The sequence below is a fragment of the Odocoileus virginianus genome, chromosome 31, assembly GCF_023699985.2.
Source record: "Odocoileus virginianus isolate 20LAN1187 ecotype Illinois chromosome 31, Ovbor_1.2, whole genome shotgun sequence".
Taxonomy (NCBI): domain Eukaryota; kingdom Metazoa; phylum Chordata; class Mammalia; order Artiodactyla; family Cervidae; genus Odocoileus; species Odocoileus virginianus.
This window is the reverse complement of record NC_069704.1, coordinates 16,299,632-16,371,161: the sequence shown is the minus strand read 5'-3', so window position 1 is coordinate 16,371,161 and position 71,530 is coordinate 16,299,632. Positions and strand designations below refer to the sequence as shown.

The 71,530-nt window shown below is 43.1% G+C and overlaps 1 pseudogene; it reads right to left on the bottom strand.

Moving 5' to 3' along the window:
- Positions 1 to 21,308: 21,308 nt before the first annotated feature.
- Positions 21,309 to 46,997, bottom strand: LOC139032341 (histone-lysine N-methyltransferase SETMAR-like; annotated as a pseudogene).
- Positions 46,998 to 71,530: the final 24,533 nt, after the last annotated feature.

Genomic DNA, 71,530 nt, shown 5'->3' with positions numbered 1-71,530 from the left:
ACTCAGATTATTGACATTCTGACACCAGTACCTGCCTGGGGCTCTCTCTGACCCCAGAGCGCTCTGCCTGGAGTCAGAGTCCCCCTTCTCTAGCATCCCTCCGTGAGTTTCCGCAGCTGTTGGTGTATAACTGCCCCAGCTCCCTCTCTCCTCAGGCAGGACATCTGAGTCACATCCTTCTCTCTCTCAGTATTCCCCATTGTGACTGAGGTCCAGCTGCCCATATGCAATCAGTAGGTAATGTGCACCTCATTTATTTCTTTCCCTTCGCTGTTTCACTTCCCCACCCCCTTAGTGGTGATTCCTGGGATCGCCTCTGAAATCAGTGCAGTGGAATCTTTGGGGCAGCCCAAACCAAGTACAGCCGTGGGGTACTCTGCAGAGCCTCCGGGACCCAGGTTCCTTCTATCTTGTTGCTGCATCACCCCTCCCACCCCCACCAGAGTGTTATCTTCATCTACATGATCAAAGCTGGTTTATTACCAATACATCCATTTTCTCATTCCTGAGAACAAATAGAAAGTGAAGAGCAAGTAGCTTCTTTTTTAAAAGTGTTTATTTATCGTGATAAAAGTCACATAAAACATACTATTTTAACCGTATGTAACTGTCCATTTCAGGGGCATGAAGTACATTCACACTGTTGTCCAATGGTCACGACCATCCGTCTATCAAATCTTCACTTTCCTAAGCTGAAACTCTGTCTCTATGAGAAGCGATGGGGGAATGGATTGAGAGGTTAGGGTTGATACATACACAGTACTGCGTATCAGGTAGGTGACTAGTGAGAACCTACTGTATAGCACAAGGGGAGAAAAGTTACAGTCTGTCTGTAGGACATGCATTGTTCACTTTAAAAATGCATTCCATTAGACAGTAGGTGCAGGCAAACACTGTTTGATTTCACTTATATGTAGTTCCTGGAATGGTCAAATTCATAGAATCAGAAAGTACATTTTTAGATGTCAGAGGTCAAGGGTGGGGTGGTGAGGCGGTGGGGAGGAGAGTGAGGACTCAATATTAGTACAGAAGAAGGTTCTTTTGAGTGACATAACCCAGGAGTAGCGCACATCATTTTCCCTTATATCCCGTGGGTCAGTCTTGTCACATAGTCACAGCTACCTGCAAGGGAGTCCTGTCCTCAGTGAAAACTCCAGGGTTCCATCTGTAAAAGGAGAAAGTGGAGAATGGATTAGCATGAGGTGGGCTTCCCCGGCGGTTCAGTGGTAAAAAATCTGCTTGGCAATGCGGGACACATGGATTTCATTCTTGGGTCAGGAAGATCCCCTGTAGAAGGGCATGGCAACCCACTCCAATATTCTTGCCTGGGAAATCCCATGGAGAGAGGAGCCTGGCAAGATACAGTGGGGTCGGAAAAGAGTCAGCATGACTGATCAACTAAACAACAATAACAAAGATGCTATACTATACTGCTTCATTAAGCAATCGAGGGGGAGGGAGTGGGGGTGTTGGGTGGATTGTGGTGAGGTTAAAGAGGCAACCTGGGTGAGAATATGAAGGAAGCTGTTAGGCAGGTTAAAGAATTATGGCTCTCTTTGCTGGGCAACCCACTCCAGTATTCTTGCCTGGAGAAGCCCCGTGGACAGAGGAGTCTGGTGGCTGCAGTCCATGGGGTCGCGAAGAGTCGGACACGACTGAGCGACTAAGTACAGCACAAATGAAGAAATGCTCCTAGTAAATAAGGGCTTCCCCGGTAGCTCAGCTGGTAAAGAATCTGCCTGCAATGTGGGAGACCTGGGTTCTATTCCTGGATTAGAAGATCTCCTGGAGAAGGGAACGGCTACCCACTCCAGTATTCTGGCCTGGAGAATTCCACGGACAAAGGAGCCTGGCAGGCTACAGTATTCTGGCCTGGAGAATTCCATGGACAGAGGAGCCTGGCAGGCTACAGTCCGTGGGGTTGCAAAGAGTCAGACATGACTGAGCAACTTTCACTTGGAGATGATGTGGGGGGGGTGGTGTCACTGTTTTCAACAGACCTGTGACCTGATAGAGTTAAATTTTTTAAAAAGAGTGCTCTGTTAATGGATTGGGAGATAGGAATTGACATGTATACACTACTATGTATAAGAGAGATAACTAAGGAGAACTGTCTGTGTAGCACAGAGATCTCTACTGAATGCTCTGTGGTGACCTAGATGGGAAGGAAATCCAAAAAAGAGGGGATATATGTATGCTGCTGCTGCTAAGTCACGTCAGTCGAGTCCGACTCTGTGCGCCCCAATAGACGGCAGCCCACCAGGCTCCCCCGTCCCTGGGATTTTCCAGACGAGAACACTGGAGTGGGCTGCATTGCCTTCTCCGGACTGTATGTATACACACAGCTGACTCACTCTGCCTTAGGGCAGAAACTGGCACAACATTGCCAAGCAACCATCCACAGGGGTAAAGAAAGAAACGAGTCCTCTGTTGACAGCGAGGGTTTGAGCTGACCAGGGAGGCCTGGAGGTCGGGTCAGCAGGTGGCTGACCTGTGTAAGGATCCAGCTGAGAGCCTGATCGGGGTCACTGACAGAGGGAACCGAGATGAGTTCAGGGCATGTCTAATCGGTATTGAGATGAGAGTTCAGGAAAGCATTGAGGATGACATTTGAGTTTCAAAGCTAGACTCCCGGGTTTTGTATTCAGAGATCCGGGACACTGGGGAGCAGTTTCAGCTCAGCCTAGAGGCAGTTTCTTACACGAGAGAAAGTTGCTTTTCTGTGGTTCCAGGCATGCCAACTGAGTGGCCTGAGACAGCCAAGTCACACTGTTTCTTTGCTTGCGATACAGGCTATTCTTAGCTTTTGTGGGTTTATTGCTACAGTGAATAAAGAGGGGATGATTCTTTGCTTGCAAAGTCAATTCAGTCATGTCCGGCTCTGCGAGCCTGTGGACTCCAGCCGGCCAGGCTCCTCTGCCCCTGGGGTTTCCCAGGCAGAAATGCTGGAGTGGGTTGTCATTTCCTTCTCCCTTCCTGACCCAGGGATTGAACGTGCATCTCTTAAGTGTCCTGCGTTAGCAGGCAGGTTCTTTACCACTAGCACTACCTGAGAAGCCCATGATCCTATGAGGGTGAGTTAAATGGAAAAACTTTATAATGAGGAAGACTCGAGAAAGACAGAGTTGAGAAGGCTGAGATCTAAGAGGGAGTGTATCACACAGGGACATTTGAAAGTGGAAGCTTTCAGAGAGGCCCTTTTATCGTATCTGGTTTGTTGGTATGTTCTTGTTGTTCAGTTGCTCAGTTGTGTCTGACTCTTTGTGCTCCTATGGACTGAAGCATGCCAGGCTTCCCTGTCCTTCACCATCTCCTGGAGTTTGCTCAAACTCTTGTCCATTGACTCAATGATGGCATCCAACCATCTCATCCTCTGTTGTTCCGTTTTCCTCTTGCCCTCAGTCTTACCCAGCATCAGGGTCTTTTCTAATAAATTGGCTCTTCTCATCAGGTGGCCAAAGTAATGGAGCTTTGGCTTCAGTTTCAGTCCTTCCAATAAATATTCAGGGTTGATTTCCATTAGAACTGACTAGTTTGACTCTTTGCTGTCCAAGGGACTCTCAAGAATCTTCTCCAGCACCACAGTTAGAAAGTATCAATTCTTCAGCACTTAGCCTTCTTTATGGTCCAACTCTCACATCCATACATGACTACTAGAAAAACCATAGCTTTGACTAGACAGACCTTTGTTGGCAAAGTCATGTCTCTGCTTTTCAATATGCTGTCTAGGTTTGTCATAGCTTTTCTTACACTGGTTGGAAAAACAGATTTTGGTGTCTAGCACCTAAGAGCTCCAAACCTGGCTCTCCCACACACTTGGCTGTGTGACCTCAGGCAAGTTACTTAACCTCTCTGAACCTCAGGTGCCACATTGGGAAAGCAGAGACAAACATTACTTTGTCCCAAGATTGTGAATATTACATGACAGCGTGTGTGATGTGCCCAGCACAGAGCCTGGCACACGAAAGGTGCTTAACAAAGGTGAATTTCCCCATCTGTCTGAGAAGAACTGAAAGATCTATTTGATTTTGTTGGTTTAGTAAAACAACAACAACAACAACAAAAAACCCTGGGGGTGGGGGTGGTGAATTCAGAGAGGAAAAATCACCCCCTCTATTTGGAATTCAGTCAAGGGAACCTGGTTGTCTGACTCGAGTCTTCTTTTCCACCAGTTGTGTTGGCGTGGTCTCAGCATAGCCTTCGTCAGAGCCACTTGCTCGAATACCAAAAGAAGAGCCTCTGTGGAAGTACAAGGCAGGATTGATACAGTGACTTTGGAAACATAAAATAGGGTGACATGAAATGGATTAAATCATGTTTCCCCCTCCCCCTCAGGGTAACGACTCCGGGACTGAGGCGAGCGGCTCCAGCAGAAGGGAGAGGGAGCCATCGTTGTGGCCCACGTGCCCGCTTCATTTTGCAGTCACTCCTAGCCACCCATCTGTTCGCGGCTGCCTGGTCCAGCCAGGGGGCTTATAAAACGGTATCCTCATCTATGGATGCCTTCACTCGGCCGCTGGGAGGATGCGGGAGATCCACATCCAACACCAGGCGCTTTCTGCTACACCTTCTTGCCTCTCTCCACTCTGTTTTCTCCTGTTTGCCTTTCAATGTCACTTATATATAGTTCTCCATTATTGTTATTTGTAACAGAGTGTAAAAAGGAAAGGATGCTGAAATTTATGGAATTCCTATTCTGTGCTTGGTACTCACGGGGCAGTGTGTCTAGTATCTCATTGTCTAATCATTCCCACCGGGTAGGCATGATGAAGACACTTAGGCTCTGAGAAACTAAGTCACTTTCCCAAGTCCGTACACTAGGAGATGGTGGCTCTGGCGTAGGCTCTAGTCTCTCTCTGCAGATTTTACTCTTGGACTAATGATGAATAACAATTAGAATACCCTCACACACCCACCCACCCACACTCACACCCTATCATCACCACCACCAAGAGAGGCACACCCACCCACACAGACACACACACACCCATCCCCACTACCATCATGCCAACCAACACTTTCTCGGTTGTTGTCTCTCCTAACAGATGATCTCTTATTTTTAGTTTGAACTGAATGAATGAGCTCCCTCTAGTGGCAGAGTGTGGTTTGGCACAACCTCGCTTTCTTGGGGACTCAGGTAAATACAGAAAGACAGACAAATTAAAAAAATTTTTAAGACAGACACTTTCTTTCATGTAGTACAGTCTTGTCAAAAGACACATTATTGAGCCTTCCTTAATACAGTGTAAAGAAGGAATCCAGATCTGGGGAGATCCCCATTGCAAAGTTAATGCCAAGGGAATGATGACCTCTTTATCCCAGAGTAGCAAGAAGACAGCGGCTTTAGCGTTTTCGCAGAGTACTGTGAGGGTTTTCACATAGTGTCTCAGAATCGTCACAACATCTCTGGGAGGCAGGCATTCCTACTTTACAGTTAGGTGAGCTAGGAGTCAGTGTTGTTAAGTGGCTTTTTCAAGGTTACATAGCTGGTCAGAAGAGAAGCCGTAATTCTAATTTGGGGTTTCTTGTACTCTTTAAACTACACCAGGGAGGTTTTCCAGCACAGAATCAGTTGTGTATCACAGTGGGTTGTCTGTCAGGTGAGGGACAGGTAATCATGGTGATGGACATCAGGATTAAATGAGACAGATTAAATGATAACAGATGGTTATAATTTCCTGTCACTTGTCCCTCTCGCCCCTGGCCCATCCTCTGACTGTGCCAGAAAGATTAAAATAAAAAGCACAAATTCCACTGGATCCTTGCTTGAAAACCCCCACGGCTCCCGGGACTCTCAGGACAGAGCCCGAACTCTCAGGCTTGGCACTCAGAGCCTTTGCCAATCAGAACTCTCCTTACCTCTCCAGGCAACTCCTCTTTTTGCACCATAACTTTCTGTCACATTAGGAAACTCACCTTTTTCATCTTTCCCGACAAATATCAGCCCCTGTTATATCCTGTGCCACCTTCTCCATCCGGAGTGTTTCTACTAACTTTCCTTTTCCAGGTGAGACATCGCCTCTCTCTGAAGGATCGTGGAATCCCACGGATTACGCTCTGTGCTCCCTTCTCGGCTCTTCCCACACTTGAGACGTAATTTTACTTTAAGTGCCTTTCTCTGTCCGTCTGTCTGTGCTTCCGTGTCTCAGGGGCTGCTTAGTTCATCTCTGTGTCCTTAGCACCTAACATAGTTCCTGGCACGCGAGGAGTTGACGAGACGTTTGCTGAGCAGCTACAGGAAAGGTACAGAGTATCTCCTTTGGGAATTATGGACAGAATCCAAGCCCGCTTGATGTGTAAATGGTGTTCAGGGCTCCTTGACAATTTGTCATAAAAATTTGTTGTCAGCCTGCATTCAAATGCCTTTGGCCATGGTGTTAAATTCAGTGTAAAAATAAAAAGTACTTTTAGGAGGAAAAAATGATGTAAATAAGACCACTTGGTTAACTGTGGGGCTTTTTTCCACCATACTTCTACAAATGCTTTTGAGCATGAGCGAGAGACGGAGTTTGTGGCTGCTTCAGTGAGTCGGCCTTGAAAGGTCTGGGCTCTTAGAGCCCAGGTGCGGTTGAGCCACCACCAGAGGGCGCTGGCGGCGAGAGTGTGCCATCCCCTTCTCCACGGGCTACCGCTGCCCCTCCAGGAACCCATGGAGATCTGACCCAGCTGTTTCCTAGCCCACCTTCCCTGAGTTAAGTTTTGAACTATTTTAATGATCATCTATAAGATATTATGATTAAACAAATTAAGCCAGAGTCTTCGACCCCCTCTAAGCCAGAGTCTGACCCCCTCTAGGCCATAAAGAAAGTTGAACGCCCGAAGAATTGATGCTTTTGAACTGTGGTGTTGGAGAAGACTCTTGAGAGTCCCTTGGACTGCAAGGAGATCCAGCCAGCCAATCCTAAAGGAGATCAGTCCTTAATATTCATTGGAAGGACTGATGCTGAAGTTGGAACTCCAATACGTTGACCACCTGATGTGAAGAACTGACTCTTTGGAAAAGATCCTGATGCTGGAAAGATTGAAGGCGGGAGGAGAAGGGGATGACAGAGGATGAGATGGACTCGATGGACATGAGTTTGAGCAAGCTCTGGAGTTGGTGATGGGCAGGGAAACCTGGCATGCTGCGGTCCATGGGGTCGCAAAGAGTCGGACACGACTGAGCTGCTGAACTGAACTGAACTGAAATGCTTCTGTGGCATCCTTGACCAATGATCTTTCAGTATCTGCTTGAAGCTAGTGGCCTTAATGCTCTGGAGACAGGCCATCAGTTATTACAAACACTTCCCTTAAATATTGATCTAAACTCTGCCTCCTTTAATATCCCCCTTGCTAGTTGCTGGGTATGGGAAGCACAAAATCCTCTTTTCTTCCCTCCAAAAAAATATTTTCCCCTGTCAGCAGCTTTTGAACCCATCTTGCTCAGAGGCTTTGATGGTGGCTGCCCATGAGCAGTCTCCTCGCGGGCTTGGAGGTCTGCCTGAGTGTGGGCTGCGCACAGCTGTCACTGTGAGTATGAAATGCAAAAGAGCGTCTGCCGGCTGCCTGCCAGCACGGATGTGTCCTCAGCTTCCTCTGGTGGGAGACGGTCAAGGCTGGAAAAGAAGTATTTATTACACACTATGATAACAGGAATTAAAAACCATCCATGCTCCTTCAATCATAAAAATCAGTGATTTCATTTGCTGGGTTTGCTGCCAACGCCTGTCCATATGCAGAGCTCGTTTTTATAGTTACACCGATAAGGTGGATATTTCATGTGCTTTTCTCTGCCCAATGAATCCAATTTTTCCTGTCATTTGAAAGTGACTGGAATTATTTCAAAGGCTGTAGGACAGGTCTATGAGGGGAAGCACAATGACTGACTCATCTCTGGCCTGCTGTAGGACAGGCAGGTGTTCCCAAGTGATCGTGGATTGAAGGCAACTGGGTGCCATTCCCTTCCATGCCCACAGGCCAACAGTGGCTGCCAGGGACCTGCCCCAGACTGAGTCATCCCAGTCTGCGAACGGTGGTCCATGAGGCTTCGAACACTCCATGGGGTCTGCAAGGAGTCCTGCTGCCTTCAGCCTGCTGTCCATGGAGCCTGAGGAGGGCTCTGGTTCGTTCATGCCCACAAAACCCCCACCGCCTGGCTCTATCTTTGCCTGGGCCTCTGTACTGGTTTCCAGTCCCCTCGCAGGGAGCCCAGCCCAGCCCTTGTGGTCACATGCGTTCTCACTGACACTGCTGTGCTGGACGCTGGGGTGACCGTTCAGATCCCTCTCAGGGATCTGCCAGGAGTGTCAGCTTCAGACCCCTCTCCGGCGTCGCCTCCACTGTAGACCCTGCATCGCCAAAGTGCTGGCCCCTTCCTTGGCCGCCTCCATGATAGAGCAGGGATATATAGGCCTTGCCGGCTCCCTGCAACCCCGGCAGCTGTGAAGGGCCATCCCTGCCTCAGTGCAGAGGCCTCTGTTGAGGCTCCATCACAGCCCAGCTCCTCCCTCTCCCCAGTTCTGCCCCTTTCCCTCCTCTTCCTTCCATGGGTGGTGATCTCCAGATCAGTTCAGTTCAGTCGCTCAGTTCTGTCCGACTCTTTGCGACCCCATGAACCGCAGCACGCCAGGCCTCCCTGTCCATCTCCAACTCCCGGAGTCCACCCAAACCCATGTCCATTTAGTCGGTGATGCCTTCCAACCATCTCATCCTCTGTCGACCCCTTCTCCTCCTCCCTTCAAGCTTTCCCAGCATCAGGGTCTTTTCAAATGAGTCAGCTCTTCGCATGAGGTGGGCAGAGTATTGGAGTTTCAGCTTTAAGATCAGCCCTTCCAATGAACACCCAGGACTGATTTCCTTTGGTTGGATTTCCTTGCAGTCCAAGGGACTCTCAAGAGTCTTCTCCAACACCACAGTTCAAAAGCATCAATTCTTCAGCACTCAGCTTTCATCACAGTCCAACTCTCACATCCATACATGACCACTGGAAAAACTATAGCCTTGACTAGACAGACCTTTGTTGGCAAAGATAATGTCTCTGCTTTTTTTAATACGCTGTCTAGGTTGGTCATAACTTTCCTTCCAAGAAGTAAGCGTCTTTCAATTTCATGGCTGCAATCACCATCTGCAGTGATTTTGGAGCCCAGAAAAATAAAGTCAGCCACTGTTTCCACTGTTTCCCTATCCATTTGCCATGAAGTGATGGGACCAGATGCCATGATCTTAGTTTTTTGAATGTTGAACTTTAAACCAACTTTTTCACTCTCCTCTTTCACTTTAATCAAGAGGCTCTTTAGTTCTTCTTCACTTTCCTCCATAATCACACCTGAGTAAACCTTTATGTATTCTTCAGAGGTGAAAAGTGAGGCTTAGAGCGGCCACAGCTTTTCCAAAATCAGATTTCATGATCTCTTTAATATAGTGCAGGTAAGTAAGTCTATTTGCCCCTCACTTTTTTGGTATTTGGGGACACTGTGTAAATATGGAGAGCGTTGCAGCTCCCCAGAAAAGATAAGACCAAGTAGAAGCAAATGCAAGAAGAACAGGATCGGACTGTGAGGGGATGTGGTGGACGGTATGCAGCCAGCTCCCCTCCCCCTGCATTCTCCCCTTCTTGATTTTCTCATGCAGGCTGCAGGGCGAGGAGACACCCTGGACAGTGATCAGAGACCAGAGGTACTCCTCAGTGAGAGAGTGACAGGTCCAGGAAGTCGGGGTGGCGGTTCCAAACTCACTGTGTGCTTCGACCCTATGGTGTGCATTTGGATTGTGGCCTTTAAAATCCCAGTGCCTGTGGGAGTCTGTGGCCACCCGGTTTCCCCCAGGTGGGTTTGAATCCATTCCTGCCTCACAGGATGCACTGATGCCCTCAACATGTGCTGTCTCCTCTCTGCCCACAACCCATCCAGGCTGAACCAAGACAAGGGCATTCCTGGCAGGAACGGTGGGGGAGGATGGACTCAGCATTGCATCAGCCTCTTTGCAATGGGGATGCAAAGGCATCCAGCACAGGTCCCTGTGACCCCGGCTGTTGCCTGAAATGTGCCCCTTCCCCCTGCCTCCCCTTCTTGTATCAGGACACCCACTTCTGGCAGTGATTTTACTATATCTGAGTTCCTCTAAATCTTGATGGGTTCCGTATGATTTGGCCTGTGTTCTAGTTTTCCTGCTGAGTTCCTGTGTGGTGGAGGCAGACTCCCTTCTTTAAGGCTGCATTCCTGTTTCCTGACTCCAGTCCTCTTAGCCTGACCCCCCAGTGCCAGTGGTGGGCCCACCTTCTGGTTGAGCACTGTCCATTTTTGTTTATGATTAATACCCCAGAATCCAGCCTTATGCCTGGCACATAGTAGGAGCTGAATACATATTTTTTAAATAAATAAATTTTAAACATTTAAGGGAAAGAATGGGGTTCCCCAGGTGTTTTAGTGGTTAAAAAAAACCTGCCTGTAATGCAGGAGATGCTAATTTGATCCCTGGGTCATGAAGATCCCCTGGAGAAGGAAATGCAGCCCATTCCAGTATTCTTGCCTGGGAAACCCCATGGACAGAGGAGCCTGCTGGGCTGCAGTCAGTGGGGTCACAAAAGAGTTGGACATGACTTAGCAATTAAACAGCAAGAACAAGGTAAAGAATGCTGCCAGAATGGATGGTGATCAGTTATTTGTTTTCAAAGCCAGGATGATATAAATTGTTTGCATTGTTTTTCACCAAAACCTAACCTGTTAGAGAAACTTAAGACTGAGCTCCTTAGATTTTAAGAGGTGCCAGAGGACTTAATTTAACATGCTGCAACTCTTCAGATTTCAGAGCAGTTACCTTGGATGCTTTTGCTGTATAATCCTAAATCCTGTTCACTATTCTGCCGTTTGTATTTGGTGTGTATTCCTGTCCACTTGGGGATAAACTGCCTTTTTAATAATTCTTTGATAAAATGACTCCAGCCATCTTTGCTGTTCGAAACCCAAATGCACGCAGATATTTATTTATAAACACACCATCTCATGTGGTGTGAAGGGATTCAGGTACTCTTTGGAGGTACTTCCACTCTAAGAATTCACTTTTTGAAAATGAAACTTTGTGGTTGTTCCCTGTGGGGAAATTTTTAAAAAATCTTATTTATTTTTAATTGAAAGATAACTGCCTTACAGAATTGTGTTGGTTTTCTACCAAACATCAGCATGAATCAGCCATAGGTTGACCTAAGTCCCTGTGGGGAAATTTCGATTGTTCCCTGTGGAGAGACCAGCCATTTGACTAAGAAAGGGCAAGGACTTCCCTGGTGGTCCAGAGGTTAAGACTCCTTGCATCCACTGCAGAGGGCCTGGGTTTGATCCCTGGTTTGGAAACTAAGATCCCATGTACTGAGCAGCAAGGCCAAAAAAAAAAGGGAAAAAAGACACGTACATGTACTGCAGGCTCAACTGAAAAATAGAATTAAGGGCAATAACAGGGCTGGGCATAAGCTACATGTGAGGCTGACTTGGGGAGGTGGCTGAGGGTAGGAGGTTTTCCTCTAGACCCTCCCTTTATGGCTGCCTGTTCTTGGCCCATCATTGAGGAACGTCCTGGGCCCAGTTCCTGGAAGTTAACTTGTGTTCCAGAACGCCTGCCTTCACTTGCCACGGTGGAGCCACGTCTGCATGCTCTGGATTTGCACATATTCCTCACATGGCCTCTGTCATGGACAGAACTGTGCTTCCCCTAATTCGTATGTTGAAGCCCCAGCCCCCCGACATGACTGTATTTTGAGAGAGGGCCTTTAGATGCTTCCCTGGTAGTTCAGATGGTAAGGAATCTGCCTGCAATGCTGGAGACCTGGCTTTGATCCCTGGGTTGGGAAGATCAAACTCCAGTATTCTGGCCTGGAGAACTCCATGGACAGAGGAGCCTGGCAGGCTACAGTCCATGGGGTTGCAAAGAGCTGGACACGATTGAGCGACTTTTCACTTTCACTTTAGATGATGAATCCAGAAAGGTAGGCTGGCATCTGATGGAACTGGTGTCCTTATAGCAAGAGGAAGTATTCTTCGTGTGTGAACACGGAGCTAAGGCCACGCGAGGACTCAATGGCGAGGGGGATGTCTGCAGGCCAAGAAGTGAGTCCTCACCAGAAAGCAAGTTTGCCGGCACCTTGATTGTGGACTTGCAGCCTCCGGAACTGTGAGATATAAATGTTTATTGTTTAAGCCACTCAGTCTGCGGTACTTTGTTATGGCGGCTCAAGGGAACTGAGGCAGCCTTCTCATGGGTTTTCTTTCTTCTTTCTCCCCAGGGACATTGTCTTAGTTTCCTAGGGCTGCCATAACAGATTACAATACCCTTGGTGGTTTAAAGCAGCGGAAATTCATTCTCTTCTCAGTTGAAGAATTAGAAGTCTGAAATAAAGGTGCTGGCAGGGTCACACTCCCTTGGAAGTTTCTGGTTTGGAGTCCTCCTTGCTGCTTCCTGCTTCTGTTGGCTCCAGGGCTTCCTTCCTTGGCTGTGCCAGCTGAACTCAGATCTCTTCTTCTCTCTGAATCTTCTTCTGCCACTTGTCATTGGATTCAGGGTCCACCCAGATAATCTGGGCTTCCCTGGTGGCTCAGATGATAAAGAATCTGCCTGCAATGCAGGAGACCTGAGTTCCATCCCTGGGTCCGGAAGATCCCCTGGAGCAGGGAATGACTACCCACTCCAGTATTCTTGTTTGGAGAATTCTGTGGACAGAGGAGCCTGGCAGGCTACAGTCCATGGGGTCTCAAAGAGTTGAATAGACTGAGCAACTTTCAGGTAATCCAGGATAATCTCATTTTGAGATCCATAACTTCATTACATCTCCAAAGACTCTCTTTGCAATAAAGGACATGCTCACAGGTTTTGGGGGTTCGGATTGAGACGTGTTTTTTTTAATTTAATTTTTATTTTATATTGTAGTATAGTTGATTTACAATATTGTGTTAGTTTCAACTGTATAAGCAAAGTGGTTAAGTTATACATATACATATATCCACTCTTTTTCAGATTATTTTCCATATAGGCTATTAAAGAATATTGGGTAGAGTTCCATGTACTTTACGGTAGATCCTTACTGATTATCTGTTTTATGTGTAGTAGTGTGTATGTTAATCCCGAACTCCTAATTTATCCCCCTGCCTATCCATCCCCTTGGGTAACCAGAAGTTTCTTTTTGAAGCCTGTGAGTCTGTTTCTGTTTTGTAAATAAGTCCATTTGTATCATTTTTTTTTTTTTTAGATTCCACATGTAAGTGATATCATATGATAATCGCTAGTTCCATTTGTGTGAAACATGTGCTTCTGTGTCCTGGCTGTTACAAATATTACATTGCCGCACTGAACAGTGGGCTGCACGCATCTTTTCAAATTACAGTTTTCTCTGGGTATATGGCCAGGAGTGGAATTGCTGGGTCATGTGGTAATTCTGTTTTCAGGTTTTAAAGGAGCCTCCATACTGTGATCCGTAGTGGCTGCACCAATTTACATTTCTGCTAAGTACGAGGGTTCCCTTTTCTCTCTGTCTCCTCTAGCGTTTATTGTTTGTATATATATATATATTATTCTTTGGTGATGGCCATTCTGACAGGTGTGAGGTGATACCTCTCTGTAGTTTTGATTTGCATTTCACTAGTATTTAGTAATGTCGAGCATCTTTTCATGTGTTTTTTGGCTATCTATGTGTCTTTGGAGAAATGTTTATTTAGATCTGCCAATTTTTTGATTGGGTTGTTTATTTTTTTGATAGTGAGCTGCATGAGCTATTTGTATATTTTAGAGATTAATCCATTGTCAGTTGCTTCATTTACAAATATTTTCTCCTCATCTGTGGGTAGAGACGTATTGTTTGGGTCACCATTCAGTCCACTATTGATGGACTACTTTATATAAATGATGAACAAAATTTTTGTGTTTCTTGGTAGATAAGCAGGAAACCCTTTTGACACATATGAGCTTATGAGATCTTGACACATGTTGGGAGAGTAGCTCTTGTCAGAATCTCCAGTTAAGAGAGGGAAAGGGTGTTAGAAGTGACTTGCTTATGGCTATACAGGGAACACATTATGTGGCTACATTTTAATCCAGGATTTCCTTTCTCCAGATTCCATGTTCTTCTCACTCTGCCCCCTCATTATCTCACCTTATATGGATGAAATGAAGATGATAGTGTTAAAAAGAGTAACCACGAACCTGTGTTCAGTACTCTGGGCCTGGCCCTGTGCAAAGAATTTTATTTGCATCAGCCCATTTCATCTTCATAACTCTAAAAGGTAGTTGGTTTTATTATGTCCATTTTACATCAAAGAAACTGAAGCACAGAGATCTGAAGTTAATTGTCCAAGCCTCCCAGTTTGGCAAACGGCAGAGCTGGGATTTGAATCCAGGTCTGTCTCAAGACTCTACACATGGACATCACCAGATGGCCAACACTGAAATCAGACTGATTATATTCTTTGCAGCCAAAGATGGAGAAGCTCTATACAGTCAGAAAAAAACAAGACTGGGAGCTGACTGTGGCTCAGATCATGAATTCCTTATTGCCAAATTCAGACTTAAATTGAAAAAAGTAGGGAAAACCACTAGACCATTCATGTATGACCTAACTCAAATCCCTTACAATTTCACAGTGGAAGTGAGAAATAGATTTAAGGGACTAGATCTGATAGAGTGCCTGATGAACTATGGACGGAGGTTCGTGACATTGAACAGGAGACAGGGATCAAGACCATCCCCATGGAAAAGAAATACAAAAGAGCAAAATGACTGTCTGAGTAGGCTTTACAAATAGCTGTGAAAAGAAGAGAAGCGAAAAGCAAAGGAGAAAAGGAAAGATCTACCCATTTGAATGCAGAGTTCCAAAGAATAGCAAGGAGAGAGAAGAAAGCCTTCCTCAGCGATCAATGCAAAGAAATAGAGGAAAACAATAGAATGGGAAAGATTAGAGATCTCTTCAAGAAAATGAGAGATACCAAGGGAACATTTCATGCAAAGATGGGCAAAGTAAAGGACAGAAATGGTATGGACCTAACAGAAGCAGAAGTTATTAAGAAGAGGTGGCAAGAATACATGGAACTGTACGAAAAAGATCTTCACGACCCAGAGAATCACGATGGTGTGATCACTCACCTAGAGCCAGACATCCTGGAATGTGAAGTCAAGTGGGCCTTAGGAAGTATCACCATGAACAAAGCTAGTGGAGGTGATGGAATCCCAGTTTGAGCTATTTCAAATCCTGAAAGATGATGCTGTGAAAGTGCTGCACTCAATATGCCAGAAAATTTGGAAAACTCAGCAGGGGCCACAGGACTGGAATAAGTCAGTTTTCATTCCAATCCCTAAGAAAGGCAATGCCAAAGCATGCTCAAACTACAGCACAATTGCACTCATCTCACACATTAGCAAAGTAATGCTCAAAATTCTCCAAGCCAAGCTTCAACAATACGTGAACCATGAACTTCCAGATGTTCAAGCTGGTTTTAGAAAAGGCAGAGGAACCAGAGATCAAATTGCCAACATCTGCTGGATCATCGAAAAAGCAAGAGAATTCCAGAAAAACGTCTATTTCTGCTTTATTGACTATGCCAAAGCCTTTGACTGTGCAATCACAATAAAGTGGAAAATTCTGAAAGAGATGGGAATACCAGACCACCTGACCTGTCTCTTGAGAAATCTGTATGCAGTTATAACTGGACATGGAACAACAGACTGGTTCCAAATTGGGAAAGGAGTTACATCAAAGCCGTATATTGTTACCCTGCTTATTTAACTTATATGCAGAGTACATCATGAGAAACATTGGGCTGGATGAAGCACAAGCTGGAATCAAGATTGCCGGGAGAAATATCAGTCACCTCAGATATGCAGATGACACCACCCTTATGGCAGAAAGTGAAGAAGAACTAAAGAGCCTCTTGATTAAAGTGAAAGAGGAGAGTGAAAAAGTTGGCTTAAAGCTCAACATTCAGAAAACTAAGATCATGGCATCTGGTCCCATCACTTCATGGCAAATAGATGGGGAAAACAGTGGAAACAGTGGCACACTTTATTTTTGGGGGCTCCAAAATCACTGCAGATGGAGACTGCGGCCATGAAATTAAAAGATGCTACTCCTTGGAAGGAAAGTTATGACCAACCTAGATAGCATATTAAAAAGCAGAGACATTACTTTGTCAACAAAGGTATGTCTAGTCAAGGCTATGGTTTTTCCATTAGTCATGCCTGGATGTGAGAGTTGGACTATAAAGAAAGCTGAGCACCAAAGAATTGATGCTTTTGAACTGTGGTATTGGAGAAGACTCTTGAGAGTCCCTTGGACTGCAAGGAGATCCAACCAGCCCATCCTAAAGGAGATCAATCCTGAGTGTTCATTGGAAGGGCTGATGCTGAAGCTGAAACTCCAATCCTTTGGCCACCTGATGTGAAGAGCTGACTCATTTGAAAAGACCCTGATGCTGGGAAAGATTGAGAGCAGGAGGAGAAGGGGACCACAGAGGATGAGATGGTTGGATGGCATCACTGATTCAATGGACATGAGTTTGTGTAAACTCCAGGAGTTGGTGATGGACAGGGAGGCCTGGCATGCTGTAGTCCATGGGGTCACAAGGAGTCAGACGTGACTGAGCAACTGAACTGAACTGAACTGTTTCAATCCCCAGCACAAAGTTTTAATCCATGTTAGCTGCTTCCTAGAAAGAATGATGTAACTGACATTTGCAAATATCTATGGAATAAAACCCCGGATACAAATAGCAGTCCAGGCCTTGAATTAAGCTTTCAGTCTATACTGTTTGCTTTTTGAATTTGGAGAAGCAACACAACGTAACAGTTAAGGTCATGGAATCTGAAGCTAGTCTGTTTGAGTTTGCATCCTTGTTCTGCCAGTTACTTTCTACATGACATTGAGTGAGTAACTTCACCCTCTGGTCTGTTTCCCTATAAGTAACATAGGAGTAATAGTCATAGTATCTATTTTATAGGGTGGCTACATGGATTTAATGAGTTATTATTTGTAAATATTTTAGAATAGTGCCTGGTATGTGGTGAGTGCTAAATTAAATCACAAGCAGAACCCAGCAAGCTTCATCGAGTTTCAAGACAGGGATAAGACACACTTTAGGGAACTCACGTGAAGGTTAAATGTAAAAGTTCCCAGTGCAGTGCTTGGTTCAGCACAGTGGTTCACCAACAAACGGTGACTGGTTTTATGATACGTGGGGAGGTGAAGGTTGCCTTGATCCCTCCTCTGGATCTTCTTTGGCAAAAACACTGCAGCTTCAGGATTCCAGGAAAAGAAGTCCTCAAACTTCCCACACCTGTTGGCACAGAGGCAGAGCCACCTTGATATCAATCACAAGTCCTGTTGGAGGGTAGTTTGCTGATGTGGGAACGCAGAGGACCTCAAGTAGGGACCCCTGTCTCTCCAAAGACCCAAACCTCTGTGAAGTACCAGGACTAGCTCTGTTCAGATTTTCTCTGACTCCCTCCTCCAAAAGGCACCGAGGCCGATGCGGAGTGTGAGTAAAGTAATCCACGGGGCACCGTGTGTGAGAGCATCCCCAGGACAGATGCACCTTGACAACTCACTGTGTGCTCCTGGGGTTCTGGGATCTGGAACGGAGGCCATCCACCTCGCCTGCCCGCAGGGGAGTAGAAACACATCGGGTTGTCTTCTCAGCTGTGTGATCGCTCACCTTCCACCTCTGGGCTTCGTGAGGGCGAGAACTGGGCTCAGGTGAGATGCTTAGTGAATGAATGTTTCCAGAATTGAACTGTATGTGTGAAAGAGCAGGGCCAGCTCTGTGGGTGTGTGACCTGTGTAGTTGCCCAGTTAGAAAGGCCCTGATGTTGGCTTAATTCTCTGCTGTCTCTGTCTTGAAACTGTTAATAAATTTTAGAATAAGGGCCCCTGGGAATCATGAATCGACCTCAAGGAGGCTTGTTTACTTTAGAGTTCTCCGACCACAAGCTCTCAGGAGCTCCAAAAGCCTGATTTGTCCTTTGGATGGTGACTAAAAAGATGTATAGGAGTTGAACATTCTTACTTGATCACTTTTCTTCATTATGTATGCTTTTGGCTTCATGGTGAGAAAGCTTCCCCCTGCCTTCCCAAGATGATGTATCTGCTGGTCTGTTTCTTTAATTACTGGGTTTATTTTTATTTATCTGCCAACCTGAGATTGCAGGTAAGCACTGCCTTTTGCCAATCGGATAGCTATCATTTTGCCCAAGAAAGATAATAATTCAGGCCTGCCCAGGTAGAAACTTTTACACAGTCTGGCCTGCTGAGTGCTGGGGCTAGTGAAAGGATGGGCTGGATTGGATCATTCAAAACAGGGACTAACCTAGAAAGTTGCGTCTCGGGATCCAGAAATGTCTAGTCCCCCTTCCTGGCGTTGCTCTCTGGGATGCAGAGCAGCTTGTTGAATTAGGGGTCGTTGTTTGCAGGCAGAGGGACCTGGTTTGGATGTCATTGTCTCTAGCATGTATGATTTCTACGAACTTGGGCATCAAAGAGTGAGCAAGCGACAAGGTCTCTATCGTCAGATAGCTGGGAGCCTAGGGGATGGAGCAGGAGGAAGGAAACCATATAACAGCACAGATAGGTAATTATTGATAACAAGCACTGCTGTGTGCTGTGGTAGGACACTGCAGGGAGTTATGACTGTTTAACAGGGAGAGAGGATCGGGGCACAGAAGGCCTCCAGGGGGACATGATGTGTGAAGGAGGAGTTTATCAGGCAAGGGAATGGGGGTGGGGGGGAAGGCAGAGCAGGTGCGAAGCCTGCTTCCCTGAGATGAGGAAAAAGTGCAGGGCACTGGAGAAATTGACAACAGCTGTGTGGAATGGAAGAACTCAGGGGTGAGAGGGATCAGTGAGACTGGACAGGTAGGTGAGGGTACAAAGCAGAGATGAAGATTTTGTTTTCACAGTCTTTAGAACAGGAAGTCATGGAAGCCACTAAGAGAATTTGAAAACTTTGTGTTGTTAAAACTGGTCATCCTGAATGATGGAGGTGGGTTGGATGAGACAGCGTGGGCAAAAGGCCCAACTAAGAGCTAAGGGAAGCCTGGACTTGTTGGTGCATCAGTGGGAAAATCCGAGGGCTATTTAAGGAGAAAACGGGCCTGGGATGGCTTGTTATGGAGGCTGTGAAGACTAGTAACACTCCTCCCCTCCTGGGGGAGTAAGGCTGGAACCAGACGAGGTGGGAACCATATCTGCCCACAGCAGGCATTCAGGGTATTGTGTTCCTTGCTCCTTCTCCATTTTGGGTTTCTGAGGTTCTCCAGCATTGGAGCCCCCATCCCCTGTCCCAGCCTCCGGGATGTCTGCCTACAGCCTCAACTTCTTGGAGAATTCAAGAGCATCAGCTCCCAGGTTTTTTGACTCCGTCCCCTGGCTGCTGTTGCCTACCAAGTAATGGGACCCAGTAGGGAGATCACTGTCAGCCAGAGCCCTCAGCCTTTGTCCTCATGCCACGGAGGCACACGGCTGCCACCACGGACTTGCAGCCCAGACCCTCAGGCTACAGGTGAGGAGAGGCTGTGTGCAGGCGGGGGAGTCCCGTCCGCAGGTGGAGCTGAGGTCCTGCCGACGGCCCTGGGGAACCCGTACTACAGAGTGAGCTCCGCCTGCCCCCTCAGAGCAGGAGTGCGGAGGGGCAGGAGCCTCGGGGCCCTCTTCTCCCAGGTGGTGGCTGGGAGGGCGAGGCTTCACAAGGGCCCTGCTCACCGCCTTGCGCACCTGCGTGAGTGAACGTGCCTGTCGGTGGAGACGCGCAGGCGCGAGCGGAGGAGCACGCGCATTGTGTCCCCTCTCTGCTGGAACACTGGAGCTCGGATCTGCACGTCCAGGCATACGTGGCTCTGGCTGTGTGCACATGCTTGCTTGGAGGTGTGGAATGTGTGTTTCTGTGTGGGTGCACCTCATGGACTGGGGTGTCTCTGTGGGTCCCAGCAGCAGCCCTGGGCCTGAGCAGCCCCGCCCCACCCGAGTCACACATGCGCCCGACGGCCAGCAGGGGGCCCCTGAGCACCACGTGCGGGGCTCCTGGGAAGGGGGCCAGTGGTAAGGACTGCCGGGGCCTTCCTCTCGGCTCTAGTCCCTCCTGCCCTCAGCCCACACGGAAGCAGGGGTATATCCATAGCCAAGGCAGACCTTGCGCGTTGGAGGATGGCTGTGACCTGGAGCAGGTTCCCCGAATGGTGGGGACTGACCTTTCTGCAGGTTGCTAAGACCTGCCACCCTCCTGGTTCCTTGTTGAGCTCTTGCTGGGAGCTGCTCGGCCTGGACCTTGGCAGGCAACAGGCTCACAGGCGAAACCCCCTGTCTTGGGCTGAGGCCTGGGGGGGATGCAGTCTGAGGAAAAGGGCTCCTTCCCTGTGGACCACAGAAGGGGCAGAAGATAATGCTCAGAGATGCCTGCTAACCCCTGCTTGAAGTGGCCACTGCAAGATAGACACATGATGGCTCCCTTTTTTGAAAGTGGGGCAGTAGCATCATCATGAAGGCAGCGTGAGTGCCACAAAGACAGCCAGCGCTGACTGTGCGACCTCAGGAATTGTCAATCTGGAAGGCTCCTCAAGGAACTCGGGACCCGCTGGACTTGACACATGCCTGCGAGAGCCGCCAGTGTCAGGGTCACCGCTGGTGTGGACGCGGGTCTGGATTGTCTCCCCGGTGCTGATTCTGCAGTCCAGGGCCCTGGGCTGCTTGTCTCTGGACCCGCCGTGCCCACTGCAGGGCTGAGCTGGGGCTGGCATTTGCGGGTGCCTTCCTGAGCAGGAACACGGAGTGGGCGTGGATGGTAACTTGGGTGTAGCAGTTGGGGTGATGGAGGCATCATGGGAAGAGACAGGTGGAACTTAATGCTGAGTCTGGACCAGACCTATTCTGGTCGTGCTAGCTAGAACCTGGGAGAGGTAGGCTTCTTGAGAAGGAAGGCTCAGGTCAGACCCTTGCAGACTGAACTGGAAAAGAGCGGAGCCATCAGGTGATCCTGTGGGTTTTATACAGTTTTTTTTGCCAGGCCCTGGGGGTTGCCTGGATGTACCTTAAGGCAGCCCAGTGGTGGTGAGAAGGAAGTGGGGAGGGAGACAGTGGCAAGACTCTGGACCCCTGGCTTCAATTCAGTTGAAGCTGCTCAGTTTTTTGGTTTTTGTTTTTTGAATCTTGAGTACAAATTGGAATTCATTTTTAATCAAGGGAGTATTTATGGAGTGCCTACTGTATGCATCTCACTGTTGTACATTCTAGAGATATTAGATTGATGAAAAAGTAATTGCAGTTTTGGACAGTGAATTTCACATCATTTTAACCAGGCTGAAACACATCTTGATTAATCAAAATAGGAACCATTACAATCAACACGTTTTTGCCAATGAGAAGTAAGTTTGTTAATGCCTATAGCGTAAAAATCCGTGCTTTGGAATTCAGTGAACTCTTGGAAAACATTTTCTGCCTCCTGCTGGTTGTGGACACATTTTCACTGCAAAAAGTTGTCCAGATGCTTGAAGAAGTGGTAGTGAGTTGGTGAGAGGTCAGGTGAATATGGCAGATGAGGCAAAACTCTGTAGCCCACCGTGTTTCGGAGTATTGGTTGTGCGACTGCGGTTGGGCGTTGTCATGGAGAAGAATCGGGTCCTTTCTGTTGATCAGTGCCAGCTGCAGGCGTCGCAGTTTCTTATGCATCTCATTCATTTGCTGAGCATACTTCTTAGATGTAATGGTTTCGCTGGGATTCAGAAAGCTGTAGTGGATCAGATGAGCAGCAGACCACCAAACAGTGACCATGACCCTCATTTGGGTGCAAGTTTGGCTCACTGGTTGTCGTATACAATCCACTTTTCACTGCACGTCACAATCCAGTTGAGAAGTGGTGCATTGTTGTTGCATAGAGTAAGAGAAGACGACGCATTTCAAAATGATGATGTTTTTGATTTGCAGTCAGCTTATGAGGCCCCCACTTATTAAGCTTTTTCACCTTTCCAGTTTGCTTCAATTGCCGAATGACCATAGAATGGTTGACGTTGAGTTCTTTGGCAACTTCTTGGGTAGTTGTAGGAGGATCCGTTTCAATCATGCTCTCAGTTGGTCGTTGTCAACTTCTGATGGCTGGACACTACACTCCTCATCTTCAAGGCTCTCATCTCCTTTGCAAAACTTCTTGAACCACCACTGCACTGTACATTCATGAGCAGTTCTTGGGCCAAATGTGTTGCTGGTGTTGTGAGTTGTCTCTGCTGCTTTACAACCCATTTTGAGTGCAAATAAAAAGAAATCACTAGAATTTGCTTTTGTCTAACATTATTTCAATATTCTAAAATACATATAAAAGAAACAGCAAGTAATAAGTCATATTCTAAAATACATATAAAATAAACAGCAAGTGATGTCATTAGCAAAAAAACATAAAGCAAGAAATATGCATTCAGATGATTTATAACATAACCACATTTAAGAATGTATTCCAAAGTCAAACAGCAAAGTTCAACAATGCAAAACCATCATTACTTTTGCACCAACCTAATATTTGGAGAACAAAACATATAACAACTGTGCTCTCTTGACTGTTATATTCTTGTAGGGAGGACAGGTAAACTAATAAATGACAATTTAATTTTGGGTTGTAAGTGGTATCAGTAAAACAGGGTGTGGGATAGAGCGACTTGGGTAAGGATGGATGGGGCCCCTTGAGGTCCCATGGTTAAGGATGGCCTCTTTGAGGAGGTGCTATTTGAGCTAAGGCCTGAATGATGACAGTGGGATGAACATTCTAGATAAAATTTTGTTTGAAGAAAACTCTCTGTGGAAAGATTTGAAAATCTCTCAGTCTTCTTTTATTTGTATTCATTTATTTAAATTTCAAAGGTAATACATATTCATTGTAACAATTTCCAACCTTATTAATGTACATACAGTCAAATGTAGAAGTGACTTCTTCCCGCTTCACCTCTCCCACCCCCCACCCCCAATTCCACTTCTTGAAGAGAATCCCTTTATCACTTAGGTGGATAACCTCCCGGATTTTTCTCTGTGCAATTGCGAATATATATGTTAATTTCCAACTTTATCTCTGCTAACTTGTCTTGTAAGACAGGCAAGCTCATCAAGGCCAAAATGGACTCTGGACTTTCTCTGCTAAACTTCTTTCACCCCCCAGGTTTTCTCCTCTTTGAAAATAACATCACCACCCCAGCCAGGTGTTCAGGTCCCAAGGCTGGGAGACATCCTTGATAGGACTCCAAGTCCAGTTTGCTAGCAAATCCTATAGACTCTGTCTCCAAAACATGTCCCTGCCGGACACTTGTTACACTCCACTACCAACAACCCGGTGTAAGCCACCAGTACACCTTGCCAGGACCTCCTCACTGCTCTTCATCCTCTCCTGTTACTTCCTACAGTTCTTTCTGCACCCAGCAGCCAGAGTGGTCTTTTAAAACTGGTAAACCTTGGATGCATGAGACAAGTGCTCAGGGCTGGTGCACTGGGAAGACCCAGAAGGATGGGATGGAAAGGGAGGCGGAAGGGGGGATCAGGAGGGGGAACACATGTAAATCCATGGCTGATTCATGTCAATGTATGGCAAAAACCACTAAAAAAAAATAAAACAAAAAACTGGTAAACGTGGTCATGTGCCTCCTTGCTTATACCCCAGTGGCTTCCCAGATTCTTCATCTGCAGACTGAGACTCAAGGACTAAATGATCTCAGACCATGGTCTTCTCTCCAGTCTCATCACATCCCTTTCACCCCCTTATTCGTTATCCTCCATCTTCCTGTTGTGTCTCAGGGCTTTATTTTGCAATTGCTGAGCTAGTTCTTTCTCATCATTCTCATCTTAACTCTGTGTCACCCTCCAGGGAGGCATTCTGCATGGCTCCAGGTACAACAGCCTCCTTTTTGCTCTGCCCCCCTCTACATCTCCAGACATGCTCTATCCCATCACCTTGTTTTATTTCCTTTATAGCACTCAGTTTATTGGAAGGCATCATGCTTGTTTCCTTGTTTATCATCTGTCTCCTCTGCTCCCCCCCCACCCCCCCCCGCCCCACAAATGCAGGCTCTGTCAGGGCAGAGATCTTGACTCATGTTCGTGTTCACAGATCCACTGATGAATAAATAAAACTGTTTCCAGATCGTTGCTAATGAGCAAGGCTCTAGTGAACACTCTTGGGCATATATACATCTTTGGGTGACTGTGGAAGGGATTCTGTGGGACACATTTTTAGAAGTGGAGTTTCTAGGTCCAAGGTGATGTATTTTAAAATTTGATGGATATGTCAAATTGCTGCCCAAATTACTGTTCCAATTTGCACTCCCACTGACTTTGATGGCGAACGCCTTCTTCTAAGTCCTTGTCAACACTGGATCATAAAATCTTTTCCTTCTTTTTGGCCTGTGTTATGAGCAAAAATCAGGTATTTTATTTTGATTTGTATTTCTCTGGTTATGTGAAGTTGAATATCTTTTCACTTTTTTTTTTTTTTTTTTGGTCATTGATAATTTTCTTTTGCGTGATAAACACAGTGCTGGTCCCACTCCCTAATATAGTTCTGTTTGTAAGAAAGAAGAATAGGCAATGGGCAGAGATTACCACTGTCAGCCACACATCATTTGGCTGTTACTACTTTTTACTGGCTGTTTATCTCTATTTTATTAATTAGTAATGCTCTTTATGTTTTGTGGCGTTTACTTGGTTATGTATGTTGCAAATACTCTCTCTTTGTCTTTCCTTTATCTTTAAGGAAAGATATCCTTTATCTTTAAGCTGTTAATATCTTTGGATCCTTAACTTTTTCTGTTATTGTGAAGATAGCATGTATACCTGTAAACATTTAAAAGCAATCTATAGAAAGACATTAAATAAAAAGTGACTCTCTTCCGTTACACTAAGTTAACCTTGCATATCTTCACATTTTTCATGTTTACATGCACATTCATTTATCATTCATTTATTCTTCAGTGATTCATTCTTCCAGCAAATATTTACAAGCCACTTTTACTTCCAGTATATATTGGGTATTTACTATATTTCTGGCATTGTATAGTTATATTAGAAAAAGATATATATATTATCTTCTATTAAGCTTGTTTTTGGAAGATGTGCTTTTCTTTTCTTTTTTTTTTTTTTTTTACATTTCAGATGCTTCTATAACAGGACCTGTATCTGCCTCATTGTTTTTTAATGTTTGTGCACTGTTCTATTTTATGCCTATGCCAGAATATATTTAATCTGGTCCTTATTGATGGACATTTACATTGGTTCCTGTGTGTTTGCAATTACAAACCATGTTGTAGTGAGTATCTCTGTAGCTATATCTTTGCAGCCATGTGCAAATATATCTGTAGGGCAGACTCCTAAAATAGAATTGCATTTTAAGTTGATAGACATTGCCAAATTGTCCTCCAAAACTGTGTTCCAATTCACACTCCATCAAGATGTGTGAGAGTGCCCATTTTGCTACTTTATTTGCAACCCCGGATATTATGTCTTTATCATTTTTGCAAACATCTAGTGCTGAGAATGGTGTTTCATTGTTTTATTTTGCACTTCCCTAATTAGGAGTGAAGCCGAGAATCTTTTCATATATTTATTGGTCACCTGTATTTCTTCTACGAATTGTACATTCCTACTCTTTCCTCATTTTTTAATATCAAGTTGTCTGTTTAAAAAATTTAAGTTGATTTGTAAATTCCATATAGTACGGGTATTCAAACTTTCTTTGTAGATTGCAGATATTTTCTCCCAAGCTGTCTTTAGTCTTTTATTTATTTATTTAAAATTTATTTATTTTATTTTTGGCTGCATTGGGTCTTCGTTGCTGCATGTGAGCTTTCTCTAGTTGCAACGAGCGGGGGTTGCTCTCTAGTTGCAGTTTGCAATCTTCTCATTGCGGTGACTTCTCCTGTTGCAGAGCATGGCTGTAGGGCCAGGGCTCAATAACTGTGGCACAGAACCCAGATACTCCGCAACACATCATATCCTCCGGGACCAGGGATCAAACCTCTATCCCCTGCATTGGCAGACAGATTTTTAACCCTGGACCAGCAGGGAAATCCTTGTCTTTAGTCTTTTAATATCGTTTATGGTATAACCCCACCTTTTCAATGGTGGATACCGCTGAATCCCTAGGACTCCCTGGAGCAGCTTTAGAAATGATGATCTACAGCAAGGCTGATGAGTCATGCCCTACTATAGGTAGTAGAGCTTTTTACGTAACACAAGGACATGAAATCCTAAACGTTTCAACAAACAAAAGTGGTTCTGTTTGCAGGAAAATGTGCAAATCAGTGATGAAGCGCCATAACCACACAGGGGAAAAGGCACCAGCAAGGCCGGTGGGAGATTCCTCCTCACCTCGAGGTCAGGATTCAGCTGTGATCCCCCAAAGTGGGATTACCTGGAAATCGCGGCCAAAAAGGAAAAGGAGGAAATCTACCTAAATACAGGTTGATAACTGCTACAGGAAAAGATCAGAGAAATGTGATCTACACAGGAATTATAGTGGTCTCCTGGACCAGTCACTGCCAAGATGATGGGAGTAGTTCAGTCGTTTACCGCCTGTTCACCTGTAGGGGTTGGTGGACTGAACCTCAGCTGGGGAGAGGGTCACCTTCCCTTGAGTGGCGATAACCTCAAAATCAGGAAAGGTTATTGTTCAGAAGGAGGGAGGAGTGAAGAGGCAATTGACAATGGTTGTTATGGGCTGCTTTTACTGTAATCAGTTACTTTTATTTTCCCCTAACATTAACACAATTATTGTTGGAGCAATCTGATCCACTACTATGAGGTTTTTCAGTTCACTTCAAATGATCAGATATGTAAGAAAGAGTGCATGTATGTGTCTTAAATCTGGTTCCACTTCTGGAAGGGACACTTGGTCCGGGGAGTGATCCACACTTTCTTGCTGTGAACACAACTGAGCATTCAAGAGACTGAATAGCTGGTGTCAAGAAATAAAGTTGAAAAAAAAAGAAAGTTGGAAGTTTGTTGGAGGCTGCGAATTACATGTACCGTTCCTTTATGATGTCCCCACTCTCTCTTCTTTGAATATTTATTGAACACACACTATCCAATTTCAGAATTTTCTCTCTTTGAGTTTGCATCAGTCTAGTTTGGTAACAAAGCTACCATTTATTAAGAATTTCAATGAATTGGTTAATTATTATTATTTTTTCGATGGATTGAAAGGAGCTGGGACATGAGGATGGTAGCTAAATAGCGCTCAGCTGGTTCTGGGTATTTTCTCTTCTTGAAACAAAGCCCCAGCTTTTGTTGTGGTTTTTTTTTCCCCCCATTGAAAATGTGCAGGTTCTACATGTTGGTTAAAGAGAACAGTAAGGTTGTGCAACGGGGGTCATTCTCAAGGGGTATTGCGGGCTCTGTGGCAGGTTACAGTTGCAACGTGGAGATTCCCATCGACAGAAATGAGATTGAACGTGTTCTGACTGGAGCAGCTGCCGGGCTCAGAAGACACTGGAAATCTAGTTAAGTCACACACAGCGTGCGCCGTTCAGAGAGCGTGGGATCATGAGAAGCACTGTGCGCTGGGTTTGGATGCCTCTGGTGCCCAGGGATTGCCGCCGGCAGCGTAGAACAAGAATTATGCTGTAGGTAGCTCCAAGCTATTTGAGCTAAAATTGCCCCTCCAGGGTCTGGAACCCAGTCCAAATTTCCTCCAGCTTTTATCCTGGGGGATGCAGGAAAGGGAGGAGAAGGCTCACCCCTTGAGATGTTTTTCGATGCTCTCGAACATCAGAACTGATTCTCCAGAATACCTTTTCTTTGTGTATCCAGACATCTGAACATTGCAGCAAAGTCAAGACTTGAGCTTCCATAACAGGGTGACCTGAAATGAAATACCATTCTCAGCTTGGCAAATGTATATTTCATGACCTCAGAGAAAGAGACCTGGGAGATCCTGTCCACTTGGGGGAGTGAAACTGGAAGTGCATCCTGGTGCTGGCAGTCTCAGCAGCTGCGGGGTGGGGGAGGTAGGAGTGGGGGGGGTGAGCATCAAAGAATGTTGATGATGAGAGAGAGGACAAGGAGGGAATGTGCCTTGTTTCTTTCTAAGAAAAGCTCTGGTAACAGGTTTCTGGGTAAATGAAAGTTGTATTGTCTCCCATCAGAGATGACTTGAAAATAAAGTGCTTTAAAGCTAATACTGCAGATGTCTGCAGGAAACTCAGCACCACACCGAACACTGTAGTTAGATAGCTGTGCAAAAAAGTACATGAAGGAAAGGGCTAATGTGCAATACTTCTATTTAAGATAGAAGGAGGAAATAGAAATTGTGATAGCATGCTATTTCAAGTAATAATAGAAAGTACTTGATGTTTACATGGTGAATGGATCAATACTAATTCTGTAGTCAGCGCACATACAGTAGTTTGGATTATACAAGTGATAGATGCACTCAGTATAACTGAAATCTCCACCCTGCAACATTTATTTCTTGCTGCGTGTTAGATGGAATTTTCCACCCAACTATCTGGAAGGATTTGCATAAGAATGGTGATAGAGCAGTATTCTTTAATGATGTGCTTTTCTTTGTTAAACTTCAAAAATGTCTATGGTGCATGATGAGGTTTGGGTGAATTGCCAAGTTAATGCTTTTTATATTTTCTTTAAAGAGCTTATCTTCAGTGTGTTGTGGGAGTTACTTTATATTGTGGTTTTAAAGGCAGTGGCAGTAAAGCTGAATTTGTAGCAATCCCCAATAAATGCCTCCTCCTCCTCCTCTAGGCCTTGGTCTTGCTAAGAAGGGAACCTGGGGAAGGCTGCCTCTGGTTCAGCTGCAAGGAGTCCCTTGGATTTGTGTTCTCCGACCTGGTTTTGCTCACCAAGAAGTGAGGTTGTCTCTCCTACCCAAACAATGACTTCTTGTTAGCCTAAATCAGCCCAGTTCTTGTCAGATGGGCTTGGAGCTCTGGTGGAGGATGAGTTGAGTTATTCAGATCAGAGCCTGGGAGCAACTGTGGTTTGGAGAGTGAACTTTTTGTCCTCCCCACAAGAACCTAATGTTGACAATGTGAGGAGGAGAAGGGACTGGAATCTTGGGAATTCCAGGAATGCACCCTCCAAGCAAAAGAAGCTTTACTTCCTGGCTTGTGCTCTCAGAATCTGCTCCACGGCAAGGCTTTGCAAGTACAAAGGTGGAAAAACAAAACCCCAAAGCTGGAGCCCTCGAGCGTAATCCAATAGAGGACTTCACCTTAACCTCAGTTTCAATGAGACAAAGAATTTGAAAGCCAAGAATAGAAGGAAACTTAAGGTCACCTAATCTTCCCTTTTGTCTAATGCAGGAGTCTCTTTCCCAACACAGCTTTGCAGTGCATTGATCAGTTGCTGCTTGAATACCTCTGAGGACAAAGAACTCAGTTCCTCTAAACAGTGATGACAACAATGACACTATATGGCGGACTTACTACGGGTCAGGCCTGTGATAAGCCTTGAAAAATCATGGTCTTATTTAATGCCTGCAACAACCTTATGAGAACTGATTGCACCATCACTTTACAGATGGGGGAACAGGCTTCATGTGTTGCAGAGAAAGGAATTTAGAGAGTGTGTTCTTGTTCCCTGCACCCCCTGCCCGGGCTGTCCCATGGGCTGTCCCGTCATGGGCAGCCTCAATTGTTATTTTTTGTTCCTTGGAGACACTTGGAATACACTGTCAGCTTAAACAAAAAGCATAATGTGAGAGTTGTGAGTTAAGTTTTATTTGGGACAAAATGAGGACTGTAGCCCGGGAGATGGCACCTCAGATAGCTCTGAGAAACTGCTCCAAAGAGGTAGGGGGGAAGAACAGTGTACATGTGATTTTGATGAAGGGAGTGTACTTACAATCAAGCATGTATTTTCCCAGAAGGTTTGTGTTAGTCTTGTGAAGCTTTCTCCTAGTTGTTAGAAACCATAGTTACCATGAAGGATTTTATTGCTTTTCTAGATATGAGGAGATGTTAATACAAGAATTGAGGTTATAAAATCAGCTCCTGATAATACCGAAGTATCTGAAGGCCTGTCCTGCCAGTACCGCCCCCCCCATCCCCCCCAATCCAGCACCGAGTGCCTCGTTTCTGCTCTCCACCCTGAACTCCTTTCAGGCGGTGTTGGAGGGCAGCAGCTGCGGCAGCACATGGTTTAATCCTAGTAAAGGTTAGATGGCAAGCACCCATGGCAAGCGCCAATTTGTAGTTGAGAACACCCTGCCAGTCTTGTACGCACTAGCCCTTCAGACATTGGAGGCAGCCTTCCTGTCCCTCAGCCTGCCTCCCGGTTTTCCTTTTTCCTCTGTTCCATGCCAAACATTGCATCTCAGTCTGGCAAGTTCCTCTGGACCGCTTCCTGCTTACCAGCGTTCTTCTCAAAACATGTGTCATTTCCCTTTGGAACATTTTGAAGAGACCTTATCACTGTTGCCTCGTTCTATTAGGAGACCGTGGGCTCTGTTGGCAACAGGGAACCATGAAGGCATCTATTCTGGGTGTGGAGGGAGGCTTTCCAAAGAGCACACGGTGAACTTTTTCCGCAGCCCTTTTCAGGGAGAAGGCATTTAAAAAATCCGGAGTATTACAGCAAGCCAGGGTTGAGCTTCCATGTCATGGCTGGTGGGAAAACCAGTGTCGGAGGAAGGGACGCAGCCTTCTTGCAGGGTTTTTCTGGTGGTCCTCCCAGGCCCTGGTGGAGACAGCTGCTCTGAGATCTAACTCGGCCTCTGACCTGGATTCTCCACAGCTCACTGGCACATCCCTGATGAGACCCTCTGCACTGGCTTCCCAACTTATGAAAGGTGATCGTGTTGTTGACACACTCTGGAGCTGTCTTTCTCATGAAGTGAGTCCTGACTCAGAATCAGGCCAGCTCCCGTTCACTGTATGACCTTGGGCAAATACCTCTCCCTCTTTAGGCTTTCATATCCATATCTGTAGAGGTCAGTGTCGTCTTAACAGTGTTAAATTAATTAAACAGGGAGAACATTAGACTGAGGTGGCTTGGCTGCCATGGTGCCCACATCAGTAAACCAAAATCTAAGGCTGTAAATGCCTGTGCTTAGTCGCTCAGTCGTGTCTGACTCTTTGGGACCCCATGCACTGTAGCCAGCCAAGCTCCTCTCTTCATGGTGATTCTCCAGGCAAGAATACTGGAGTGGGTTGCCATGCTCTCCTCCATGGGATCTTCCCAACCCAGGGATCGAACCCAGGTCTCCTGAGTTGCAGGAGGATTCTTTCCCATTTGAGCCACCAGGAAAGCCCTAAACAAAGAGTGGTGCTGGGCCCCACCACAGGGCCGGCGCACCCCCTCCCGTGAAGGCCAGGGAGGTTCTGCCCATATGCTCTGGCAGTCGCCATGGTGGCCACTGCGCATTTGGGAGGGGCAGCGGCTAGGGGTTCTGGTACCCCAAGGCCTAGAAGCCATGAAATCAAAACACTGAGGCAAGCCAATCACAGAGGCCAACCTATCACAGAGGCCCAACCAGTCCTAAGCTCCCGCCAATCAGTAATTCCCTTCCTTCGCTTTTGTGTCTTCTCTATAAAAGCCTCTCCCTAGCTCCTGTTGGTGGGGTTTGGTGCTGCCTGATTGGAATGGATTTTTGTTGATTTTGTTGTTGTTCAGTCGTGTCTGACTCGTTGTGACCCCATGGCCTGCAGCACACCAGGCTTCCCTGTCCTTAACTATCTCCTGGAGTTTGCTCAAACTCATATCTATAGAGTTGGTGATGCCATTCAACCATCTCATCCCCTGTCACTCCCTTCTCCTCCTGCCCTCAATCTTTCCTAGCAACAAGGTCTTTTCCAGAAAGTCGGCTCTTTGAATCAGATGGCCAAAATACTGGAGCTTCAGTTTCAACATCAGTCCTTCCAATGAATATTCAGGTTGATTTCCTTTAGGATTGACTGGTTTGATCTCCTTGCTGTCCAAGAGATGCTCAAGAGTCTTCACCAGCACCACAGTTCGAAAGCATCAATTCTTTGGCACTCAGCCTTCTTTGTGGTCCAGCTCTCATATCTGTTCATGACTACTGGAAAACCATAACTTTGGCTATACAGGACTGTTGGCAACGTGATGTTTCTGCTTTATACAATGCTGTCTTGGTTCATCATAGCTTTTCTTCCAAGTAACAAGCATCTTTTACTGAAATAAACTCTTAAAATTTTTACCATGGTGTAGTTCGTCTTTTAACAGTTCTGGTGTCGGAAGAAAAAACTGCAGGAGGCCCCTTGGAGTCTCCAGGAGCAGGAAGCTGCCATCAGTGGGGACTGTTGGAGCCCCTTCAGTGGCTGCCTTCTTGCCGTGTCTGGACGTGGTGGGTGAGTCCCTCCTGAGTCCTGGATCCCAGCTCCACAGCTTTCAGACTTGATTTGAGCATTTCTTTTTTCCAGACTGGGTCTGGAACATGGATGGTAATAAATTGGATCCTACTTAGAAATTTGTCTGAGTCTGGGGTAGTTGAACTGGGTCTGACTTAAGCTGGACTGGGGCCAGTGTGAGACCTCAGGTGAATAAACTTTAAGGCTGGACAAGTAGGTTAACCTTTCCAAAGATCGTCTTGAACTACCGTTGGCATGGTGGAGAACTTTTAACCTAGATGAGCTCATCCATTAAAAGTTGCCCCAGAGAAAAAAGGGTTCTTGACCACTTTAAAGGGTGGAAGGAAAATTATTTTTCCTTCTTTATGGTTTCTGGGGACCAAGATAAGACCCACTGAGACACCAACATATTCTGGAGCCTCCAGACAGCACCCTGGGAAAACTAGCAGAAGGCCGCAAAGGATAAGAATTTTCCCCAAAGTTGGCTTTCCTTGATCCCTATCTGTGATGCCTGTGTCAGAGACTAAGGTAAAATTTCAAATTGTTCCTTCCTTTCTAAGGACTTCCCTGGTGGCTCAGATGGTAAAGAATCTGCCTGCAGTGTAGAAGACGCAGGTTCGATCCCTGAGTCAGGAAGATCTCCTGGAGAAGGGAATGGCAACCTACTCCTGTATTCTTGGAGAATCCCATGGACAGAGGAGGTACTGATTCTTTCTTTTCCAGAGATGGAACAGTTTGTCTCATGCTGTGTTCTAAGAATGTGGCTGGCAGCCATCAGGTTGGGGGCCTCCAAAATATGGCTGGACAGAAATGTGGATTGCACCCTATTTGCAGCTGGAGTCCTACTGACTATAGCCAGGCTCATGAGAGTGAGAAGATCAAACCAGTCAATCCTAAAGGACATCACTCCTGAATATTCATTGGAAGGACTGAATGCTGAAGCTCCAATACTTTGGCCTCTTGAAGTGAAGAGCCAGCTAATTGGAAAAGAGCCTGATGCTGGGAAGAATTGAGGGCAAGAGGGGTGGGGGGGTGACAGGATGAGATGGTTGGATAGCATAACTGACTCAACAGACATGAGTTTGAGCAAACTCCGGGAGATAGTGAAGGACAGGGGAGCCTGGCATGTTGCAATTTATGGGGTCACAGAGAATTGGACACGACTTAATGACTGAACAACAATGGGGGAACTATCTCTTTCTTTTGGTTATCTGTGAGAGTGGCTCTGGATCTTGGGAGGGTAAGTTCTTTTGCACATTCTGGTGTCTAGGGAGTTATTCGGTACTGGCAGGGATATTTTTATTATTTGTCCAAACTGAAACTTGATATGATGTTTGAAATGATTTTTAAAGTAAGTATCTCTGTGGTCAGAAGTTGGCCAAGTTGGAAGCTAATGTTCAGAACCTGATAGGAAAAAAAAAATTTTTTTTAGGCCTTGTCCCTAAATGAAACTATGTACGCAGAGGGAAAGAAAAACATTCTGAAGCCAGTGTGGAAAGATTTACTAAAACATTCCAAAGAAACACAGCTCTAAATCTAGTACATGGGAATCATTTGATTTCCATCTTAGTTGAAGATCTTCTCCTTAATATAAAAGTGAGTTAAAGATACTGTAGTTGGATGGCTGGATCAGTGGCTGGATGTAATTCAGATGGCAACACAATGATTTGAGGAATTAAAAACAACTCGGTACGTGCTCGGTCGCTAAGTCATGTCCAATTTTTGCAACTCCATGGACTGCAGCCTGCGAGGCTCCTCTGTCCATGGGTTTTCCCAGGCAAGAATACAGGAGTGGGTCACCATTTCCTTCTCCAGGGTATGTTTTTGACCTAGGGATTGAATCCATGTCTCCTTCATTGGCAGGTAGGTTCTTTACCACTGAGCCCCCAGGGAAGCCCCAGAATAACTGTACTTGACTTACAAATCAAGTCTTTGTAAGAATATAGTTGAAGCTCTAGAAACAGTTCAAAACCCACTATTGTTTTCACCAATCCCCAGACCTCCCCTATTCAAACTGAACAGATAGTCAAAGTAGCTCTCCAGCCATGATGAGGGTCTTTCTGATGGCCAGGTTGTGTCACTGCATGTCCCCAGGACCCCCATGATGGTGCAGCACTGCATGAATCAGTATCAGTACAACAAATGAAACTGCACTGAAATGAAATTGATGACAGATGACTATGTTGAAATAATTGTAAGCTTTTACAATCCTCTTTTAATGAGCAATTTTTTAAACGGCAATTTTTTTGTAATCCTTGTGCTTTTCTCTGCCTTTCTGAAGAATGGTTTTCTTTCCTTACCCACCCATCTTTCATCAGATCCCATAGAAAAGTTAAGAGCGGGAAAGGAAGTGTCATGTCTCTTTATTGGTTTAAAAATATTTATTAAGCATTATATGCTTAATTTTTTAATTTTAAGTTTTCATTCATTGAAGTGGAAAGGGCACAAGGCTGAATTGGGAGATGCGGCTTCTGGTTGTGGTTTTGTGTGACCTTAAGAGAATCTCATTCCCTCTCCAGGTCTCCTGTTCTTCTCTTGGGGGCTGGTAAAAGTGATTTGTAAAGTTGTCCCCAAGTCTGGCTTTCATGTGTCAAAGCAACTTCCGGCTGGGCAAGACAAGTCAATCTAGTTAGCACTGCTGGTGTCCCTATTAAGTTCTAGACCTTGTGCTGGGCATGGGATACAGTCAGTGAAAATAGACATGGAACCATTCCAGCTGCTGCTGCCTGGGATTATAGCCCAATACCAGCTCTTGCTTGCTAGAGAATCTTAGTCCAATTGTTTCTCTTCTGTGCCTCGTTTTCCTCATGGGATTGTGGTACTAGTGAAATAAAGGAATATGTGTCAAGGGATTCCTATAGTACCTGGTGGGTGGTGAACATTAAATGATGTTGACTTTTATTTTTATTATTGGTAGAGGAGGTAGACCTTAATCCAATAATCACAAAAATAAATATAGCGTTTCAGTTGTACTAAGTGCTCTGAGAACACGTATCAGGAGGATTCCTTCAGCGTGGGAAGTAATGATTAAGCTTAAGATCTGAAGGAGAAGTTCACCAGTATGAAGGAGAATGGAACAGACTCCAGGGAATGGCATATACAAAGCTCCTATTGTGGGAAGAAGCCCAGATTTCTGTGGATTTAGAGAAGGCCAGGATGAAGCAGAACAAGAAAGAGGAAGAGAGTAGAGTTGGAGGTGGGGCAGGGACCAGGCTGTGCTGGGCTCTGCTCGAGCCCAAGGTTTGGAAACACTGGTTTTGTAAGTGCCTCCTAGAAGTCAGAGTTCCCAGTTAGACCCACGGCACTGACACTCTGAGCTGATAGCCACCAGGACTTGGCTTTCTCCAGATTGGAACCCATTGGAACCAGATTCTCAGGGACACTGGGAAAGTGCATGTGGTGAGTTATGGCTCAAAAGGCTTGACACCTCCTGGGCCATCTTGCACTTAGATCATGCTTTCAGGACCAGAGTCCCAGACTGTATTCTGATCCTTTCAGTGTCCTATTCAGGGTTTCGGTGGGTGGTCACATTTGAGTAGGGTTGGAAAGACAAAAATAGCAACCCACTCCAGTGTTCTTGCCTGGAGAATCTGAGGGACTGGGGAGCTTGGTGGGCTGCTGTCTATGGGGTTGCCCAGAGTTGGACATGACTGAAGTGACTTAGCAGCAGCAGCAGGAAAGACAAAACCAGATTCTTCCCTGTCTACAGGGAGATAAGGCTTCATGGGTCTTAAGCTCTTGAGAGTATATTTACTATTTGAGAATCAGATGAAATCTGTGGATTTTTCTATTTGAGAGATGCATTTACACACTTAAATCCAAATTAGGGTGTACTTTCAGGTTGGGTTTGTGGGTCCCCTTGAAACTCAAACATGGTCCCAGGTTAAATGTCCTGCTAGTACAAGACAATGCCCAACATTATGGACATTCAATATCCCTTTCGCTGTTTAACCCCTCCCTCTCTGTCTCCCCCATCTGTCTCCTCTTTCCTTCTCTGTTGCCTCCATTTTGGACTCTTAACGAGAGTCAGTTTCCCCTTAGACTACTTTAATTTTCTTTACCTTTGTCTCTCTGTCTTTAGATTCTTATCACCTCTTCACCTTCTTTGGGAAAAAGAAAATGTATTGAGGGAGGGATGAAAGTGAAATAAATGAATAAAATTATAAATGCTGATTTTCAGAATAAAGTATATCAAACTTATTATAGATGCTTTGGAAAAAACATACAAGTTAAAAAGTTTGTAGTCTCAGCACCTAAGGGGAACCAATGGTATTTTTTTTCCTAGTATTTTTCTGTGGAAAATTTTTTTTATAGAGTCATAATCAAAATGTCTATGTATATGTATTTTTACATTTAAATGCTTTATTTAACATTTATTTTTCCTTTAACCCAAATGCATATATGTATTAAATTTCTTTTTTATATATTTATTTATTTATTTATTTTTTAATTTCTTTTATTGTGGAAAGTATGAAACATACACAAAACCGAGGCAATATTATAATGAACCTACCACCCATCCCATGTACCCAACACCTGGCTTTAAACATTATTCGTATTGTATCCATGAACTTCTGATGTGCAACAAATAGCCTCAAACTTTAGTAGCTTAAAATAGTGACCACTGATTTTGTTAAGAATTCTCTAGGGGGGTGATTTTTGGCTGGGCTCAGCTGTGTGGCTGTTCAGCAAGTCGTGGCTGGCTTCAGTCTTGCATCTCTGTTTTGCTGCCGCTTAGCTAGATGGCTTTGCTTCTGGGATTGACTGGCTGACATGTGGGGCCATAAGAGGGACTGGGTCCCTGTGTCGCTCGTCATTCAGCAGGTCATCCTTGGGCTTCTTCACATGGTGATAGAAGACTTCCAACCACAAGAGGCAAGTGCCAATGCATAAGTGTTTTTCAAACTTCTGGTTGTCACTCACTAATACTGCTATGGGCCAAAGCAGGCCACAGAGTCAATTTACACTCCAGGGGTGGAGAAATAGATTCCATTTCTTGATGAAGAATCTGCAGCATCATTTTGTAAGGATGTGAATATAAGCAGAAGAATTTGTGGCCTTTTTTAGTAAGGGTATGGCTATAGGCAAGAGAAGAATTTGCGGCCAATTTTAGAATCTACCACAAATGTGTTGCTAATACTAATATTGATAAATCATCATTTCTGACATTATTGGTAGACTGTCATGAATATAATTTAGATGGCTGAGTAACGTACCACCCAGTGCATTGCTGAACCTTGTGTGACCATTCCCCTATTGTTGAGGAGCGAGGTCATTGCCATTTTTTTGCCATTATGAATAATGCTACAATAGATGCTTTGTGCATAAAGCTTTTTCTGGTTTGGGGATTATTTCCTCCGAGTAGTCACAAAAGTGGTATTACTGTGTCAAACATTTTAGAGCTCTTAGTACATTTTGCCAAATTGCTTTCCAAAAGGATTGTATCAATTTACACTCCCACCAGTGTTTGTGAGAGTACCCCACAGGGATCCTTCTAAAATGCAAATCTGATTATCTCATGCCCAGTTTAACAATGATCTCTACTGCCTTCATAATAAAGATTAAACTATGTAAGACAGAACTATGTCTGCCACATGACTTTTGAAAAACTAAAAGACTGTTTTAGCTTGATAAGACCCTGTATCCAAGGTTTATAGAATCTAGTGAGGAACAAGACTTGATAGGCTTAGAACCAAGTGAAGGCATCACCCTCAAGTTGTCCTGGAATGCAGGTGTCATCATTATAGATGAGGAAACTGAGGGTGAAAGACTGCAGTATTTAAAGTAGAAACCTGTTCACAGCTTTCTATATATGGCATCATCTATGGATGTGAGAGTTGGCCCACAAGGAAAGCTGAGTGCTGAAGAATTGATGCTTTTGAACTGTGGTGTTGGAGAGGACTCTTGAGAGTCCCTTGGACTGCAAGGAGATCTAACCAGTCCATCCTAAAGGAAATCAGTCCTGAATATTCATTGGAAGGACTGATGCTGAAGCTAAAGCTCCAATACTTTGGCTACTTGCTGTGAAAAACTGACTCATTTGAAAAGACCCTGATGCTGGGAAAGATTGAAGGCAGGAGAAGAAGGAGATGACAGAGGATGAAATGGTTGGACGGCATCACCAACTCGATGGACATGAGATTGAATAGGTTCCAGGAGTTGGTGATGGACAGGGAAGCCTGGTGTGTTTCAGTCCATGGACACAAAGAGTTGGACACAACTGAGTGACTGAACTGAACTGACTGATTTTAGCATCACCTTTGCAAAGGAATGAACATATAACAGTTTAAGTACAAATTTAATCAATGCAAAATAACTATAATACATTTCTTTTGTTGGTTAGAATTCTTTAGTTCCAAAACCTGAAGACTGTGAGTCTTAGAATGAGACAGATCTAAGTTTGAATTCTGGCATTTACTAGAATTTGAGTAAGACTTAACATCTCTAAGCCTTCTCCACTTTGTTATCTGTAAGATGTGGGTAATACTGCCTACATTCTAGGGGTTCGGTGATGATTCAACATACATACCAAATGTCTAGCAGAACCATTCAGCAGGACCTATTATTCTTCCTATGTGAGATGAATAGATAAGTAGAAGGGAACCATACATGTAACCAAAATGAGGAGGCATTGATAATCTAGGACTATAAATAAGGCTTTGTGACTTTTTACACCCACATTACCATGATTTGAATCTCGGCTCAGTCTACTAGCTGGAATTCTTGCCTTTACAGAGGGTTCCTTTTCCGCAGTGTTATTGAGAATCCCCAGGTTCATGAATCATTGGTTCCCCTTGATGCTCACATTCTGTCCCCTTGATGGTCACCTGGAAAGGGAGAACAGAGACCAGGATGCATTCCTTTAGATACAGTTCCTCAACCGTGACTCTTCAGGCTGCCCTGTCTGAGCTCTGGATGCCCTTAGCACATAGCTAGTGGGGAAAGGCAGCTGTTGACCAGAGCAGGCTCCACCCACTGTTGGCACTTTTCCATAGGAGTATCTGATGGAGCTCTCCCTGGGCCCCAGGAGTCCCAGGACTTTCTTGTTATCCATTGCAAATATATATCAACAGATTTGCTCAAGCCAACCTGATCTTCTGATGCTCTTTTTTTTTTTTTTTTTTTTTTTTAAACTTTTTATGTTACATAGGAGTGCCTGGTGGCTCAGACGGTAAAGCATCTGCCTGTAATGTGGGAGATCTGGGTTTGATCCCTGGGTTGGGAAGATCCCCTGGCGAAGGAAATGGCAACCCACTGCAGTACTCTTTGCCTGGAAAATTCCATGGATGGAGGAGCCTGGTAGACTGCAGTCCATGGGGTCGCAAAGAGTCGGACATGACTGAGCAACTTCACTGGTTCACTGGTAGGTGACTAACGATGTTTAGTTTCAGCTATACAGTAAAGTGATTCAGTATACATATGTGTTAGTTGCTCATTCATGTCTGACTCTTGGCAACCCCATGGGCTGTTGTCTGCCAGGCTTCTCTGTCCATGGAATTCTCCAGACAAGAAGACTGGAGTGGTAGCCATTCCCTTCTCCAGGAGATCTTCCTGGCCCAGGGATCGAAGCCGGGTTTCCTGCATTGTGGGCAGATTACCTTCCGAGCCACTCATTTCTCTTCAAATTCATTTCCGAATTCATTTACATTGTTAGGTTTCAAATTCTTTTTCAAATTCATTTAGGTTGTTATGTAATATTGAGTAGAGTTCCCTGTGCTATACAGTAGGTCCTTGTTGGTTTTCCATTTTAATATAGCAGTGTATACATGTCGATCCTAAATTCCATAACTGCCCCCCCCACCCCCTGCCACCTTTTCCTCCTAGTAATGATTAGTTTGTTCTCTAAGTCTGTGAGGCTATTTCTGTTTTATAAATACGTTTATTTGTATCATTTTTTAGATTCTGCATATAAGCAATATCATACAATATTTGTCTTTCTTACTTCACTCAACATGACAGTCTTTAGGTCCTTCCATGTTGCTGCAAATGGCATTATTTCCTTCTTTTTAATGGGTGAGTAATATTCCATTGTATGTATATACCATATCTTCTTTATCCATTCATCTGTTGATGAATGTTTAGGTTGCTTCCATGTCTTGGCTATTCTAAACAGTGCTGCAATGAATCTTGGGGTGCATGTATTCTTTTGGACCAAGCTAACCTGGTTTTCTGATAGTCTTTTCCATAGAGATGTTTTAGCGTAGCACTATCCAAGAGAATATATAATGTCAGTCACAGGTATAATTTTACATTTTCTAGCAGCAATATTAAAATATATAAAGAAATAGATGAAATTAATTTCAATAATATGTTATTTAATGAAGTATATCTATTATTTAGCATATAAAACATATAAAATTATTAATGAAATAATCTACATGATTTTAAAAATTATATATCTCAAAAGCTGGTGTATTACTATATCTTATGCTTATGGCACATCTGAAGTTGGACTAGTCCCGTTTTCAGTGCTCAGTAACCGCAGGTGGCTAGTGGCCACTAAATGGAACAGCACCATTCTGAAACAAAACTACCTGGACTCCGAGTGGTACACCTCTCCAAACAGGTCTTGATACCCACATGCATTTTTCCCGAAAACCTACTTCTGATTTCAGCTTGGATGGATCTGTGGAGATTCCATATACTATATACTGTACCTAGAATTATTCTTTTTAGCATAGTATTGTATCAAGTTTACCAGTTTGGACTCTGTTTCCCTTACAGTGAATTCCCTTTTCAGGAGTCTCTTGTGTTTTCCCACTTTGCTGCCACCCTAAATTATCAGAGAAGAAATGTTTTTAATCCTTGAACATTAATAAGAAAGGAGCAAGACAGTCAGAGTTTTATTTTTATTCCTCCCATGAGGTTCCTCTGCTCCTCTGTGGATTTGTGGAATAAGAGAATGTGTGGGAATCTGTCACCCAAGTGCACAGGATATGATGGGGAATGGATACCTCCTTGCAGTGACCAGCAGTGTCTGAGCCTTGGGTAATGGTCCAGCTGAAATGTAGACACTTCCTAGAAAGAATTCTCGATTAGTGATAACAGATCCTACTATGTGTAAAAGCTTCACATGCCTTGTTTCCCGAGGTAGACATTATTATCCCTGTTTTATTTATTTATTTCTTTTTCTTTTTTTTCTTTTTTCATTTATTTTTATTAGTTGGAGGCTAATTACTTTACAATATTGTAGTGGGTTTTGTCATACATTGACATGAATCAGCCACGGATTATCCCTGTTTTATAGATGAAACAGAGGTTAAGGACCTTAGTTAAGGTCACAAAAAGAACCCAGACTTGGATCTTCAGTGACCTGATGCTTTCCCTTGTCTCAAGGCCACCCTTCAACTCTGGGTGGCTAAGATTGGCTCTGAGGATCAGCTGGCATGTACCTGGAGACTTTGCTAGAGAATGAGAGATCTTTGCAGGAAACATTTGTCATTACTTACAAAGAGATGGTTATAGGGCATCACTGTTCCAGTTACTATTGCTGTAAAGCAGATCACCCCCAAATGGCAGGCATGAGAGGCCTCAGTTGGAGGACGTGAAGGCTAAGGGTGGAAAACTGCCAAAGAAACTTGTTTACTCATGGATTTGCTGGTCAGTTAGGTAGCTCAAACCCCTCCTTGCGGCCTTTCCACATTGTCCCCCTGTGTGGACTGGTTCTGGCTTCCTCCCTCATAGCACGGCAACTGGGTTCAAAAGGCTTGAAGAGACACACCGCTTATCATGGTCTCACTCCAGAAAGTCCTGACCATGCACTTGATGCATTTTATTCAACATGGTGGTCACAGAGTCCTGTCTCAAGGCGAGGTGAAACAGGTTCTGCCTGCTTATGGGACATGGTAAGGTTCCAGCAGGGCGAATGGACCCACAAACTTTGTCGTGGCCATTTTTGGAAAATACAGTCTGCCATGGTCATTATCAATGTTACAGAGAAGGAAGGTGGATAGGTTCCAGGGAAGGAAATGTTCTGTTGAGTGCCTGGGTCTTTAGTAAATGTCAAAATAGTGAAAGGGAATTAGGAAAATGATGGAAAGGGAAAGAAGTTCAAATGCTAATGGGGAGTATTGGAAAGGCTTCCTCTAGCCAAAGATCCCTTCCAAAAAAGCAATGACTGCGCCCTCGACTTAGTCCACTGGCCTGACTTACGCTCTTTTTGTAGCCTCAGGTGGCCTCCACTGGCCAGAGCGGGGTGTCCTGAGTAACCTGCCACAGCCCAGTCCGAGGAAGGGCCACACCATCTTGCTTTCAACCTGCCCTCCTGGCTTCATGGCTTAACCCTAAACCTCCTTTTCCTAGAGATTTGGAATTTCATTAAATCAGGGCTTGAACTGAGAAATAACGACTGCCTTTATATGCACTGGCTCTTTACTGGCAGGCCATTACAGGGAAGATAAGGTTCCATAACACTGTAGGAATAAAGCCTAGAAAATTATGCGAAAAGCTCCGCCATCCAGGATAAATGTTATAGAAGGCATTAACCTTCCATAAAAAATCCCTTTGCTAGGCAGGAATTTAAATGACAGCCACTGTGAGAGGAGATATTTAGCCTTAGAAACATATCACTACCTTCTCTTAGAATAGCAGGTTCTTTGGTTATCAGCAGTTGAGTATTGTTCCTCTTTTTCATAGGAATGCTCAGCAGAATAGCAAATACATAGATGAAGTCTTTTCTGGGTACACCCCTATATTGCAGTATATACTTCCCGAGATGTTATGTGTACGTTCTCCGCCTTTATTTAGGAAAATTGAATAAGAGATTGATATCCAAATAAAGCTGAAACAAACCTTTATGATAGCCTCCAAATTACTTGTCTTGAGAGAAAAATAATTTTTTCTCCCTGAGGTATAAGTGCAATTCTCCAATGAATGTGTTAGGGCAGAAATTACAGTGATTATCCTCTCTTTTTATATAAATTTGGCTCTTCCAGCAAGCAAGCCAACCCAATCACAGGGCAGAGACTTTGTAGAGAAGTTTATGCATGTTCCGCATACATATTTATATGCTTTGGGGGAAAAAATCTTAGATGAGAGCATAAAAGTGATTATTCTAAGTAGTCAATCTCTGGGTCTCCATGCTGAAAGCATTTGGAGGAGAAACAGGACTCGGCTCCATTGTCTTAGAGTCTCAGCTGAAATCCCAGAACTGCTTCTGGCCCTTCCAGAGTTTGGTGTGGAAACGAGGCTGAATTTCCCAATGTGCTAAGTGGATTGAGTTGTAATACCTACCCTCTTGAGCTCCACTCTGCCTCTCAAGTGGCAGGAGTTCACACATGGGACATTATTTTTCTGTTAACTGAGCAGCTTTGTAAATATTGTTGGGAGGACCCAGTAGTGAAACTTAGCATCACTGGTGGTTGAGAAATCCACAGTTGCCTCTCCATTTGTTTAATCAAGTTGACATACTCATGAGGCAACAAGTTTAAGAATTTTAAGACTGTCTCTAGACTAAATCACAATAAGACCAAACAGATTAACTTTGAGAGTCAAAAACAACTCCAAAGAAATGAAAGGAAAATAGATCTTCTGAAAGGTTTTATGGTTTTTCCTAATGATAACCTAGTGATGTACCTGACTAATTTGTATTAGAAAATATTTATTTAGAATATTTAAAAGTTTTATGCTTTAAAGTAGACTAAGTAAAAAAAGTCCTCTTCAGAGGACTGTATCTGATCCCAAATGAGATGTTATTTTTAGAAAGAAAGAAACTAATACTTATCTAGGGCCAAGATGTACCAGTACTCTTTAAATTCTTATGATCACTGGACAATGTACATATTATTATCCCCTCCTTTTTTTTTTTTTTTTTTTTTTACATATAAGAAAAACCAAGGCTGAGAGAAGTCTATCAACTTGCTCAGACTTCAGATTACCTAGACTAAACAGAGTTTGTTACTCCGCACTTGAGAATCATTCTAGTTCTGTAGAATTTCTCTAAATTCCAGCACGGCCAGACAGTTTCTTAAATGACAAACCTAGGTAAGATGCCTGATTCTTCCTTCCAGTTAAATCTAACCCATTGAAACGTCCTCTCAGTTGTACTCCTAAACCGATCACAAAAGCGCGTATTTCTTTCTGTTGTCGGTAGAATCATCCCCGGAGCCCTGGGCACCACCGTCTTCTGACGCCTTCCCTGGTCCCTTGGTCTTCTGCCTCCTCCCCCGCTTGCTCACCTGGCATCATGGTTCACCGCAGCCGGAACCATCTTCCAAGAAAGTAAGATACAGTATGTCTCTCCTCTGTGTGGGACTCTGCAGATCTCCTCTGTACCTGGAGGAACATTCGCATGTCTTACCTTTGCTTGTAAAAGCTAGTGGAATCCGGCCTGACCTTCCCCGCTCCTCTTATCTCTCCGAGCTCTGCTTTGATCTCCAGCTCTGCTCCCCCATACACATTTGACTGTTTCTGGAAAAGAGCAAGCTTTCCCCGCTTCTTGCTCTTTGTCTCTCCTTAAAACATTCTTCTCCTGGCTCTTCATATGGCCTGAGTCTTGCCCCTTTAGGTCTTGGTTTAAAGACCAGTCTCTCTGTGAGAACTTCTTTCACTACCCTATTAAAGAAGCTTCCTCCACCACGTTATTTGCCATCAGAGGGCCTTGCTGGCTTTCTTCATGGTGCTTGTCATTACCTATAATTATGCAAGTAAATCCCCTGCATACAAACATGTTCTGTTCTGAGAGCACGTTCGTAAGTCCAGTTTGTTCATTGAGTCCACCAAGTTAGCCTAGGCACTCAACTAACACAAAAAGCTATGTAGTACTGCACGGGAATACACTTTTCAGGCTTCCCTGGTAGCTCAGATGGTAGAGAATCTGCCTGCTATGCAGGAGACCCAGGTTCAATCCTTGGGTCAGAAAGATCCCCTGGAGAAGGGCATGGCAACCCACTCCAGTATTGTTGCCTGGAAAGTCCCATGGACAGAGGAGCCTGGTGGGCTACAGTCCGTGGGGTCTCAAAGAGTCAGACATGACTTAGCCAGTAGCACACATAATACTTTTCACACGTAATACATAAAAGCACAAAAAATAAAACATTTTTAGTCTATGGTACAGTACCTTGAAAAGTACGGTAAAAGTACAGTAAAACAACTGGCATATAGGGGCTGGCATCAAGTGAACAGGCAAGAGTGACTGATGGAAGAGGGAGAGGGGGTGGGAGATGGCAGAGCTGAAGGATCAGCAGCAGTAGGTTATGGAGGGCAAGCTGCATTTTCACTCACACCTGATGCTAATGGAATGCCCATTTGCATCTTTGAAGGTTCAGGACTTGAAGGTTACTATGTAGGGGACTTACTGTATTTGGTGTATTTGCTTACTTGTTTGTTATCTATCCCTGCCCCTCATCCTCCTCAAACTAAGTCACACATGACCAGGAACCCTTATCTTCACTGGTACCTCAGTTCCTGACCTGTGGTAGGCTCTCAAAAACCTTTCATGCAAAAATTAATCATACTTGTGTAGTCCTTCTGCTCTTAAAACCCTTCCCCATCCCAAATCACAGTTTATTCAGTAATCCATCATCTTTTCAGTGTTACTGGGCAAAAATATTGGAGTTGACTTTAAGAACCTTGGTCCATTCTCCCATCATGCGTGCTAAGTCGCTTCAGTGGTGTCCGACTCTGTGCGACCCTGTGGATTGTATACCCCGCCAGGCTCCTCTGTCCATGGGGTTCTCCAGCAAAGAATACTGGAGTGGGTTGCCATGCCCTCCTCCAGGGGATCTTCCCGACCCAGGGAAGCCGTGTCTCACAGACATTAATTTGCGGTACAAGCTTAAGCAAGTGGTTGCATGCTAAGTCGCCTCAGTCGTGTTCGGCTCTGTGCGACCCCATGGACAGCAGCCCACCAGGCTCCTCTGTCCACGTTATTCCTCTCTAAATGATCTTTAAATCCCCTCTGGGCCCTGACCCTGGATTGTTTCCAGTTTTGCTACTACTGTCCCCTTGAAGCAACCTTGACAGAAGCAACTTGGTTTTAACTAAGTCATTATGTTGAGATGCAGCCTGCAGTTTATTTAGGGGGACCCAGTCTTTCCCCTCTGTTTGGAGACTCTTGAGTGGTGTTAATGGAGGGTGTCAGATGATGACGTCTGGGCGGGGACAGGATCCTTCCTGGCAGCAGTGCACATGAGAGGCAGATGGGATTTATTGCCGGCAGCCTCCGTAAAAATGGGAGAAACCCATTTGCCTTTTGTAACACCTCAGCTGGCTGAACAGGCACAGAGCAACCAGCCCTTAATCGTATCTAGAGTCTCAACCTTATCACCTGAAGAATGGGAATTCTTCACCAGGAATCGCTGTCTGCAGAGGCAGCCAGGGGCCAGAGAAAGCAAGATCCTGCCTCTGCACTGGATCTGGATGGGGGCTGGCTGCCTGTCTGTGCCTCCTGCTTGTGGGAACCTGCTTTCTCCTGCAGGGTTCATCTGGGGAATGGAGGAGGAGGGCAAGGTGGGTGCCATGGGCTGTTTACATTGCCTCTCCGGACGCTGTGAGGCAGTTATTATTTCCATACCGTGCCCATTTTCCAGGTGGGGACCCTGAGGCATAGAGATGGAGTAATCTGCTTGAAGCCTCAGCATTAGGAAGTAACTGTGTTCTGGTGCACTCCTTGCGGTCTCGGTCTCTTCCTTGTGCTGCTGGCCAGTTTCTGCTGTCACAGGGAACCCAACTACACAGAAGGAGTCTTTTTCAGGGACTGTTTGTAAAGCCATTGTATCAGATCAAGTGTGTGGGGTTAGGTCTGGCAAATGAGGTCCCAGAGGCCCAGCTTCATGACTTGCAAAATAAAGCTAGGCATCAGATGTCCACATGGAGACAAATAATGAACTGTGGGAAAGAATCATCTGCTTAATGGAGAAAAAAATAGAAGTACTTATGTGAACTTTAAGAGATGTGTAGTTTTTTTTTTTAATGAAAAAAAAAATTTTTTTTTTGACCACACCATGTGGCATGTGGGATCTCAGTTCCCCCACCAGGGACCAGACCTGTGCCCCCTGCATTCGAAGCATGGAGTCTTAACCACTGCACCACGAGGAAAGTCCCTGTGTTTTTCTTGATATGCCTATTGGCATCACAATTTTTCAGTGTTTCAGGAAAGCCAAATTTTTCTCAAGCCAGCAATTCAACCTTCTAGAAGGTCATCTGGGGCCTGAAAGAGAAGCTATTCAACAGTGTTTATGGAATGAGGACATTGGACCGGGCCCTGCTGGTCACTGAAGATAACGAGGTGAAGAAGGTACAGCCCTGCCCTTACAGAGATCAGGTTGAGGGTGCAGGGCAGGGACAGACAGGTGAGAGGCCAATTTAATACTCCGTGATTCGGAGCTTAGAACAGGAGCCCGGGAGAACATGGGAGAAAAAGTTCCCTAGAGGAGGCAGATTTTGAGATGAGGTTTGAAGGATAAGTCAGCAAAATGGGGAAGATAGTGTGGGCAAAACCCACAGAATCATGCTATATATGGAGTGTCTGGAACAGTAGGAAAAGAGGCTGGAGAGAAATGCAACCCAACTGTGAAGGGCCTTCCAAGTTGGACTTTGGAGCACAGACATTATCCCGGGCTCTGGGAGTTGGTGATGGACAGGGAGGCCTGGTGTGCTGCGATTCATGGGGCTGCAAAGAGTCGGACACGACTGAGCGACTGAACTGAACTGAACGGAATAGCTAGAAAGATCCCTCTGGTGGGTGGGTGGAGCTATTTGAGACTGTAATGGAGAGAACAGACTGGAGGAAGGTTGTCCTGGTAGTCACACACACACACACACACACACACACAGGAATATTACTCAGCTGTAAAAAGAAAGAAATAATGCCATTTGCAGCAACATGGAGAGACCTAGAAATTATCCTACTGAGTCAGAGAAGGACAAATACCATATGATATCACTTATATGTGGAATCTACAAAAAAAATGGTACAAATGAACTTTTTTACAAAATAGAAATAGACCCACAGGCATAGAAAACATACTTATGGTTACCAAAGGGGAAAGGAGAAGGGAGGGATGAGTTTGGGATGAACAAATACATACTACTTTATATAAAACAGATAAACAACAAGGTCTTACTATATAGCACAGGAAACTATATTCAGTATCTTATAATAATGTATAGTGGAACAGACTCAGAAAAAGAATATATAAAATTATGTATATATAAAAAGTGTGTTAGTCACTCAGTCTTGTCGAACTCTTTGCTATCCCATAGACTGTAGCTAACCAGGGTTCTCTGTCCATGGAATTCTCCAGGCAAGAATGGTGGAGTGGGTTGTCATTTCCTTCTCCAGGGGATCTTCCCAACCTAGGGATCTAAGCTGGGTCTCACTCATTGCAGGCAAATTCTTTACTGTCTGAGCCACCAGGGGAACCCATGTATATATAAAGAATATATAAAACTGAAGCACTTTGCTTTGCTGAAACATTGTAAACCAACTATACTTCAGTTGAAAAAAAAAGATGGTATAGGGTAAGGACCTGAAACAAAATGGATGCTTACTGTGTGAGATGAAAGTTGAATACAGATGAATCGTATTACATATATAGTTAGACATTTGTATACAGATGCACACTCACCTATACCAGCTATATAATTTTTATGATAAACATGCATACCTGAAAATTTTAAAATATTTACTTTCATTACAGAAAGCGAGTGCGAATTATGGCAATTTTGAAGTGTCTAATGTTCTCTGTGTTAGGATGACAAATTGTTCCTTCCAGATATTCGTATTTAGTAACAAAGTTTTCTACTTGATTGCTTATTATTTTGTTGTACTATTACAGATGTTGCATTTGATTTTAGAATGGAATTTGCTGTTCCATATCATTAAGTAAATTCTCAGGGCTATAATTTATTTCACTCCTCAGAGAATAGAAGGAATTCAAGAGTTTTGAAGCATATGCCTGTCTTCCAAGGAGTTAGAAAAACACAAAACACCTTATTGAATTTTTGATTTTTAAACCACCAATAAAGATAGCTTTCCTTGGGGAGGGGAGGGGGAAGATGATGTTGAAGATGGGCTGTTTTTGTTGTATGGTGAAGGCAGGCTCCCTTTTAAAGCTTCAGAGCTGGAGAGAACCCAGAGCTGCCTATTCACCTGAGCTAAATTAGGTTTCCCCCCTCAGTCCCCATCCCTCATGGCACCCTGCTCTCATCCTTCACAGTATTTTTCACGATTGTGAAATTATGTATTTGTGGTAGATGGACTGCAGCTGCAGATTCTCTCAGAAAGAGGTGAGATCGTTTGTCCTTGCATTGAATCTGGGCAGGCTTTCGGACCGTGAGGCCAACAGGACGTGTCAGACCTTATGATGTGAGAGTTTCTAGGCTCTGACCTTAATAAACTGGGAGCTTCTGCTTCCTGTCTCTTGGGGCACTTTCTGGGAGCCGCACGCCCCTCAGCAAGATGCCTGATTACTCTGGCGCTGCCAGGCCAGAGGGTCCCCAGAGGGTCCCTTGGTCGACCGTCCTAGCCAAGTGTAGTTTTCCAGCTGTTATTGCCAAGGCATCGGACGTGTGAGTGAACTATACTGGACCCTGCAGACTACACCATACCTGCCTGTTGAATTCTGTCACGTGACCTCTGTTGACTCCACGTGGAACACACTGCCTGGCTGAACCCCGCCTGGATTCCTGACCCTCAGCATTGTGAGATCTAATACAGCGGTTGCTGCCTGAAGCCACTGTGGTTTGGAGTAGTTTGTTTTGCAGTAATAGATGACTGGGATAACACCGATTCAAGTTTAGTTGTTTATTAATATCTATTTTCTCTTTTAGATTGTAAGCATTGTGAGGACCACAGGGACCATGCCTGGTTTCTTCACACTGTGTGCTCATTTAGCGCAGTATTGAGACATAGTAGGTACTTGTTTTTCAGTTGTTGAGTTGTGTCTGACTCTTTGTGACCCCATGGACTGCAGCATGCCAGACTTCTTGTCCTTCTCTATCTCCCAGAGTTTGCTCAAACTCAGGTCCACTGAGTCAGTGATGCCATCCGACCATCTCACCCTCTGTCACCCCCTTCTCCTCCTGCCCTCAATCGTTCCCAGCATCAGGGTCTTTTCCAGTGAGTTGGCTCTTTGCATCAGGTGGTCAAAATATTGAAACTTCAGCATCAGTCCTTCCAATAATATTTAGGGTTGATTTCATTTAGGATTGACTGGTTTGACCTTCTTGCAGTCCAGGGGACTCTCAAGAGTCTTCTTCCCAGTGCCACAGTTTGAAAGCATCAGTTCTTCAGCGCTCAGCCTTCTTTATGGTCCAACTCTCACATACATACATGACTACTGAAAAAACCATAGCTTTGACTAGACAGATCTTTGTCAGCAAAGTGATGTCTCTGCTTTTTAATACACTATCTAAGTTTGTTATATTTTTTCTTCCAAGGAGCAAGCATCTTTTAATTTCATGGCTACAGTCACTGCAGTGATTTTGGAGCCCCAGAAAATAAAAGCTGTAACTGTTTCCTCTTTCTCCCCATCTACTGCCATGAAGTGATGGAACCAGATGCCATGATTTTAGTGTTTTGAATGTTGAGTTTTAAGCCAGCTTTTTCACTCTCCTCTTTCACCTTCAAGAGGCTCTGTAGTTCCTCTTTGCTCTGTCATTAGAGTGATATCATCTGTGTATCTGAGGTTATTACTGTTTCTCCTGGCAATCTTGATTCCAGCTTGTGAGTAGGTACTTAATAAGTACTTATTTAAATAACGAACATTCCATGACGGAAGTTGCACGAAGGAGAGTTAGCTGATAATGTAGGTATGGGTCTCCTATTCAGGTTCCTGAGTTACTGTGTACTCTCTTGTTGACTGCTTCATTTTTCCCCATCATGCATCTGTGCCCTGATAGTAAAATTATTCTGTTTGTTTGCATGCAATGCATTTTGAGGATCAGGATGCTATTTGCTTTAAGTTAGGGACATAAATTTTTACTAGAACGCATCACATGCACAATTATCTCAGAGAGGTGATGGCAAAGGGTGAGTATTGCCTGGGTCTGAAATGAATTAAGAAGCAATATCTATCTATCTAGGGGCTTCCCAGGTGGCATTTATGGTGAAGAACACACCTGCCAATGCAAAAGACGTAAGAGATGTAATAGATGCAGGTTCTATCCCTGGGTCAGGACGATCCCCTGGAGAAGGGCATGGCAACCCACTCCAGTAATCTTGCATGGAGAACCCAATGGACAGAGGAGCCTGGGGAGTTATAGTCCATAGGGTCACAAAGAGAAGAACATGACTGAAGCAACTTAGCTCACACACATCTGTCTGTCTGTTTAGCCATCCATCCATCCCATCAAGCATAATTTTGGCTCTAACGCAAAAATGGAAAAATAATCCTTGGGCTAGCATTTGGTACCACACTGTACATAGAGAAACATTATGTTTATAGTAAGAAGAATGGCTTCTTTGCCTGATTTGTCTTGACAGCCAAGCTTCTGCTTTTGTAGTGTTCACAAATCTCAGCTATTAGTAAGGCTTTCGTTAAAAAGTGGTATGCTGGCACTGGGTATTTTGTCTTTTCAGCAGACAATTCTGTGTCTGTACCAGCAATTCTAATTATTATTATTCCTGTTATATTATTATTTTGTTTGGTTGCAATTTCACTTTCCACGCCACAGTATATGGTAAGCATCTGGTGATTCTTGAAGCATCTTTATTAACTTTCTCTGAGAACCTTTTCTGTCACCTAGAAGATAGGTCTTGGAAAGGGCCAAGCTGATGTGACTGCCAAGGGGGTTTCACTAATAACATTTTACTTTCTTCAGAGAAGCTCTTTATAGTGAATTTAAAAATGCTGTTACGAACTTTTAGTGGTCTTTAAAAAATTTTTATTTTATATTGGACTATAGTTGATCTACAATGTTGTGTTAGTTTTAGGTGTATAGCACAGTGATTCAGTTACATGTGAACATATATCTATTCTTTTTCAAATTTTTTTTTCCATTTAGGTTCTTACAGAATATTGAGCAGAGGTCCCTATAGCAGGCTTTGTTTCAGATGGGTTGTCCAGTCTGAATGCCCATCATTAATACTGCCCTTTGGCTGGAGGTGGATATGTACAAAGGCAATAGGACTGTGGATGCTTACGCTCTCAGAGTGGGGCCCTTTTCTGTTAGGTAAACAAGAGTCCTAAAAACCTAGTTGCTTCAGTTATGTGTATTTTTTCCCTGATGGGAGAAAGAATTTAATGGCAGTATAGTCAGAGATAATGCAAAAAGTAATGCCTAGTAATAATTCATTTGGGAGACTCAGGGAGCAATTCCATGTAGGAGGTCCGTTGGGTATAGATGTGTAAGTGGGTAGGGGAAGGGGTGCTCATATTGTCAGTGATCATGTTAAAAGCTGTGTTGTACCAGAGAAGTCTTCAAATTTCAATCATGATTAAAACTCATTGAGAAAAGTTGGTGTGATAGGATTCATTCGCTTATAAATGATGACATAACTCAGACTATTTTTTTTTAAGGTAAAATTTATTGACCTATAGCTGAAAAGTCTAGGTCTTCAGACGTTATTTGAATCTAGGAGTTCAAACAACATTAATGTGTTGGATTTATTCTAAGGAAGGCTTTTTTGAACTAGTGACAAAGATGGCCTCTAGCAACTCAAGGCTTTTATAATCCTTACAATTTACAGTCCCAGAGAACATAGATTCTTTTCTGAAAGTTCTAGCAAAAATCCTGGGGATGATTCTCATTGGCCTTATTTAAGTATAATTATCTCTGAACCAATAACTGTGGCCAGAAGGAGGGTGTGTGTTCTAAAATATCCAGGATCATGTGATATTGCTTATATTTGGAATCTAAAAAAATAGTACAAATGAACTCATTAACAAAACAAAAATAAAGTCATAGATGTAGAAAGCAAACTTCCGGTTACCAAGGGGGAAAGTGGGGGAGGGATAAACTAGAATATTGGGATTGACATATACACATTATTGTATATAAAATAGATAACTAATAAGGCCCTACTGTATAGCACAGGGAACTCTATTCAATACTCTGTAATGGCCTATGTGAGAAAAGAATCTAAAAAAGAGTGGATATATTTATAACTGATTTACTTTCCTATACACCTGAAACTAGTAGAGCATTATAAATCAACCATACTTACATAAAATTAAAAAAAAAAAAACTAGGTCTGGGCCATGTGCTTCTCCTTGGAGCTGGGAAGCAAGATCAACCTCCAGTGAGTCATGTTGACTAGAAATGGTGGCCACACAACCTGGTTTCTTAGAAGATATCCTCAAGATATAGTCCTTTACTGTTGCTTATTAGTCATCTGGGATCCCAGGAGCAAAGAGTGCAGTGCTTCCCGAACTGAGATTCAGGTGGGAGAGAGGTCTGAGTCTAGACCCGTTTTGTCGTTCACTCATTAAATGATTGTGGGCTGGTCACTTTCCCCCGTGGGAGTCTCAGATTCCTTATTGGTACGGGGCGGAGTTTGGATTAGGTGATTCTGATGATCCCATCAAACTCAAAAGTTCTTCAGTTTCCTCTGCCCTAGCTAGAAAGATTATTGGAAGTGTCCAGAGAGCTGATGCATGCTACGTAAACTCCAGGGGTTTCTGATTCTGATGTTGACGGTGAGGGTGAGGGCAGTCCTGCTCTCTATTAGAAAAAGCCCCCAGTCCTCTGCTCTCACAGACGCTGCTTCAGAGCTCCCCCCATTCACTGCCCCGCAGCCCCCAACCCCAGCTCAGTAGTGATGTTGGTGAGAGACTTCCTGGCTGCCGTAAGGTCACAGGGATAAATGGGAAGGTTGGCCCATTGCCTGAAAATGAGTTTGGCTTAAAGGTTCCTTGCCCAAGGAAAGGAAACCGAAACCTGCTGGGATAGCCAAGGGGGAAGGAGAAGAGTGGGTGACCTCTTTAGAAAGAACTGCAGCCCTGGAAATCTGACTAATGGCTGGAGAGGGTATGTGATGCTAACTCACAGCGGCCACTTGGATTTAATTATAGCAACATTTGCAGACAATAAGTGGGTCTTGAGTGAAGCCAGCCTGATAATATGGCAGTGACAAAAGCTGATCTGGATTTCTGGCCAAAAGGATGGATGAGGAATGACAAATAACATAGGAGCATTTCCTTTAGGAGATATGTGTGTGTACACACATATGTGTGTGTGTGTGTGTATTTCTTTTTTCTATCACCATGGTCAATGATTTGTAGAGATTCTTGTGGTGAAGATGGTAATATTCTGAACTGTAGCAAGACCTGGAGTTTTGAGACCTAGGTTTCTGTCTAGTTTCCACTTATTCACCGAACCTCATTCTCATCATTTGCAAAATGAGGAGCTTTGCTCTTTGTAGTCTTGAAAATTAGTAATTTTCAGATTAGAGGTTTACTAACATACATTCTATTTTTTTCACTCTTTGCTTTTTTTAAAAAAATCATTTATTTATTTTTGACTGCCCTGGCTCTTTGTTGCCGCATGGGCTTCTCTGGTAGTTGTGGTGAGCAGGGGAAATGGGGGCAACTAGGTCTCGTGTCTTTCATTAACCAGCAGGATAACCTGGGCTCATTCACTTGATGGCTGGATGGGATTTCAAGGGGGATGGGAACTCTTCAAGTTCTTTTGAATCTTAGCAAACTGTCTTCAACTTTACTTCTGCTGATTCTATTTATTCAAACAAGTCACAAAACCCACCCAGATTCAAGGAGTAGAGAAGTAAATTCCACCTTTTGAGAGGCATTGCTACAAAGTCATGCTGCAAGGTCACATTCACACAGGCAAGAAAACCATTGTATCTGTTTTTCTGAACTATCTACTACAGCCATTTCTGTTGGCACTGAGGGACCGGGGAGATTGCCACAGTTGCTATGGAATCATAGCACCCTGCAGTAAGAAAACAGGGCATTGTCTTTATAACTAAGTGGAACTTTGATTGTAGATTTTTGTTCTTTTTCACCTCAGAAGAAATTTGGGTTGGGTTTTAGATTCACAAGTAACAACACAAAAGAGAAAATGAAAAGTATAGGATAAAAACAAAATAGTAGGAAAAGATGAAGTCAAGAGCACGGTTAGTGTAAGAATGCATGCTTAGAAGTCCTGTATGATTGCTAGAGGTGAGCATGTTTGGATCTGGGCTCCTAGAAGCCAAGGTACAGAGGAGAACTTCATCACTTGTGTGAACCTTGGTGCCCATGAGAGAGAAGGAAGCTAGTATCTGATGTTAGGTCTGAATCAGAGTCAGTAGAGAATAGCTCAGGGAGGGAGGTTTTTATTTCTCAAGGGAACACCAGAGGGGTTGAATGTATTAAGCAGAATTTGAAAAGAGGGAAGAGTAATTGAAGTTGATCCATATATATTGAGCACTGTTGTTGTTTATTTGCTAAGCTGTGTCCGACTCTTTGCAACCCCATGGACTATAGCCTGCCAAGCTCCTCTGTCCGTGGATTTCCCAGGCAAGAATACTGGAGTAGGTTGCCTTTTCCTTCTCCAGGGAGGTCTTCCCAACCCAGGAGTTGAATCTGCATCTCCTGCATTGGCAGGTGGATTCTTTACTGCTGATCACCAGGGAAGTCCATATATTGAGTATATTTGATGGTAACTAACGCTAACAGTCACATTTTACAGATTGCAGGTACTTTTTAGATAGTGCAGTATTATACATCATCATCTACTTGTTGTCTCTTAACAGTGGTGTGAAATAACTAGGGGAAATACAGTAATATGACTCACTTATCAGGCAGGGAAACTCAGAGAGGTCAAGTGAGTTGTTCAAGGTGGTATAGTAAATAAGGCATATCTTCTTACTTTCAAATCAGTGTGCTGTGTGTGATATTTTGGGTGAGATGCCTTGGAAGATACAGAAGAGTGCCATGGTATCATGAAACTATGAACTCTCTGGAGGAGAAAGGGTTTCATAATGGTGCAAATAATAATAAAGCCTATTTTTCTTTTGGTTTCTTTTTTGGTGTCTTATTTCTTTTGATTTTTGCACAGTCCCTTTGTGATAGTATCCCCATTTTACAGATGGTAAACAAAACAGAGCTCTAAGAGCAGAAATACTTGACTGTGATTTCCCAGATGAGAACAGCAATATTGGTTTAGTCTCTCTCTTTAATAAAATTCTGGGACTTCCCACTAGTTGATGCTGGCTGAGGCACATGTATACTTGATATTTTTATTTTTTTTTCATTTTTGTTATTGGACGATAATTGCCTTACAGGGTTGTGGTGTTCTCTGCTGTACATCAGCATCAGTCATAATTACATATATCTCCTCCCTCTCAAGCCTCCTTCTGCCAACCCCCATTCCACGCTCTAGATGGTCACAGAGTGCCAGGCAGCTTCTAGCAGCTTCCTGCTAGTTGTGTTTTACACATGATAGTGTTTTTGTCAGTGCTACTTTCTCAATTTGTCATAGTCTTTCCTTCCCCTGCTGTGTGCTCAAGTCTGTTCTCTACATCTGTGTCTCCATCTCTTCTCTGTAAATGGGTTCATCAGTACTAGATAGAATGTGGTCCACTGGAGAAGGGAATGGCAAACCACTTCAGTATTCTTGCCTTGAAAACCCCATGAACAGTATGAAAAGGCAAAATGATAGGATACTGATAGAGGAACTCCCCAGGTCGGTAGGTGCCCAATATGCTACTGGAGATCATTGGAGAACTAACTCCAGAAAGAATGAAGGGATGGAGCCAAAGCAAAAACAATACCCAGTGGTGGGTGGGACTGGTGATAGAAGCAAGGTCTGATGCTGTAAAGAGCAATATTGCATAGGAACCTGGAATGTTAGGTCCATGAATCAAGGCAAATTGGAAGTGGTCAAACAGAAGATGGCAAGAGTGAATGTCGACATTCTGGGAATCAGTGAACTAAAATGGACTGGAATGGGTGGATTTAACTCAGATTACCATTATATCTACTACTGTGGGCAGGAATCCCTTAGAAGAAATGGAGTAATCATCATGGTCAACAAAAGAGTCCAAAATGCAGTACTTGGATGCAATCTCAAAAACGACAGAATGATCTCTGTTCGTTTCCAAGGCAAACCATTCAATCATGGTAATTCAAGCCTATGCCCAACCAGTAATGCTGAAGAAGCTGAAGTGGAATGGTTTTATGAAGACCTACAGACCTTTAGAACTAACACCCAAAAAAGATGTCCTTTTCAATACAGGGGACTGGAATGCAAAAGTAGGAAGTCAAGAAACACCTGGAATAACAGGGAAATTTGGCCTTGGAGTACGGAATGAAGCAGGGCAAAAGCTAATAGAGTTTTGCCAAGAGAATGCACTGGTCATAGCAAACACCCTCTTCTAACAACACAAGAGAAGACTCTACACATGGACATCACCAGATGGTCAACACCGAAATCAGATTGATTATATTCTTTGCAGCCAAAGATGGAGAAGCTCTATACAGTCAGCAAAACAAGACCAGGAGCTGACTGTGGCTCAGATCATGAACTCCTTATTGCCAAATTCAGACTTAAAGTGAAGAAAGTGGGGAAAACCACTAGACCATTCAGGTATGACCTAAATCAAATCCCTTATGAATGTACAGTGGAAGTGAGAAATAGATTTAAGGGACTAGATCTGATAGACAGAGAGCCTGATGAACTATGGACAGAGGTTCGTGATATTGTACAAGAGACAGGGATCAAGACCATCCCCGTGGGAAAAAATGCAAAAAGACAAAATGGTTGTCTGAGGAAGCCTTACAAATAGCTGAGAAATCTATATGCAGGTCAGGAAGCAACAATTAGAACTGGACATGAAACAACAGACTGGTTCCAAATAGGAAAAGGAGTACGTCAAGGCTGTATATTGTCACTCTGCTTACTTAACTTATATGCAGAGTACATCATGAGAAACACTGGGCTGGAAGAAGCACAAGCTGGAATCAAGATTGCTGGGAGAAATATCAATAACCTCAGATATGCAGATGACACCACGCTTATGGCAGAAAGTGAAGAGTAACTAAAAAGCCTCTTGATGAGAGTGAAACAGGAGAGTGAAAAAGTTGGTTTAAAGCTTAACATTCAGAAAACTAAGATCATGGCATCTGGTCCCATCACTTCATGGGAAATAGATGGGGAAACAGGGGAAATAGTGTCAGACTTTATTTTGGGGGGCTCCAAAATCACTGCAGATGGAGACTGCGGCCATGAAATTAAAAGATGCTACTCCTTGGAAGGAAAGTTATGACCAACCTAGATAGCATATTAAAAAGCAGAGACATTACTTTGCCAACAAAGGTCCATCTGGTCAAAGTCTATGGTTTTTCCAGTGGTCATGTATGGATGTGAGAGTTGGACTGTGAAGAAAGCTGACTGCCGAAGAATTGATGCTTTTGAACTGTGGTGTTGGAGAAGATTCTTGAGAGTCCCTTGGACTGTAAGAAGATCCAACCAGTCCATCCTAAAGGAGATTAGTCCTGGGTGTTCATTGGAAGGACTGATGCTGAAGCTGAAACTCCAGTACTTTGGCCTCCTCATGCAAAGAGTTGACTCATTGGAAAAGACCCTGATGCTGGTAGGGATTGGGGGCAGGAGGAGAAGGGGATAACAGAGGATGAGATGGCTGGATGGCATCACTGACACGATGGGCATGAGTTTGAGTAAACTCCGGGAGTTGTTGATGGACAGGGAGGCCTGGCGTGCTGCAATTCATGGGGTCGCAGAGTCAGACACGACTGAGCGACTGAACTGAACTGAATATATGATATTTGTTTTTCTCTTTCTGACTTACTTCACTCTGTATAACAGGTTCTAGATTCATCCACCTCACTACAACTAATATTCCATTGTATATATGTACCCATATTTTCTTTTTTCATTCATTTGTTGATGGACATCTAAGTTGCTTTCATGTCCTAGATGTTTTAAATAGTGCTGCAGTGAACATTGGGGTACATGTGTCTTTTTGAATTATGACTTTCTCAGGGTATATGATCTTAGTTTTTTGAATGTTGAGTTTTAAGCCAGCTTTTTCACTCTACTCTTTCAAGAGGCTTATTAGTTCTTCTTTGCTTTCTGCCTTAAGGGTGGTGTCACCTGCATATCTGAGGTTATTGATATTTCTCCTGGCAATCTTGATTCCAGCCTGTGCTTCATCCAGCTCAGCATTTCACATGATGTCCTTTGCAGTGCAGTAGGTTTCCCTTTTCTCCACATCCTCTCCAGCACTTATTGTTTTTAGGTATTTTTGATGATGGCTATTCTGACTGGTATGAGGTGATACTAAACTTGATATTAATAGAGGACACCGTAAGACAGTGCAGCAGCCATATATGAATAGAGCCTTAGGAGACCAGAAGCAGGGACTAGCCAAATTAGGAGCAGAAAGTTAGTGGAGGAACTCAGAATGATCTGGAACCAGAAGGGCTGGCAAAGATGTGAATGGGAAGTTGCTAGGTTGGGGGCAGGGATGGTACAAAGACAGGTCAGAGACAGATGTGAGTGAGGTACATTCAGGGAAATGATGAAAAAAATTAGTCTGATTATACTGGACAGTTATTGTTAACATTCTAATTCAACACAATAAGGACTTATATGCAGAAGGTCAAAAGATGAATTAGTTACAACTTCATCTTCAGAAAATTCAGCAGACAAACAACCGTAAGGAAAGTAGTAGAGCCTAAATTTTAGACAGTACTGTTTGACCAAATATGGGAAAATTGTCAGGGTAAGGGTCTTGGTCTTGATTCTATTGGAGATAAAGAACCATGGGTCTAACAATGCAAGGATTCCATGAGCCATATCACAGATGTAGACAGGAGAGAGTCCTAATGTCAACTGTTAAATAGAAAGATCTCTGGCCTGTGTGTCCTGGGGACAGTTTAAATCAAGTCCTTGGACTGATCTGTGGCAGAGAGTTCCAGCATTCTGAATGCAAGGAATGGTATATCACCTCAGCACCATCGTGTATCCTGGCCTACAGAATGTATTCAGACCTAAAATGTATTTATATGACTCCCTTAAAAAATATTGTTTTCTCTGATAATGTGTAATATGTGTTCATGGTAGGAAAATTTTAAAATACAGAAAATAATTTAAAAAAAAGATAATAAAATCCAGAGAGAAACATTGTGAACCCTTTGGAAGAACTTCCTCTAGATTCTTCTTCCTAGTTCTGTGCCTTACATAGATGTCTTTATCCAATTCCTCCTATGTATGGAGCAGAGAGAGAGTTCAGCCCTTGTCTTTATCTCTGATAATTTTTTTTAGAAGTCTTATAAATGAAATCACTCATTTGTATGAAGTATCATCACATTATTAAATTTTTTTCTAGAAAAGGTGTAGCAATTTTTACTCTCACAATGTGAGAATGCTTTTCTTAATGCACCTCTCTCAGCCTTGAGCATAATCATTAAAGATAAACCTGTTATTCTAAACGCATGAGCCCAGTATAATCATTCATCAGGCAAATCCCAGTAGAAGGTCATTTCACAAAATACTTCTCAAAACTGTCAAGGTTATCAAAAATACAGAAAGCTAAAAAAACTGTCCTAGTCAAGAGGAGACTAAGAGAAGTGAAAGTCGCTCAGCTGTGTCCAACTCTTTGCAACCCCATGGACCCCAGTCCATGGCATTCTCTAGGCCAGAATACTGGAGTGGGTGGCCATTCCCTTCTCCAGGGGATCTTTCTAACCCAGGGATTGAACCCAGTTCTCCCACGTTGTGAGTGGATTCTTTACCAGTTGAGCCACAAGGGGAGCCCAAGAATACTAGAGTGGGTAGCCTATCCCATCTCCAGCGGATCTTCCTGACTAGGGATTCAAACTGGGGTCCCCTGCATTCCAGGTGAATTCTATACCTACTGAGCTAGAAAAGGGGACCAAGGAGACATGATAATTAAATGTAGTGTGGCCTCCTGAATAGGACCCTGGAACAGGAAAAGGCTGTTAGAGAAAATAAGAAAATGTGACTAAAATATGAACTTAATAATAATGAATCAATATTAACCAGTATTATAATCAGTATTAACTATGTCTTTGGAGTAAGTCTTGAAGTTAGATAGTATGCCAACTTTGTTCTTTTTCATTTCCATAAATATATATTAACATATAAAAATTTTATAGTCAACTTGTGATTTTCTATATAAAAAGTCTTACTGGAATTTTTATTGGCATTATGTTGAAATTTGGAGAGAGACATTTGGAGAGGTACATTTGGAGAGAGACATCTTAATTATATAGAGCCCTCTAATCCATGAACATTGTATATTTTTCCATTTAGATATTTAATTTCTCTTTTTTTAATAAAAAATTTATTTATTTATTTATTTATTTTCATTTATTTTTATTAGTTGGAGGCTAATTACTTCACAACATTGCAGTGGGTTTTGTCATACATTGACATGAATCTATTGTATAGGAGTCTTATATAGATTTTGTTAAATGTATTCCTGAGAATATTTTCATTTTTTGGTGCTATTAGAAATGACATTTTAAAATTGTGTTCCTACTGTTTGCTAATATTATATAAAAATTCAATTAATTTTTATTTTAATCTTGATTTTTATAAATTTGAATTCGTATTCTGAGATCTTGTTTTATTCACTGATTAGTTCTAGTAGTTGTTTTTTATCTCCCTGTGGATTTTCTACATAAATAATCTTATCTTCTGCAACTAGAGACAGTTTTCCTTCTTTTTTTGTCTGTGATCTTTATGATTTTAAATTTTTTTAATTTATTGCAGTTGCTAGCATGACCTGTGTTAGGGCAGACATCCTTGCCTTCTTCCTGATCTTAAGGGGAAAGCATTCGTTGTGTCATCATAATGATGACACTGGTTGTAACTTTTCCCCTGGATATCCTTTACCACATAAAGGAGGTTTCCTTCTATTCATAGTTTGTCTCTGAGAATTTTTATCATGAACGGGTGTGAAATTTTGTCATGTAAGTTTCCCCTGCATTTCATTTTTCTCTTTTGTTCTGTTAATATGGTTAATTGCATTGGTTTATTTTTAAATATTAAGGCAGCCTTGCATTACTGGTGTAAACATTACTCGATCATGATGCATTATTCTTTTGATATCTTACTGAATTTGATTTTCTTAAAGTTTAGGGTTTTTCCATCTATGTTCATCAAATATATGGATCTTTCAGTCTAGTTCAGTTCAGTCGCTCAGTCGTGTCCGACTCTTTGCGACCCCATTGACAGCAGCATGCCAGGCTTCCCTGTCCATCACCAGCTCCCAGAGTTTACCCAAACTCATGTGCATTGAGTCAGTGATGCCATCTAACCATCTCATTCTCTGTTGTCCGCTTCTCCTCCTGCCTTCAATCTTTCCCAATATCAGGGTCTTTTCAAATGAGTCCGCTCTTCTCATCAGGTGGCCAAAATATTAGAGTTTCAGCTTCAACATCAGTCCTTCCAGTGAACACCCAGGACTGATCTCCTTTAGGATGGACTGGTTGGATCTCCTTGTAGTCCAAGGGACTCTCAAGAGTCTTCTCCAACACCACAGTTCAAAAGCATCAGTTCTTCTGTGCTCAGCTTTCTTTATGGTCCAACTCTCACATCCATACTTCACTACTGGAAAAACCATAGCTTTGACTAGACGGACCTTTTTGGCAAAGTAATATCTCTGCTTTTTAATATGCTATCTAGGTTGGTCATAACATTCCTTCCAAGGAGTAAGCATCTTTTAATTTCATGGCTGCAGTCACCATCTGCAGTGATTTTGGAGTTCCCCAAAATAAAGTCAGCTACTGTTTCCACTGTTTCCCCATCTATTTGCCATGGAGTGATGGGACTAGATGGCATGATCTTAGTTTTCTGAATGTTGAGCTTTAAGCCAACGTTTTCACTCTCCTCTTTCACTTTCTTCAAGAGGCTCTTTAGTTCTTCCCTTTCTGCCATAAGGGTGGTGTCATCTGCATATCTGAGGTTATTGAAATTTCTCCTGACAATGTTGATTCCAGCTTGTGCTTCCTCTAGTCCAGCGTTTCTCATGATGTACTCTGCTTATAAGTTAAATAAGCAGAGTGACAATATGCAGCCTTGACATACTCCTTTTCCTATTTGGAACCAGCCTATTGTTCCACGTTGAACATGGAATCTTTAGTTTTATTGTAATATCTTAATATGTATTAGCATCAGGACAGTTTCACTCTTCTCCTCTCTTTTCTGGAGCAGTTTGTGTTGAATTGGTATTTTTTTCCTTAAGTTTGGCAAAATTCACTACTAGAGACATCTGAGTCTAGTGTTTTTCTTTGTAAGAAGAATTTTTAACAAGATATTTTCATTTCTTTAATAACTATGAAGCAGTCTCTTTCTTCTTGATTGTACTGTGCTAGCTTTCAAGAAATACATTTATTTTACTTAGATTGTCAGAATTTTTATATAAAACTGTTTATAATTTTTTTCTTAATAGTATTTTAGTTTTAATACTTTTTTAAAATTCCTGACATTGGTCATTTGTGTCCTCCTCTCATACTCCCCCTCCCACTTTCAGCTCAGTCTAACCAGGGAGCTATGAAATTTGTTGATCAGAGAATAAGCTTCTGCCTTTAGTATTCTATTTATTGTTTGCTTTCTATTTTATTGTTTTTTAGCTCTTAATTTTATTTCCTTTTTTCCTGTTTTGAGTTTGTTAACGCTTTGCTGTCCTTTTCCTAGGTTCTCAGTGTCATTAATTGTAGATCTTTCTTTTCCCGGTATAGATATTTAAAATCATAATTTTTCCTTTAAGTACTACCTTAGCTGTTTACATCCCACAAATATTTACATGTTATGTTTTCATTATCATTCAGCTCCAAATATTTTCTAATTCTTCAGTGATTTCTTCTTTGACCTTTGGATTATTGAGGAGACTGTTGTCAAATTTCTAGATGTTTGTGATTATCCTAGCTTTATTATTGGTACTGATTTCTGATTGAATCTTTTACTAGTCAAAGAACATACTTTGTATGACTTTAATTCTTTGAAATTGTTGAAACTTGCATTATGGCCTTGCATATGGTTTATCTTGATGAATTTACAATTTGCATGTGAAAATAATGTGTATTGTGCAGTGTTTGCACATTTATATGAATGATATGTCCAGTTATTCTATTCTGTATATTTACTGGTATTTATCTAGCTTTTCTATTATTTGTTGAAAGAGGGCTGTTATATTCTGTCAGTCTGATTGTAGCCTCATTTATTTCTTCCTTTCATCCTGTCAGTTTTTTACTTGAATGAATAGATGCCCATAGGATTACTGGTATCTCCTTTCCAAGGCCCTCCAACTTCTCCATACACCCATCCATCGGGTTCTTCCCGCTGCACCATGGCCAACCTGTCACTCATTGCACACTAACCTAGGCTTTGATCGTTTTCAAAGACACTCTGTATTTAATATCATGTTGTTCATGCTTCCAATGAAAACATATTTCACCACACTTGCGTATTTTGGCCCAAATAAAGTCGTACTCTTTCACTGTTCCATTCTGTTTTGCCATGGGGGAGGGACTAATCATTGATCTTTAAATTCTATAATGTGATTAGCAACGTGTTTTACTCTCTCTTTACTTCCTCTTCAATGGGCTCCTAGTTTCATTCCCATCTCTTTAAAGGATGGCATTCAATAATGAAATTCTCTGAATGGTGAGTTCACTTGTGTTCCTAGTACCACAGCTTCTGATGATGTCGTCTGCTGTTAAAGAGGGCATATAGCGCTTGACATCTCCTTTCCTATTGGAACCAGCTATTTTCACGTGACTGTCGTATGAACATTGATGTGCATCAGCGTTCCTCTTTCCCATCTGGTTTCTGAGCGTTGTGTTAACTATGGTACTTTTTCCTTAAGATTGGCAAATATTCAATAGAACATTAAAGACTAACCTTTTTAACAGTTGTGCTGGAAAAATGTCAAGATATTCATCTGTAATAATATGAACATCTTCTGAGACCACTTTCAAGAAATACAATTAATTACTTAATGTCAGAAATGTATTAAAACGTCTAAATTTTTAAAGACAGTAAACTTTAAAATTCCTGAATGGTCATATGGTCAATATACCCCCTCCCACATAATCACTCAGACCCTTTAGACCAACTATGAAATTTTTGAACAAGCAGAAAATAAAGCTATGGCCTTATATTTATATTTGTTTTTAAAATGTTTTTTGCTCAATTAAGAACCTTTTTCACGTGAGAATGCAGCCCTTTTCTAGAGTTAATAGCAAATTTGAGATAGATTTTAAGGCTCTGTTACTAGGTACATGCACATTTATGATGGCTCTGCCTTTCTAATGAATTATTATGAATTGTTCCTCATCATTTTTTGTAATACTCTTGAGCTGTTTTGTCTGATATTACTACAGCCATTTCATCCTTACTATGTTTATTCTTTATGTAGTGCCTTTTTTCTGTCCATTATTTACATTTACAATGTGTCTCTTATGCATAGCATTTAATTTGGACTTGATTTTTTAAAATTCATTCTGTTGATTTGTGTCTTTTAATCAGAATGATTAGCCAATTAATATTTAATATATTGATATGGTTGGACTTAGAAAATGGTCTGCCATTTTATTCTTTGTGTGTGTGTGTTTGATTAATTCATTAATTTTTGGCTGTGCTGGGTCTTCATTGCTGGGCAGGCTTTCCTCTAGTTGTGGCGGGCAGGGGCTACTTTCTAGTTGCAGTGCACAGGCTTCTCGTTTCAGTGGCTTCTCTTGTTGCAGGGCGCAGGCTCTAGATTCATGGGCTTCAGTAGTTGTGGCTCACAGGCACAAGAGTGTGGAATCTGTAGTTGTGATGCATGGACTTAGTTTACCAGTGGCATGCGGAATCTTCACAGATTAGGGACTGAACCCATGTCCCCTGCATTGGCAGGCAAATTCTTAGCCAATGGACCACTAGGGAAGTACGTTTTTCAATTTTTTTTATCTTTCTTATTCAAATAGAGTAACTTCTATTAATCCATTTAAAAATTCACTTTTATCTTTTCATCTTTGTTTCACCATTTAGGCCCATCAATTAAGTTTAAAATTTTAGATTTTTTTTTGTTGTTGTTTTTCTAAGTTTTCCATTTGTTACATTTTTATATTTTCTGTTTCTCTGCTGAAGTTTCTTTCATTCACTATGAGATATTTTCCTTGACTTTCCTGAATATATTTATAATAGCTATTTTGAAATACTTTTCTTGTAAGCCAAAATAAGGACCATATTGAGGTTGGCATCTATTATTTACATACCCTTTAGATTGAATCATATGTTGAATATTTTTACATTATATCATAGACATTGTGAATGTTATCATGGAGAGACTCTGGATTTTGTTATATTACCCTAAAGAGTGCTGATATTTTATTTTAGTGGCCAACGAACTTGGTTTGACTGAAACTGAAAACTGCAGTGTCTATGGTGAGTGGAATTTCAGACCTGAGATCAGTTCTTTAAGTCTTAGCTGCTAGCTGATTTCCATTTGACCCACCGATGAATGGTTTAGGGGTCAGGCAGAGACAGGCTGAATTTAAGCACAAAATTTAGTTTCTTCTTTCCTGACTCTCTTCTCCCCCTGCTCTCTGGTTGTCCAATTTCCCTGGGCTTTTTTTTCAGGTGGTTCTTCCAGCCAGAATAGTAGCAGACTTCTTCTTTTTTTTTTTTTAATTTCAAACATGCCACTTTGGCCACGATTCTGGCTGCCTTCAGGGCATGCCGGAAAAAACTGGAATTCACTTGGTGTTGATTTCTTGCTACAGTTTTTGACTGCCTTCCAAAATATGCCTGCTTTTTTTTTTTTTTTAATTCCTGGAGCCCTCAAGGCTTTATATTTTTCTTCCACCATTTATAGATGTTATTTATGGGAGGATAAGTTGTTACACTCTCACTCCTTGTTCAAAGGAGAACTTTGTACTTTGTTTCCTACCCTTGGAGGTCGATGATTTGCTTAGTGTTTCCTTCTAAGGAATCCCCACTTTACTTGAGCTAGCTTGATTGTTTCTCTTTCTTTCAAAACCATAACAGAAGCCGTTAGTTATGGAGCAGAGAACTGCTATAGACTTGGCATAAAGGGGCACTGGCAAGAGCATAGGTTTGGGAAACACACATACCACTCTTTCAGCTATAGGACTTAAGCAAGTATTTGTATTAGTTATCTATTGTTGTATAATAAATTACCCGAACACTTAGTAACTTAAAACCAGAAACCTTTATTATCTCACAGACATTCCAAGGGTCAGGAATTTGGGAGCTAACTTAGATGGATGGTTCTGGCTGAGACTCTCTCATGGGGATTTGCAGTGAAGCTGTCAGACAAAGTTGCAATGCTAAAGACTTGACTGGGGCTGGAAAATCTTATTTCTAAGTTCAGTCACTGTTGGCAGGAGGCATTTGGCAGAAGGCTTCCGTTCTTTGCCACATGGGCCTCTCTCAAGGGCTGCTGACTACATAACTCCTCCCCTAAAGCAAGTGGAGAGGGAGAAAGAGGGAAGAAGGATGAGAGAAAGTGAGAATGAGTGAGCACCCCAGAGAGAGGAAGAAAGTGGTTAGCACTTAAGCCACATAAATAAGCCTCTTTTCTTAGGCTGCCCTTAGCAATTGACTTTGAATTGCCTGGAATCTAAAATTCGATGCGACTGGTTTACTTCCCATGGATTTCACAGCTCTTGGTCACATTGAACCTGTAGAGATGCCTAGTGACATTCCCAGAACGTTTAACCTGGGTCAGTCTTATAGTTCTGAGATGAATTTGGAGATACACAAGAATCCCAGGTATCAAGCTTTGACTCACTGATGTACTGAGAATCCACTTTGAACTTTGTGAAGACCACCAAGGACTTGGAGCATGCAAAGTTAGGAGGAGAATAACCAGGCTGATTCTGGTCCTTCTGTCAACTAACAGAATCTCCTCCCCTCCTTCAAACCCCCTTCTTGAGTGATTCCCACCAGTACTGCAGTAGGAAGGCCTGTATACTGGCTTTTCCCACACTGTAGCCAATACAGTTCCATTCATTCTGTTCTTGTCCTGGGGAGGAAACAAAAGTTGGACTTTTATGGTCAACTCCTTTAAAGTTCTCCTGGTTGTTCCCAGCTGTGAGACATTGCTTCTGTGCCACCTCTGGAGTTTCCCATTTTCAATCTCTTTGTGCTTTTTGGATCCATATTATTTGTTCCATAGAACTGGGACAGAAGCTAGCATTTTGGTTGTAGCTTGTGAACCTTAGAGTAAATTTAAATTCCTAGGGGCTTTTTAGCTTGGGAGGTTGCTAAACACATGGAAATATGCTTGCTTTTAACCTCCTATACCTATAACATCAACAAATCCTCTCTGGGAGGGAACTTGGAGAATATGACATCTGAATCAAGTCTCTCTCTTGGTTTTTGCCTGTCAGAGATTTCCAGTGTCAGAGATTAGGCAATGAAGATGCCTTCACCTGTCATTTCCATATATCTCCTTCAATATTCAAAGATACCACTCAAACAATAAGAATACTCAGCTATTCGTCTGACTGATTCTAAAGACCAAAGAGGACGTGGAAGGGAAGGCAAGAACCAATGTGCGTATAAGCTTCCTCACTTTCCCCAGTGATTTGGAATTGGTTGGTCTGATAAGACCCAGACTGCAGCAGGCACAAGCTTACTCGGGCACCATTTTTTTGAACTAGTGGATGTACCACCACGGCCCTTTCTGAATTTTTCATGTCAGAGAGTATTTTTAAGCCCCTGGGTTACTTGTTTTCTGTTCAAAATGGCATAGTGCCTCTAGGAAAGTGATAGGCATACCTATCACTTAGAGCTCTTTGATGTCTTTAGTTGAACAGGTTCCATTTGCTTCTTTGGGTCTTAGAGCAGTAGTCACTAGCGCACACCCTGGAGCCATTCTGTCTGGGTTTGCATCCTGCCTCTGACACTTACTAGCAGTGTAGTCTTGAGCAAATCCCACACTCCTTGCTTGGTGCCTCATTTTTCTTATCTGTACAATGGGGATAACTATGGTACCACTCTATAGAGACATTATGAATATGAACTGAGTTAATAAATACGAACAGCTTAGAACAGTTCCTGCTAGAGTGTTAGCACTTTCAGTATTAGTTGCTACTGTTGGCCCTCATTCTCTTCTTTTATTTGTCCTTCTCTTTCTTCTTCTTGTGTATTATGCATCCTGGCCTTTCCTCTGTTTCCTGAGATGACTGCAAGATGTGCCAACATAGGGAGGAGCAGACAGCAAGGCTGGAGGAATTGTGCTTCAGGCCCATCTAACTCGTATTTCCAGAACAATATTATCTATTGAAACCTTAATACATATTAAATACTTAACATGTATTTCTGTAATTCTTATAGCAATACTAGAAAGAAGGTATTATTATCATTATTTTACAGGTGAAGAAATGAGAGGGGTAACTTGACCAGAGTCCTACAGTTAGTAAGGGCAGCACTGAAAATCAAACTTGACCCTATCTTACTTTAAAACCTATGAGATTTTTCTGTAGGCTTATCAGGATTTCTTAGTTCCTTCCACACAAATTCTCAACCCCAGTCCTGGGGAAATGGGTGGATGGCAGAGGCTGTGTGTGTTCAAATGATGCCAGGAGCTCTCCTTGTAGAAAAAGTACAGAGAACTATGGATCGTGTGGCTAATTGAGTGTGCAGCTCCTAGGTTAGCTGGCTGTAGGTGGCACCAGCAGCATGACCAATGAATCTGTGGCATTTCACCCTTTATGAATCTAATCTTGGCCTTGGTATATTTCCAACTAATTACAATGAGTGCCTTTGGGTATATGTCTAGGTCTGTACAGGGCAGTGCGATGGATGGGAGCGTCTTTATTCTGAATGATGTTGGTATAGTTTTGCCAATTATGTGGAATATTTCCAACTCCACTGATTCCTTTCCTGGTAACAAAATTATAAGCCATAAATGAACTCACCTATGAACCTTTCTACTGAAAGATATAGAGTATGGCATTGTGTTTTTGAGTTAGTAAGCAGAGAAGTGTGAGCTTTTCTTTTCCTTCTTGTTTTTCCGGGTTGTCACTTGGCATTCTGGGTAATGTGCATATTGATTGGGGTTTGCAGCCATCCAAACAAAATGTATAAATGATATGTAGAGTTTCTCCTTTAACATACGAATTTGGGGGAAGATGCTGAATTAAAGGGAAGATGCCTTGGTGCAAAATAAAGTGAGTTAGGCTGCCAGCAGAAGTGCTAACGGGGAGACATTTTATAATTTATCACGTTTTAAGTGGGTTGTCTCTGTCTCACCAATAAACAGCAGAGTTATTCATTTGGATTAGCTAAAAAGCCTTCTCACAGACAGGGATCTGTGTCTGAGTTTGGAGATTCCTTGCTGATTATAAGTGAAAGTTCCTGAATGGGTTTCCTTGTCATCTCTCCTTTGCCACCCAGCAGAAGGTGGAGTTCTTGGCAGTTCCATTCTAACTCTGTAATTCCTTATTTTTGCCTCCTTCCTCACTAATTCATTCTGAACTCCAGACACACTGATTTCTCCTTACTTCAAACGGGTTTTACCTAATTATTAACTCAGCAGGAAGAATTAACTTTTAACTCCAGTGTTGTTTTTTGGTCTCTTGAGACCTCTCAGCATGACTGAGCACCATGAAATCTGAGCAGTGATTTCTGGACCTGGAGTGTGGTTGTAGAGGAGGAAACTTGAGGGGTGACCTGTAACATAAGAAAATTGTTTTGATGGGAATGTCTGCAAGTGAGCATTCACTAATGAGGCTGAGAGCTTGTTTATAGCAAATAATAACAGTTATTATTCTGTACTTGCTATGAATCACCCTAGCACTGGATCATCTACAACATGCCAAGGTTTTTGCTGTTTCCTTCTTAAGGCATAGGGACAGAACAATTTAACAATGTGATGAGTAATCCAATTAGAAGAGTGGAGATCTTTGTCACTAAGTCAGTAAATAAAGACAAATAGCTCGTGTGTGTATATGTGAAATAACATATCTGCAATCCATGTAGTCAAGAAAGGGTGTGTAGTGTCCATTGAGAGAGAGGGACAGTGTGGAAAGAAAATAATAAACACAGTTAAGCTTTATTTGCTATAAATGTGTTGAGCTCTCATTGAGCTCTTCCTTGTAAAGTGATTATAAGCGCTGCCATTTGCTCACATATCATCCATTGCTGTTTTCACACCGTGATAGCAAAGTAGAGAGATTGCCGCAGGACTACATGGGCCACAATGCCTAAAATATTTACTGTCTGGCCCTTTGTAGAAAAACTTAGCTCCAAATATCCTTGAAAGTGAAAGTATTAATTGCTCAGTTGTATCCAACTCTGTGACCCCCATGGACTGTAGCCCACCAGATTCCTCTGTCCATGGAAGTTTCCAGGC